The sequence below is a fragment of the Triticum urartu genome, chromosome 2, assembly GCF_003073215.2.
Source record: "Triticum urartu cultivar G1812 chromosome 2, Tu2.1, whole genome shotgun sequence".
NCBI classification, from domain to species: Eukaryota; Viridiplantae; Streptophyta; class Magnoliopsida; order Poales; family Poaceae; genus Triticum; species Triticum urartu.
In genome coordinates, this window is record NC_053023.1 from 553,974,813 (window position 1) to 554,046,901 (window position 72,089).

The window sequence follows — 72,089 nt, forward strand, 5'->3', positions numbered from 1 at the left end:
ATGTGAAATTCCATTAGTAAGTTTGCTAGCCAATGCTTGGATGAGTTTGATGACTTTATGGTTAAAGAAGAAAATTTCAATGCTTATGTTGGTAGACAATTGAAACACAATGTTGATATGCTTGAACACTTGAGTGATTATATGGCTAGTGTTAAAGGTGAACTTAAACTTATTAGTAAGCATGCTTCTATGGTTACCACTCAAGTAGAACAAATGCTTAAAGCTCAGAATGATTTGTTAAATTAATTAAATAATAAGAAAAATGATAATGATGTTAGAGTTATGACTAGAGGTGGTAGAATGACTCAGGAACCTTTGTATCCTGAAGGCCATCCTAAGAGAATTGAGCAAGATTCTTAGAGAACTAATGTTGATGCACCTAGTCCTTCTAAGAGGAACAAAAAGAAAAATGATAGGACTTTGCATGCTTCTAGTGAACCTGTTGTTGACATACCTGAGAATCCCAATGATATTTCTATTTCTGATACTGAAACACAATTTGGTAATGAACATGAACCTAGTGATAATGTTAATGATGATGTTCATGTTGATGCTCAACCTAGCAATGATAATGATGTAGAAATTGAACCTGCTGTTGATCTTCATAACCCACAATCAAAGAATCAACGTTATGATAAGAGAGACTTTGTTGCTAGGAAGCGCGGTAAATAAAGAGAACCATGGGTTCAGAAACCCATGCCTTTTCCTCCTAAACCATCCACGAAAAAGGATGATGAGGATTTTGAGCACTTTGCTGAAATGATTAGACCTATCTTTTTGCATATGCGTTTGACAGATATGCTTAAAATGAATCCTTATGCTAGTTACATGAAAGATATTGTTACTAATAAAAGAAAGATACCGGAAGATGAAATTTCTAACATGCTCGCTAATTACACTTTTAAGGGTGGAATATCAAAGGAACTTGGAGATCCAGGAGTACCAACTATACCATACTCCATTAAAAGAAACTATGTTAAAACTGCTCTATGTCATCTTGGAGCCGGTGTTAGTGTTATGCCTCTCTCTTTATATCGTAGACTTGATTTGAATAAGTTGACACCTACTGAAATATCCTTGCAAATGGCTGATAAATCAACTGCTATACCTGTCGGTATTTGTGAGGATGTGCCTGTTGTGGTTGCAAACGTTACTCTTTTAACGGACTTTGTTATTCTTGATATTCCCGAGGACGATAGTATGTCTATTATTCTTGGAAGACCCTTTTTGAATACTACAGGGGCTTGCAATAAAGGCAATGTCACTTTTCATGTTAATGGTAATGAGCATACGGTACACTTTCCGAGAAAACAACCTCAAGTCCACAGTATCAATTCTATTGGAAAATTTTCAACAATTACTATGGGAGGTTTTGAATTTCATTTTCCTACTGTCAAGAAGAAATATGATATTCTTATTGTTGGGGATGTGCATATCCCCATTGCGGTAACCTAGTGTTATTCGAAATTTCTTCGGTTTCATGTTATTCGAAATGAGTTTGTTAACAAGATCTGATCAACCTTGTTAGTGGATTCCTTTTGATGAGCATGAGATGGATGAAGTTAGAAAACACAACTCTCTGTGCCCTCTTTTTACTTTCTGCTATTTATATTAAATAAAGCAAAAAATAGTATTTTTCTGTCTATTTTCTGAATTATCCATGCAATAAAAAACACCCCGAAAATAAAAGTTCTCCAAATGCCCTGAAAATTAAATATGATTTTTTTCTAGAATATTTGAGAATATCTGGCATTGAGAACACAGCAGGGGGAGCAGCCACGTGCCCACGAGGGTGGAGGGCGCGCCCCCTACCTCGTGGACCCCACGTGCGTCCCCTCCACTTATTCCAGCCACCACACACTCCTTCCTCTCAAAAAAATCACTAGCCAACTCAAACCCGAGGTCTTGCTCATCTTGCTTCCATTTTTGATCTCCTTACTCAAAGCTCCTCTCACAAAACTGCTTTGGGGGATTGTTCTTTGGTATGTGACTCCTCCAATGGTCCAATTAGTTTTTGTTCTAGTGCTTTATTCATTGCAAATTTTTGTTGCTTAGGTTCCCTTGTCCTTGAGCTTGCATGGCAAATTTATATGGTCAAAAGTAGTTTTAATGCATGATATAGCCTCTAGACACTTGTAGGAGTAGTTGCTATCAATTTTGTTGAGTTTGGTTCACTTTTATTTTAAGTTACTAAAAATTTCAGAATTTTTTTCAGATGAAGGAATATGTTTAGGAAAATGTACCACGGTGGTTCCTCAAGGAAGCAAGGCCCAAGGCCCGCAATACGCGAGCCGGACAATGAACTACCAAGAGATGCTCAAGTGCGGCCTTATGAATGGCCGTTAGAGGACTTTATGGTTCGGGCAGGGATTAAGGAGGAATTTGAAGCATATGTGTGTAACGCCGATCTTGAGAGCTTCGTGGCAGATAAGTGCCGTCAGTACCTCTATTTAACTAATGCATTTGTGAGAATATTTAAATTTACATTGTCACGCAATTCTCAAACTGTCCTATTTGATCTTTATGATAAATCTTATACCATGGACTTAGAAGATTTTAACACTGCTTGTAAACTCACACAGTGGGGTAATGTTAGCGAACCTCGCAAATCTGAATATAAAGACTTTCTTGCTAGTATAACTGTGGGGGAATCTAGGGAAATCACGCAAGCTACCATAGGGAGCATTCATTTTCCTGCAATACATTATTTTGCTCCCTTCGTAGGTAGATGCATAAATGATAAGGATGAGGCATGTCACATGTGTGTTCCTGATCTTAGTGTTCTCAAGAGTGTTGTATTAGGAGATAGACAATATAACTTGGGGGCCATTGTTGCACGTAGGTTGCATAATAATAGTATTGACGGACATTTCTTTGGTGGAATTTATGCAACCCATTTAGCTAATTTTCTTGAGATACCCATACGTGGAGATGATATTAAGTTACCTCCTGCTTATTTAGATTATAATGCCATGGTTCGTCATCAGTTTGTTGAGAGGAACAATCAGTTCCTCCAGTACCGACTAATCTTCGACAGACGACGCACCTATCACGTCGCTCTCGCTGCTCCTGCTTTCTTTGACTTTCAGGCAAAAGGGAGATATGTTATAACCAGGGAGGAGGAGACCGAGTATGAGAGGAGGGCAGAGGCAGCTCGCCTCTAAGCTGCAGCTCATTAGGCAATTGCCGCTGCATCTCAGTATGACCCAACTACAACTTTGATCCATGGGCATAGACCAGCTTAGGCCAAAAGCCTAAGCTTGGGGGGGTACGTATCTCTCACGGACATTATATTCATGTGCACACACTCTTGCCAGTTGTCGGTGCTCATACTTTTTCATTGTATCATCCATGCTAGTTTATCTTCTTTTTAAGCTTTCTTCTTGTGTGTTTGAAAAACCTTAAGAAAAACAAAAAAAATTAGTTGTAGCTTTCAGCTAGTTTACTTTCCATGCATGTAGTAGTAATTAAAATAAAACCCAAAAAGATTTCTCGTTCTTCTTTTGCCTGTCGGGAGCTTTCCCGTGCAAATAGTTTTATTTCTTTTCTTTCCTTTGGGGGTCGAGAGGAGAAGACTTAATGAAAATGTTGAGTGGCTCTCATATGCATTACTGTTGATCTAACAAAGAGCCCATATTACATTGTCTTCTCTCTTGAATTGAATGCTTGCAGATTCCAGCTTAGTCCAATGCACGTGCACTATTATTATTTTCCACACTATTCAGTTGTGCAAGTGAAAGGCAATAATGACGATATATGATGAACTGATTGAGATGAGAAAAGCTGGTATGAATTCGACCTCTCTTGTTTTTGTAAATATGATTAGTTCAGCGTTCCTGATTCAACCTATTATGAAAGAAACATGTTTGCAATGACAATTAGAGATTGTAGTTGCTTATGCCATGCTTAATTAGCTAGGAGTTTATAATGGTTTGCCTTACGTGCCAACATGCTATTAAAATGGTTGTGATGTGGTATGATAGGGTGGTATCCTCCTTTGAACGACTCAAGTGGCTTGACTTGGCACATGTTCACGCATGTAGTTGAAACAAAATCAACATAGCCTCTACGATATTTATGGTCATGGTGCATTATATCCTACTCATGCTTGCATTCGGTGTTGATTAATTTTAATGCATGTTCATGACTGTTGTCGCTCTCTAGCTGGTCACTTCCCAGTCTTTTTCTAGCCTTCACTTGTACTAAGCGGGAATACTGCTTGTGCATCCAACTCCATAAACCCCAAAGTTATTCCATATGAGTCCACCATACCTTCCTATATACGGTATCTACCTACCATTCCAAGTAAATATGTATCCTCCATGCTAGGCGGGTTATTCTCAAGAGGCGTGGACTCCGCTCCTCATTCACGAGAAAATGGTTGGTCACCGGGATGCCCAGTCCCATGCTCAAATCAAATCAAAATAATTGCAAACAAAACCCCCCCAGGATTGTTGTTAGTTGGAGGCACCCGTTGTTTCGGGCAAGCCATGGATTGATGCTTGTTGGTGGTGGGGGAGTATAAACTTTACCATTCTGCTTGGGAACCACCTATAATGTGTGTAGCATGGAAGATATCGAGATCTCTCGGTTGTTATGTTGACAATGAAAGTATACCGCTCAAAATAGTATTCATCTCTATTTCAAAACCGAGCTTTGGCACCTCTACGAATCCCTGCTTCCCTCTGCGAAGGGCCTATCCATTTACTTTTATGCCGAGTCATCATCCTCTTATTAAAAAGCACCAGTTGGAGAGCACTGCTGTCATTTGCATGTATTATCGTTAGTTTACATTGAGTATGACTTGACTGGATCACTTTTACCATGAATTACAATGTCTAGTCAGTCCTTGATCTTTAAAGGTGCTCTGCATTTATGTTTCGCAGTCTCAGAAAGGGCTAGCGAGATACCATCTTGTTATATCATATTATGATTCTTCTGAGAAAGTGTTGTCATCCGAGATTTATTATTATTGCTCGCTAGTTGATTATGCCATTGAAATGAGTAAATATGAAACCTAAATATTATTGTGAATATGGTTAGTTCATAATCTTTGCTGAAAACCTGAATGTTGGCTTTACATATTTACAACAACAAGAGCAAACAGAGTTTGTAAAAGCTTTTCCTTATCACTTTTAGTTTATCAACTGAATTGCTTGTTGACAAGCATAGATTTAAGCTTGGGGGAGTTGATACGTCTCCGTCGTATCTATTTTTCCAAACACTTTTGCCCTTGTTTTGGACTCTAACTTGCATGATTTGAATGGAACTAATCCGGACTGACGTTGTTCTCAGCAGAATTGCCATGGTGTTATTTTTGTGCAGAAATAAAAGTTCTCGGAAAGACCTGGAAATCAACGGAGATTATTTTTGGAATATATAAAAAATACTGGAAGAAGAATCCACGTCACGGGGCCCACACCCTGTCCACGAGGGTGGGGGGCGCGCCCCTACCCCCTGGGCGTGCCCCCCTGCCGCGTGGGCCCCCTGACGCTCCACCAACCTCAACTCCAACTCCATATATTCCTGTTTGGGGAGAAAAAAAATCAGAGAGAAGGATTCATCACGTTTTACGATACGGAGCCGCCACCAAGCCCTAAACTCTCTCGGGAGGGCTGATTTGGAGTCCGTTCGGGGCATCGGAGAGGGGAATTCGTCGCCATCGTCATCATCAACCTTCCTCCATCACCAATTTCATGATGCTCACCGCCGTGCGTGAGTAATTCCATCGTAGGCTTGCAGAACGGTGATGGGTTAGATGAGATTTATCATGTAATCGAGTTAGTTTTGTTAAGGTTTGATCCCTAGTGTCCACTATGTTCTGAGATCGATGTTGCTATGACTTTGCTATGCTTAATGCTTGTCACTAGGGCCCGAGTGCCATGATTTCAGATCTGAACCTATTATGTTTTCATGAATATATGCGAGTTCTTGATCCTATTTTGCAAGTCTATAGTCACTTATTATGTGTTATGATCCGTTAACCCCGAAGTGACAATAATCGGGACCATTACCGGACCGTAGTTTGAGGAGTTCATGTATTCACTATGTGTTAATGCTTTGGTCCGGTACTCTATTAAATGGAGGCCTTAATATCCTTTAGTTTCCAATAGGACCTCGCTGCCACGGGAGGGTAGGACAAAAGATGTCATGCAAGTTCTTTTCCATAAGCATGTATGACTATATTCGAAATACATGCCTACATTACATTGATGAACTCGAGCTAGTTCTGTGTCACCCTATGTTATAACTGTTGCATGATCGATCGCATCCGACATAATTCTCCATCACCGATCCAATGCCTATGAGATTTTCTTATATTGTGCTTCGCTTATTTACTTTTCCGTTGTTATTGTTACAATCACTATAAAAACCAAAAACATTACTTTTGCTCCCGTTACCACTATTATCATATTACTTTGCTACTAAACACTTTGCTGCAGATATTAAGTTTACAGGTGTGGTTGAATTGACAACTCAGCTGGTAATACTTGAGAATATTATTTGGCTCCTCTTGTGTTCAATCAATAAATTTGAGTTGAATACTCTACCCTCGAAAACTGTTGCGATCCCCTGTATTTGTGGGTTATCAATATACTAAAGATTTATTAGGTTACCGCAGGTTGATCCAAATTTATTTGTACCGATAAATCCAAATTTAATGGGTTGCCAAAGATAGCAAAAGATTGATTGTTGTTGGATTTGTATAGGTTAATCTGAATTTAATGTGTTTCCAAAGATATGAAAGATTTATTAGGTTATTGGTGACTGACTTATTTGGCCGATCACATGAAAACCGTGTGCTGCCGTGTGGGGATGTATCATTTTTGGAAATTGGGAACCATTTTTGAAATTCAAGATATTTTTTTGTTTTGACAAACATTTTCAAAATGCATGATTTTTTTTGAATCAGCAAACATTTTGGAATCGATGTTTTTTGCAATTCGCAAAAAAATTGAATTTTGTGAACATTTTCAAAAATTCATGTATAATTTTTGAATATGTGAACATGTTTTGAATCCAAAAATATTTATTCAAAATCATGACATTTTTTATTTCTACCAACTTTTTTGAAAATCATGAATATTTTCTGAATATGCAAACGTTTGTTTTAATCACAAACATTTTTTTGAATTAGTGAATATTTTATGACTTCATGATTACTTTTTTCCAAATTCTCAATTTTTAGGATTTTAGAATTTTTCTGAAATCCTAAATTATATAAAGAAGAAAAAAAATACAAAACAGAAAATAAAAAATGAAATGAAAAAAATAGGGTGCCTTGTACATGTGCTGGCCCAAAAGGGCACTCTTGGTAAGAGGGGGGGGGGGGGGGGGGGGGGGGGGGTGCGCGTTGTGCCTCCTACCAGCATGCATCGCGTGAAATAGGACCTCCCCAACAACTCCCACCCCCATGTGAGCTCCTATCTGCAACATTTCACAGCGAATAACAGCCCTAAGAACACACAAATAGCCAGTTCGGTCGGCCCAAAAGTGGGAGCGTTGTGCAAAATTCTACAAATTATTGCGCTCCCTAGGGGTCGAAGACAGGACCTCCACCTCTCACGCGCACGAGCCTAGCCAATGACCAGATAGAGCAAACTTGCGTTACTAATGAGTTGCGCCGAGTTTTAAGAACTACAAACATCCATAGGTTTGAATTTTTTTAAAAAAATTGAACGCGTTTTTCTATGAAAAAATTGATTACCTTTTGAGACGCGTGCATTTTCAAAATACTGAACAATTTTTTAAAACACAAACAATTTTGGAAATTAGAATACATTTTGAAATTCTAAACAAATTTTGAATTATTTTTTACATTTTTAAATTAAAAATAAATTTTGTACTAAACCTGGGATAGCCGATCGAAATTCCCCTCGCCGACAGCCTAGGCCCACACTCCCAAATGTTGACCAAGGCCCACCAGCCGCCAGCCCAGCCTAGGCGTGACTTGGTCAAAATCGGGAACAGCCAAGCAGATCTATCGACTGGATCGCTCCTGGGAGTTTCAACATCCATAAAATTGTCAGCTCATGTTTAATGAACTTGTTGTTGTATTCATATCAGAGTTCCCGATTTGTAACTTTGGTACAAATGCAACTTCATAGAAAAAATTGGTAACACCATTCAAAAAAGAAAAGTTAATGCTTAACGACATATAGTCTAATTTCGACGATCTCGCTGAAACAAAGCTGATCATGAAGATAATCCGAGTAATGGTTTGCGAGAGATATGATTTTGAAGTTTCAAAAGTAACATTTGGAGTGCTGACATCATTGCTTTTGTCGCCCATAGACGCATGCATATCGCTGGTGAATCATTTCGCTAATATTTTTTGTCCATTTAAAATTAGCTTGTATGGTCTCATATGGAATAAAAATGTGGAATGTGATCATGCTGAGCTCATCTGATGCTGTCGTGTGCTCCAAATACAGTCAATATTTGTTGCTTGGTCATTGTTTGAGGAAAGATTAAATCAAGCCAAATATATTCGATAAGCACCTCTTCATCAATTGTCCGAAAGTCATACAGATTTGCCAACAACTCACTCCAAGCCACCGCCCCGTACAAGGTACTCCGTTCCTTCCGTAGAAACAAATCACCTCTTCATCAATTGTCCGAAAGCGAAGCGGATTTGCCAACAACTCACTGTTCCGCCGCCAACTTGCTTCCGCACGCAAGAGATGGGGAGGGGGGCTCATTGCCACGTCATCATCAACCTCAAAAACTTCACTTGACCACAGTGCCTCACTCAATTCCTTAGAAATTTTGAGACTCATCTCTGTTGAAATTTTGGGACTAAAAAATGCTTAAGTGTTTCTAAGCATATATCACCATAGCTCTTTTATATTAGGAATATTTATGGACTTTAATCCGTTGCCATTTGTTTGGCCCAAGCACGGTTGTGCAACAAATTCGATTGCACAATCCTGATCAATTGGCCCATCAAAATTTGTTCTAATTGAGCACATGTTATCACCGACTTAATTAGACACCCTCTATCTAGTGTGCCATCTGTACTTGGCTTCTGAAACCTTCCTGTCATTAATGCCAACCCATCTACAAAAGCAGGAGCAGGTCCTCCCAAACTGAGTTATCTCAGGCATAATCGAACTCTCTCTCTCTCTCTCTCTCTCTCTCTCTCTCTCGGATCCACTGAACATTTTGAGTCGCCCACACAATCTAACTCTCCTGGGCTACAACTTCGGTATCGATCGGCGATGGCGAACCCTAATCTGACAGCCGGTTACGTGTTCCAACCCACCGGCCGTGAGCTCATCGACCACTACCTCGTCCCGAGGGCGGGGCTGGGCGGCGACATCTTCCCCGGCTTCATCGAGGAGGGCGTGGACGTCTTGTCCTTGCCCCCGCGTGAGCTCCCCTTCCGGGAAAACCACATAAGGGATTATGGCGAGGTATGGGGCTTCTTCTTCGCGGCAAAGTCCGCCGGCGAGACGTGCCCGACGCCGGGCGCAGGCGGGTGCTGGGTGCAGTACGGCACGGAGAAGCCGTACTACGGCAGCGAGGGCGGCCGGGAGGCAGTGGCGTTCCGACGCAGGTTCGCATACCGCTACATGTGGAAGGGCGGGGCGGTATGGTCGCCGGCGCGCTGGCTGATGAAGGAGTACCGGCTCAACAGGGACGCGGCCGCCTTCCGCCGCGCGCACCCGGACCCCGAGGCGCGGGACGTCGTCTTCGTGGTCCACAAGGTCTACCGGAAGCCGGTGCTCCCCCCGCCTGCCGACAGCAGCTCCAGCGACAGCAAGGAGGAGGGCTCCGAGCGCTCCATGGTGTTGAAGAGGAAGCGGTCGTAGAATTATGCAACTGCATGTTGATTTCTTCAGAGTTGTTGTGTCTCTATTTCGCTTCATTTCAGTTCTGGATTCTCGATCTAGTTGAGGTAGTTTTATTGGTCCGTTTCATTCGAAGTACAATGTAATCAGCTTCCCTCGCAGCATCTGCCAGAACAGTTCGGAGGTATTACCACCGTTTCATTTTATGATTTATGTTTTATGTGAACGTGAGTCTTGGTGTGTGATGTCTTCCCATCTGAATAATGTTAGATTTTATGATCTATCTTCATGGTTCGCTTTGTTTCGAATTATTGGAATTGCAGTAGTATGTTTAGGAGTAATGGTTACTACTCCAGTTTCAGTTTCAAAATGGTTTGAGAGAGATATATAATTTTGAATACCACTCCAGGAAACAAGCTAAAGATGTCTTCACATCTGAATAATTGGGAGCTAATTAAGCTTTGGATGACTTTGCTGGACATAAGCACCATATTACTATAAGCTGTAATGTTCATGCATCTGTGACTTACCTAACAGATTTTAAACCAACAAATAGTACATCCGGTCGTCAGGTCGCGCAGGACTGTTTCTGAAGCGACTTCTAAATTCTAATGAAGCTTGGATCAAAGATCAATGGTGAGATCACCATTCACACTTTCCTGCAGATGGTTACCCAATTCTGGAAATTATTTCTTAAACCCCGACGATCCATGGCATTGAAGATAAGTGGACCTGGAGTTGGGATTCAAAAGGAGTTTTTTCGGAGAAGTTAGTATATAGTGCTTATTTCACTGCGGCAATCAATTGCAGTACGGATTGCACCATAAGGAAATTCTGGGCGCCGTTGAAGTGCAAACTTTTTCTTTGGCTCGTCGTCATGTTTGGACGGCAGACCGTCTTGCCAAGAGGGATTTAGCACATAATGATACTTGTTGTTTCTGTACCTCTACATAGGAGGCGGCTCATTTCAATCATTTGGAGCTCGGTGTTGCAATGGGCAAATCTGAGCGAGATTGTTCCCTCGGCTTCCCTTCCAATCCATGATGGTGGCAGGAGGCTAGGTCGAGAACTCATGGCACAAAGAGAAAGGCTTTAAATTCCTAGGTGTCTCTTATCATCTGGAGCATATGGTGAGAGAGGAACAAGAGGGTTTTCAACAACACATACTTGCCTTTGTGAAGAGTCATCAATCAGTTTAAAACCGATGCTTGGCAATAGGCCGATGCAGGTCTTGGTTGTTTCATATTATGATTTAGATTTTATGTGGACATGAGTCTTGGTCGTTTCTTACCATGTTTGGGTTGTTCGTAGCTTTGTTTCGTTCATCTAGTTCGGGAAATAAGGTTGAGCCATGTAATTACAACATTTTAAAAAACTGCCAGGATAGTTCAGGAGGTATATCCTTCAACCTTCAAGAGTAGTAGTTTAGAGAGACAAAATTAGGGTTGGCTACAGAAAAGTTGTAATCACCTAATAATAGTGCCGAAACTTGTAAATATGTGAAAATTGGTACTCCCTTATTTTATTCAGTGCACATACAAATAGTTTGCCTTTTTGTAAATTGGACTGAACTGAGACACTAGTAGTAGATGTTATTTTTGTTTGAACTATAGACTAGTAGTAGAGATGTCAATGCTATTATTTTTTTGACCCCCAGATGTCAATGCTATTGACTGGAGTGTTGGGCAATCATTGCAAGGATGTGCAGTTTCAGTTTATAAGGCTATATATGTTCATGATCCAGGGGACTAAATTTTTTCTGGTCATTTCACTCCAGAGCTTAGCCTTGTCAGGTAGGTCTTGTAGCACTTGCATGTGCCGAGTAGTTAGTTTCCACTTCCAACATAGCAGCAGACCATGGCTCCATGGCCGAGGCCAATCAACGATTTTGCATTTCAAATAACTTGCTGAGTGCAATAACCATACTTGTACAAGCCGTAATATTCATGTATATCTGTGACTTGCCGTCCTGACTTCAATTGATTTTATTTTTTTTTTGAAAAATGATTCCACAACTGTAGTGTAGGATTGCTACTACCTTCCAAGCAACATTTTGGCTGTTTCTTCCAGCTAAACACTATCTGGCAGCAACGTTTTGGCTGCGTCTTTTCCGGCCAAACATGGCTGCACCCCCATGCGGCTTCGGTGGTGGACCCCGCTTTGCCGTCTTTCCGTTGCTAGCTACCCCATCCATGCCTAGACGCAGCCGATGCATTGCTTTTCCTGATACTAAGGCCAAGCATGTTCTACACTGTCGTGTCATTCTGCAAGAAGACGAACCGCTTCCTGCTAAGAGTCTGGCCAAGTACTCCAAAATGTTTGAACATTCCCTTGCGGTGGATGTTGTCCAGGCGTTTGCAGATTACTATGGGTGAGATATAGTGGGAAAGTCTTGAACTCATGGGCATATGAACCCGGTTTTCAAAAATGCATTTTAAACGTGTTTTAAAATGACAAAAAATTCGAAACAAACGCATACATCTTCGCACACATGTGTATGCAGCACAAAGTTTTGTGAAAAAAAATCTCTTTATTTTGCCTCTGCGAAAAAGACAGCATTCAATGCTTCTAAGTAGCGTTCTACGATGCATTTTTTTGTCTTTTTTGGACATGCCAAAGAAAAAGTTGTTTTTTCGTAAAACTTTCTGCGTGCACATACAATGTGAAAATATATGTGTGAAGCTTCTTCAGAGTTTTTTGGCATTTAGAATGAGTTTTCCAAAGTAGGTACATCCATTTACTTTCCGGGTGGGACATGCCTAACACCGTGCTTTCCAGGCTGCACCATATCACTGCCAGTGTTCGGACTATCGTAGCTTTGTGTCGTGCCCCCTTCTCCATCCCCCATTGGACCCATCATTGGTCTTTATGGAGTGCAATCTTCGTGTGATTTGCTGGAACGTTCACGGTTTTAATTGTCTTACCAAACGCGCTACCGTTTGTTTCATTATTTCTGCTGCCTCTCCTGCTGTGGTTTGTCTCAAAGCAATCAAACTGGACCTTATTGTGCTGCCCACGGTGATCAATACGCTGGCCCAAGCTTTCAGGACTTCTTCTTCCTCCCCATGGTCGGCACCCGGGAGGCATTCTTCTCACCTGGCAGCGCTCAGCGGTGTCCATCTCCAGTCCCACCATTGTCTTGCACCACATTACGGCTCTCGTCTCTACTGTCGTGGAGAACCTGTACTCGTGGTTGACTGGGATTTATGGCCTCAAGGCAGTGACGACAAGTTGCAGTTCCTGGCAGACCTCCAGGATGCAGGGTTTTGTGTGCTGGTTCATGGCTGCTTGGGGGCGACTTCAACTTAATCACTTCCTGTGTTGGCAAGAACAATAACCATATCAATCACCGCATTTCTGTCCGAAGAACTCCTGATGAAGCACGTGCTCTTCGGCGGCCAACGCTGGTGGGGCTTCCTTCCTGGGCATCCTGCGGACCAGATCTGTCGGGGTACACTTCTCCACCACCAGCTAGTCAAGCTCCTCGACACGGACGGATGTCGAGAACCACTTCCCCATGGTTTCGTTTGCTGCGCGAGACTACTTCGGCTTGCGGGTCACGGTCGTCGGTGGCCCTCTTCCATTTTCGCTTCGCGACCATGGTCGCCTAAGCGGCGTATTGCATGGGTCCATCCCTGGCCATCCTTGGATTTGGCTATATCGACCGACGCAGAGGATTAAGGTGAAAGGTTGTACAAGCTATAGGTGTGTGGTAATAGCAGAGGATGCAAGGAGGCGAATGCGTGAGGATGAAGATGAAGGGAGGGAAGGCGAAATTACCTTTTCTCCCCCGCTTTATAGCTACCGCAATAAAACTGAACGGTTTGGCCTCACGGTGTGACAAGCGCCCCACATCCTCTACGGTTTCCCATTCCGCGAGATGTGGGTGTGCGAATTCAGGCATTATCATCATGACATCGCGTGAGCGTCCTCAAGGGTCTATGAGCCTATTGGACAAGACAACACAGGCCTGGCTGTGACGATTCAATCAACCGGAGACTTGACATCATAGCTCGGAACGCGGGGCATCGGCCTTCAGCGAGCTCCGCGTCGCAGCCGAGCCTGCAACGGAAGGCGTTTCAGGAGTCCTCGCGGTGAGCAGGCCCGCAGATGTCTTCAAGGTCGAGCTCCCAGAAAGAAGTCCCGACATCCAACACAAAGACGAGGAGTTCATCTCGGTTCTCGAAGACCAAAGAGCTCCAACCCCACACAAGCTCGGGGGCTACTAAAGGTGTGACGCACCGAGGGTGCCTTCTCCACAGGGAGCCTGGCAGTAGACCTGCCAAGGGGCCCAGGAGGCCGACCACATAGCTAGCAACAGGAAGGTGCATGGAGGAATGGGTAGGCTTCCAAGGATCATCTTGCCCCCCAAACCAGCATGGTGGTGGCCATGATTGGATCTTTCTCTTGTAAAACTATAGCCCTCACCGTGCATATAAGGAGATGGCTATAGGGCTCTCATTTCGATATACTCTAATAGACTAGACTCTCAGTAGCAACCTCATCTTCGCCACTGTAATCCCTCGCTCGACGTACACCCACCATGAATAAGAACTCAAAGCATGACATAGAGTATTACTCCTCACTAGAGGCCTGAATCAGGCTAAAACCCCTGTGCCACCTCCGATCTGGTACATACGGCCATGTTCACCACCCCACCGAGGGTACTGACCAAATTATGCAACGCCAGAGCTTATCAAGTCCAGCACCCAATGAGGACAGCCAACGACAACGAAAAACAGGCGGCGCCCCGATAGGAACAAGAAGGCGATGCACGGCTAAATCTGGACGTCGAACTCGAGCTTTCAGGCTCGGCTCGGGCTCGCCCAGGCTCGGCCCGAGTTTGATTCGGCCCGAGAAACAAAAAGGCCGAGCCGAGCTGCGTTATTGGGCTTGTTTCGGCCTCGGGCCGAGCCCAGCTCGGCTTGAGCCAGCCCGTGAGCTCGTCCAACTCTGCAGCCCAAAGTGGCCCAGCACCAGTCACTTGACCTAGCGCTCTACCTCACCCCGAGCAGCACTCATCCTCTTTCCCCCCAGCGCTAGGTTAGCCAGCCTCCGCCGGCCGCCGCCATTGTAGTTCCTTGTGTCGCCGATGACACACACGCCGCTTGTCCAGATCGCCCAAGGAGCCATGGAGAAGAAGAAAGAGAGGTCATTGACCTCCATTCTTGGGAAGGAGCCAGCGATTGGAAAAAAGAAGAAGGGCATAAGCAAGACCTCCAGCTCCATGGACGCCGGCATCGAGCCGTCCGTTCGTTCCAAGGCCAATCCAAGCATCGTCCTTGTTGACCCGCTTGTGAGGGCAAAGCAGCAGGCGCGAGCAGTGCCACCCCCGCCTCCGCCTCGGCGTCTACCTGACAACAAAGGTATCGGCGCGCGGGCGGCAGCTGCTGTTGCATCCGGCTGGACCGGCTCCGCGAACACCTCCGTCACACCTACTTCTCCGGCTGAAGCTGAGTCCTGGGTAAGCACAAAGCAGTGGCCTGCTCTTCTTTCCTCTGGATATAAATAAAGCTTGTGAGCTTTTTGTGTGATGCATAGGGATAAGCTAGAGAACAACAAAAGAAGTAGTAAATTTCCTATTGTTTCCACTTGATTTATGCCCATCTGCTATTGTCCATTATAATCAGTTGTGCTTAAGTAATTGATTGTTTCCTGAAGATTTGCATATGACTAAGTCTAACGCAACCAGAGTCCTCCAGTTTTGCGCCTGCAGATATTTTGTAGCAATTGCATAATATTTTACAGTCTGTAACATGATTGTCTATTTCTGATGTAGCAAGTTATTATTCAGTCTGCTAGCCTAGCTAGCTTTGTGTAGGAGGAATCAAGTTATTATTTGGCTGTTCATTGGGCGCGTTTGAATGTATATGTTGTACAACATTGGGTGCATTTGAGTGTATATACTGTCTAAAAAGTGAGTATTTATGCCCATGTAATGCCCCTATTTATTGAGGGCTCAATTTTTTTGTTGTAGAAACTATAGATGGATGCATATGTTTAACTTCATTCTTGCTGTCCTAATCTCAGTATACTTTCCCTACAAATATTTAGTGGATTTTCCTTCAAAATATCATTGTTTGAACAGGAACATGAGCCGGAAGAGGATCGTGTCCAGGAGCAGGATGAGGAAGAGAAGGATGAGAATGTGTATGTGCCTGCTGATGAGTCTGAGTCTGAGGAAGAAGAGAACTCGTATGATCTTAGAGATGACATGTCAGAGGATGAAATGGATATTGTTCAGTCCCCTGGAGGTGAGACTGGTGTGTTTGTTGTTAGTTCAGAAGAAGACAATGCAAGAACGGGAGAGAAACGCAAGAAAGGGGTGAAAGTCAAGCGCAAGGTCACTACCAAGGGCAGTAGCAAGTCCAGTACTAGCAGGGAGAGTTCAGATTGTTGGACTTTTTTTGAGAAGGTGAAGGTGAAATCAGAAAAGGATCCTAAGGTTGAAGAGTTGAAGGCAAAGTGCATGCATTGCCACAATTTATACATATATGTTCAAGGTTCAAGCACCACAACACTTAATAGGCATATGAAGAAGTGTAAGATCTTCAAGAACAAGGTTGCGACGAAACTTATACAATCACGGCTTGGGTACAAGCCGTCCAATGTTAGAGGTGAATCCGGTCTTCCTCTAGGTGTGCCATCCAATGGGTATGAGCACACAACTATGAAGGAGTTGATTGCAAAAATGGTGGCTGTCCATAACTACTCATTCAGGATGGTGGAACATGAGTGGTTCAATATTGTGATGAAGTACTCGAACCCGCTATATCAAGAAATTGGTAGGAAGGCAATAAGAGCTGAGTGTTTGAGGGTTTTCAATAAAGAGAAGGAAATCCTTAAGGCAGCCCTGAAGAATGTGGACCACATTAGTCTCACTACAGATATGTGGACAAGTAACCAAACCATTTCTTATATGTGTGTAGTGGCACACTATATAGATAAACATTGGAGGATGCAGACTCGTGTGCTTGCGTTCATGGAGTTGGACCCCCCTCACAGTGGAAACGTCATGGCTGTTGCGTTGTTTGAATGTGTGACTGAATGGAAGATAGAAAACAAGATAGTGTCCATCACACTAGACAATGCATCAAACAATGATTCAGCTGTTAGAGATTTGAAGGCAATGTTTTCTGTTCGAAGAGGGACAGACTTTGAAGCCAAATATTTCCATGTCCGGTGTTGTGCTCACATTGTCAACTTGGTAGTGCAGGATGGGACAGCCTGCATGAGCACTTTGGTAACGAACCTAAGGGAGACAGTGAAGTACTTCAAGAAGTCCCCTTCCCGGCTGCACAAATTTGTTGAGATTTGCAGGAGTTTAGGCCTTAAAATTGGAGCGCATTTGACCCTAGATGTTTGCACGAGGTGGAGTTCTACATACAAGATGTTGGAAACTGGACGACCATATAGGCAAGCCTTGGTGTCTTATGCTGATTCGGATGCCAACTACAAGTGGAAGCCTACAAACAAAGAATGGGATATGTTTCAGCTTATTGAACCATTGTTGTTTGCTTTTGCTAGAGTGACTACAGCCTTTTCAGGTCAATCCTATCCCACCGCCAACATATTTTACCCCCACATTGTGAGTATCAAAATTGCTTTGAGAAAAGCCATGGTTCATAAGGACAAAACCTACAATGCTATGGGGCATGCTATGATGGACAAGTTCAACAAATATTGGGAAGAACCAAACAATGTCATGGTTCTTGCCACTTTCCTGGATCCAAGGTACAAATTGAAGTACGTGGATTGGTGCTTTGGGCAGATCTATGATGAGGATAAGGCTGAAACTGAGTTGTCTGCATTCAAGAAAGATTTGGACAAGTTGTATGAGAAATTTGATTCTCAAAAGAGGCAAGCTGAACCTCAATGCAAGAATACTTGCAATACAAGTACCTCAATGCCACCTGCAGATTCTGAGTTTCTCTCATTCTTATCATCCACTTCTACAAAACGATCTAAGAGTGAATTGAGAAACTATATGGATGATGCAAATGAGGGTATGGTTGCCACTTTCAATCTGCTAGAGTGGTGGAAGGTGAATGCACTTAGGTATCCTGTTTTGGCAAACATGGCAAGAAGATTCTTAACTATCCCTGCTAGCTCGGTGTCTTCTGAATCCACTTTTAGCACCGGTGGAAGAATTCTGGATGATTATCGAAGCTCTCTAAAACCATACATGGTGGAGGCATTGGTGTGTGGCGGAAGCTATATCAAGGGTGCTCACAAAGACTTAAATGTGTTGGTATGATTTCGATCTATGTTTTATGTCGTATAATTTCAATATGCATCATGTTATTGCCATAAACTAAAAATCTAATGGCTAACTTGCACAAAACTAGGATGTGGAAGAAGATGATGATGAGGAGGATGTGGATAAGGTCAAATTGCCTAAAAGTGTGGCAGATTGCAACTATTAGTAAGTATGTTACTTGTAAGATTTTTTTAGTTTACTTTTGTTACTTGTAGGCTTTTCTTATTTACAATAACCATTGTTACATGTAGGATACATTGTAGGGAGAAGACCATCAAGATGCATTTGTTAAATTTGCACATGGAAGTAAATCAAGCAATGGATCTATATTGGTCGTCACCCTGGAATGATGGAGTTCTTGCATGGCTTATGTTGCCTGAACTTTAGATGTGACATATGTCAACTTCTCAACCTTGGACTATTAAGTTTATGTTGTCATTGAACTTTGAACTATGGATGTGACATATGTCATCTTATTTTGCTAAACTCATGAATGGTTTATGTTCATCTCAATTTCTTCAGTGTTGTCCAAACTTGGGTGCATTTGATGTCCAAATTTCAGTGTACTTGCTGTCCAAACCTGTGTGTATTTTTCTATCAATAGTTTCAGACATTCAGTGTTAATGCTGTCCAAACTTGGGTGTACATGCTGTCAAAGTTTAGTTTCAGGCTTTCAGTGTTGATGCTGTCCAAAGTTAGCACTTGGGTGTATTTGCTGTCAAAGTTAGCACTTAGCACATATAAATACTACTATATTAGGAAGAGAGGGAGTAGTCTGCACGCTGATGTGTAGTGCACACGAGCTGCCGAGTTGGACCGAGCCAGCACACAGCTCGGGTCGAGCCTGCTACTTAGGCTCGCCTGAGCAGTTAGCTCGGGCTGGCTCGGCTCGTGCTGGGCGAGCTAATGGCTGGCTCGGCCCGAGCTCGGCTCGGCTCGCGCGCGTCCAGGTATATGCACGGCGAGCGGCAGTGTGCGACGCGTGGATGGGAGGTTTTGGCGGCCCTAGGGTCTGTAAACTGTGTCATCTCTCATAATTGATGCAAGCACAGCATGGAAGTGGGAGGCAACTGTGCGACACATACCCAAGCAGACCCCTGCAATGGCCACAACGCTCAGGCCCACACCCCCACACCCCCGACCAAAGGGGCCACTCAACGCACCTGCCTGGTCAAAATCGAGACCACTAGCGAAATCGACATCCTCGATCGCTCCTGGGAGATTTTGCCCCATGGAGCTTAGTGATTTAGGAGGTGCGTGTATTTTGAAAAAGGAAAGCCATCCATAAATTTGTCAACCCATGTTTAATGAACTTCTTGTTGTATTGGTATCAAAGTTGTCACCTTTTAACTTTGGTACGAAGGCAACTTCATAGAAAATTTTGGTGACACTTTTGGAAGAAAGAAAAAACATCAAAGCTTAACAACATATGGGTCTAGTTTTGATGATCTTGTCTAAACAACAGGCCATCGAGATAGATTGTAAATCCGAATAATGGTTTGAGAGATATATAATTCTGAAGTTTCAAATAACATTAAGAGCGATGACATCATTGCTTTTATCACCCATAGATGCATGTGTGAAATGTTCCACTATATTTTTACCCCTTTAAAATTAGCATGTATGGTATCACAGGGATAAAAATGTGCAGTGTGGTCATGTAGAGCTCATCTAGCATTGTGAGGCTCTAAATATGGTCAATATTTTTTGCTTGGTTACTGTTCGAGGAAATATTAAGCCAAGAAAAACATGTTCGACAAGCACCTCAAGCTGCTGCCTCTCAGAGGTACTCCGCTCCTTCCCAAGACAAAATTCACCTCTTCATTAACTGTCTAATAGCCATGCAGATTTGGCAACAACTCACGCCTACTTGCTTCCGAGACTTATGGGTCATTGCCACACCAAAATTAACCTCAAAAACTTCATTTAGCCATAGGTGCATGCGTGGGACTTTCACACGATGAATTTTCTCTGGTCTTTCTTGTGGTACCGAAACAAAACAGCGGTGTGAGGGAGGATGGAAGAAGTGTGGAGCGGAACGGAAAACCTTTCCTTTTTTAGATAGGAAGAGACATATATAGATATATATATTAAAGTATAGATATAGAGATAGAGATGTTTTTTTAAACATCCATAAAGTTGTCGTTCCATGTTTGTCGCCTAGTAACTTTGCTACTAAGCCAACTTCATAGAAAAACAAATTATGACACATGTGAAAGATATAAACGTCGAAGCTCAACAACATAGGGTCTAGTTTCAGGGATTTCGTCGAAACAAAGCAGAGCATGGAGATGCACAAAAAATGGTTTGAGATATACATCATTTTGAAGCTTACGAAAAATATCATTTAGAGCACCGACGTCATTGATTTTGTCGCTATATGTTTGTCCCTTTAAAATAAGCATGTAAGGTCTCATATTGAATAAAAAATATGAAGTGTGATCATGTCGACCTCATCTAGCACTCCCATGCTCAATATTTTCAATATTTGTTCCTTGGTTATTGTTTGAGGAAAGATTGAACCAAGGCAAATATGTTCGATGTCCACCTCTCCGACCCGCCGCCCATACGAGGTACCCTGTTCCTTCCAAAGACACATACCTCTTCATCAACTGTCTGTAACCCATGCAGATTTGGCAACAACCAACGCCTACTTGCTTCCGGGGCTTATGGGTTGTTGTTATGCCAAAAGCAAGCTCAAAAACTTCATTTAGTCAGAGGTGCTGCTCTCAATTATTTGAACTAGAGACTTAGGGAATGTTGCGGCGTTCTGAAGCCTAGATCACCCTCCCTCTCTTACTATTAGAAGTAACATTTAGAGCGCCGACATGATTGCATTGTCGGATGGATGCACGCATATCGATGGTGAATTGTTCTGCTATTTTTTTATCTCTTTAAAATTAGCATGTATGGTCTCATATTGGATAAAAATGTGGAGTGTCTTCATGCCGAGCTCATCTAGCGTTGTCGTGCTCCAAATATAGTCAATATTTGTTGCTTGATTATTGTTCGGCGACAAATTAAATCAACTAACATATGTTTGACAGTCACCTCTTGTAAGCCACCGCCCATGTAAGGTACTTCGTTCCTTCCGAAAACACAAATCACCTCTTCAACAACTGTCCGAAAGCCACGCGAATTTGGCAACAACTTACTCTTATGCTGCCTACTTGCTTCGGGAGGGGGAGGGGTGCTATGTCAAAAGCAACCTCAAAAACTACATTTAGCCAGAGGCGTGCCTCTCTCAATTACTTGGAAATTTTGAGACTCAAGAATGCTAAGGTGTTTCGAAGCCTACATCACCCTCCCTCTCGTATATTTATATTAGAGATATTTTGTGGACTCTGATCCGATGCTAGTTGTTTTGGGCCAAGCATGGTTGTGAAACAAAGCCGAGACGAAACTGAAAAAGGACATTCAGTCTGACCCTATTTTCAGATTTGACACTCTTGATCAATGACCCTGTTTCGTTATTGTTTGAGGAAAGATTAAACCAAGGCAAGTATGTTCGACAAGCACCTCTCCCCACCCGCCGCCCATACAAGGTACCCCGTTCCATCCAAAGACACATAAACTCTTCATCAATTATCCGAAACCCATGCGGATTTGGCAACAACCCACGCCTACTTGCTTCCAAGGCTTATGGGTTGTTGCTACGCCAAAAGCAAGCTCAAAAACTTCATTTAGTCCGAGGTGCCTCTCTCAATTATCTGAATTTGGGACTTAGGGAATGCTGCGGGATCACCCTCCCTCTCTTACCAGTAGAAGTAACATTTAGAGCGGCGAAATCATCGCTTTGTGGAATAGATGCATGCATATCGAAGGTGAATCATTCCATTAGGTTTTTTTGTCTCTTTAGAATTAGCATGTATGGTCTCATATGGGATAAAAATGTGGATTGTGATCATGCCGAGCTCATCTAGCGTTGTGGTGCTTCAAATATAGTCAATATTTGTTGCTCGGTTATTGTTGGAGGACAACTTAAATCAACGAAAATATGTTTGACAATCACCACTCGTAAGCCGCCGCCGGTGTAAGGTACTCTTTCCTTCCAAAAACACAAATCACCTCTTCATCAACTGTCCGAAAGCCATGCAGATTTGCAACAACTTACCCTTCTGCCGCCTCCTTGCTTTGGAAAGCAACCTTAAAAACTCCATTTAGCCAGAGGCGTGCCTCTCCCGATTCTTTGGAAATTTTGGGACTCGGGAAATGCTAAGGTGTTCCGCAGCCTAGATCACCCTCTCAGATTGGACACTCTTGATCAAGGGGCCATCAAATTTTGTTTGAATTGAGCACATGCGGCCCAATTTGACACCCCCTATCTGGTGTGCCATCTGTACTTGCTTCTGGAACCTTCCTTGCTAACTGCCATGATGTCGTCCCATCTACAAAAGGAGGAGGAGCAGCAGGGCCCCCGGATCTGAGTTCTCCCATGGCATAATCGAACTATCTGATCCACCCAACATTTTGCGTCGCCCACAGAACCTACCCCTCCTAGCTAAGCTACAACTTCGGCATCGGTCGGCGATGGCTAATCTGGCAGCAGCTGGCTACGTGTTCCAACCCACCAGCCATGAGCTCGTCGGCTACTACCTCATGCCCAGGGCGGGGCTCGGCGACTTCTTCCTCCCCAGCGTCATCACGGAGGGTGTGGACGTCTTGTCCTTGCGCCCATGCGCGCTCTCCTTCCGGGAAAACCACAGGAGGGATTACGGCAAGGTATGGGGCTTCTTCTTCGCGGCAAAGCCCGCCGGCGAGACGTGCCCGACGCTGGGTGCGGGTGGGTGCTGGGAGTAGTACGGCCAGGAGAAGGCGTACTACGGCAGCGAGGGCGGCCAAGAGGTAATGGCATTCCGGCGCAGGTTCGCGTACCGCTACACGTGGAGGGACGGGGAGGTAATCTCATAGGGGCCAATAGCTCCTGTGCGACGTTTTTCATGCGAATTGGAAGGAGTGCGATGTAGTTCGAATGAATGGTTGTGGTGCGACGTATTCGAAGCCAACGATAGCTCCAATGCGACATGGCTCTGTTTAACCATGAAATGAAAAACACGAGGGGTTAGCGATTTGAGTTATGACATGCGGGACCCACTAGTTACTCGCATGCGGGTGGTACCCACAACTTATCCATATAAGCATGCCCGTGCTCATCAGCGTGCCCCGACCCGAGCCAGCGACGAGCCCGAGCCAGGCCCCCCTCCATTGCTTGCCCTGCCTCTTTCCCACCTTCTTCTTCCTCTGCTCCGACAACGAAGCGCGCCGCCGGCGAGTGATGTCTAGCTCGACTTCGGCCTCCCGCCAATCATGGACGCAGTACGGTCCACTGCCGTTGACAAGATGCCCCGATTGCCCGCGCATGGAGCCTCTGAAGCGTTTGACTTGTGTGAGGGAAGAAAATGGCAACCATGGGCACGAGTTTGTGAAATTCTTGAGCAAGCCACAGCCGGGGCAGGTTAGATATGTGTTCTTGACCAATCGTATGGTCTAATTTCTCCCGATTTCTTTCTTTTTTCCTCGAATTAGGGCGGTGGATCTGGGTGGCGGATCTAGGATTCATGCGCCGCCAGCCCCCTGTTTTTCAGGTTCTGAAGAAATGTGGGCATTTTGAGTGGCTCGATGACTATGTTGAAAGGTTGAAATTGGAGGCATCAGCCCCAACCCAAGAGCTCAGTTTTGGGGGGCGGCTTGCCGTGGAACAAGCCCCCAATTTGGCGGACATAGCTGATCCGATGATGCACAATGCATAACTGAAGTGTGAATTGAACAAAATGGGCAAGCAACTAAAGCATATGATCGATTTGAAGCAGCAAGCAAATATGATGGATGGAGCATTTTATTGTTGTGTCATTGCTATGGGTTTATTTTACTTGATGTTCATCAATCGCTAGAATTTGTTAGAGTTTCAGTTAGTGTGTCAGCTAGTTTCAGGGGTTCCCTAATTTCAGTTATTGTGTCTATAGCTAGTAGTGCCCAGTAGTTTGATTTAGCCAGGGATCATTTGTTAGATGAATTTGAATTTGTGTGAAGCAAAACTTGCTTGAATTATTGTAATGATATTCTCAGGGGCCCTATTCAGTGTTCATGCTCCATTTCCTCTGTTTTTGTTCTTCAGTTAACAGAGTACACACCCAAATTCAGTTTCTAGTAAAAACAAAACTAGGCTCGTGTTGGGCTGTGAGAAAATAACCATGCCCAAATAGAGACCATCCCACCCGCGTAGGGGCACCAGCCCACCTCTAACTTCGGCAAATAAAATGTTACTTGTTTTTACTTTAGCCTTTTTCTTGCACTAAATTTTGTGATGGATCGTTTTTTGATGCACTAAAATTAAATGTTACTTGTTTTAATGCATGTCTACGGTTCCATGAACTAAATGAGTTGCATGCTTGCATGAAGTAAATTAGTTTGCCTTTCCTAGTTGCATGTCCATAGTGGGTTTGCATGGGGCTCCTAGTTGCATGTCCATGGTTTGGCCAATATTTTGAAGATGGTGTGTGTGGTGATTGGGGTGTAGCAACCCGGGCCCGTAGCAACCCATAGCAATACAAAAATAATAGCAAGAACAACCCATAGCAATCTACAAATAATAGCATGAAACACATAATATATATAGTAGCATAACGATTATATAGAAGCATAATGATTGCAACCCATAGTTCCACAATAGGCTTACAACTCCACGATAGCCTTACAACTTAAAATACTAATACAACTTAATAATAGTAGCATAACGATTACAACTTAAAAAAACTAATACGATAGATATATAGCAAGCTAGATAGATCGGGGGGCACCAAACGCGGGTTCTTCTTCGGGTTCTTCTTCTCTTCCTCCTCCGGGTGAACAACTGATGACCCATAAGTATAGGGGATCTATCGTAGTCCTTTCGATAAGTAAGAGTGTCAAACCCAACGAGGAGCAGAAGGAAATGATAAGCGGTTTTTAGCAAGGTATTCTCTGCAAGCACTCGAATAATAGGTAACAGATAGTTTTGTGATAAGATAATTGGTAACGAGCAACAAGTAACAAAAGTAAATAAAATGCAGCAAGGTGGCCCAATCCTTTTGTAGCAAAGGACAAGTCTGGACAAACTCTTATATGATGTAAAGCGCTCCTGAGGACACATGGGAATATCGTCAAGCTAGTTTTCATCACGTTCATATGATTCGCGTTCGGTACTTTGATAATTTGGTATGTGGGTGGACTGGTGCTTGGGTACTGTCCTTACTTGGACAAGCATCCCACTTATGATTAACCTCTATTGCAAAAATCCACCTAACCATAGCATGAAACATGCGGATCCAAATCAGCCCCTTACGAAGCAACGCATAAACTAGGGTTTAAGCTTTTGTCACTCTAGCAACCCATCATCTACTTATTACTTCCCAATGCCTTCCTCTAGGCCCAAATAATGGTGAAGTGTCATGTAGTCGACGTTCACATAACACCACTAGAGGAGAGACCACATACATCTCATCAAAATATCGAACGAATACCAAATTCACATGACTACTAATAGCAAGACTTCTCCCATGTCCTCAGGAACAAACGTAACTACTCACAAAGCATATTCATGTTCATAATCGGAGGGTTATTAATATGCATAAAGGATCTGAACATATGATCTTCCACCAAATAAACCAACTAGCATCAACTACAAGGAGTAATTAACACTACTAGCAACCCACAGGTACCAATCTCAGACTTGGAGACAAGAATTGGATACAAGAGATGAACTAGGGTTTGAGAGGAGATGGTGCTGGTGAAGATGTTGATGGACATTAACCCCCTCCCGATGAGAGGATCGTTGGTGATGACGATGGTGATGATTTCCCCCTCCCGGAGGGAAGTTTCCCCGGCAGAATGACTCCGCTAGAGCCCTAGATTGGTTCCGCCAAGGTTCCGCCTCGTGGCGACGGAGTCTCGTCCGGAAAGATGGCTTATGATTTTTTTCCTCATCTAAAGACTCCATATAGCAGAAGATGGGCATCGGAGGGCCACCAGGGGGCCCACGAGGTAGGGGCGTGCCCAGGGGGTAGGGTGCGCCCCCCACCCTCGTGGGCAGGGTGTGGCCCCCCTCTGGAACTTCTTGCGCTCATTATTTATTATATATTCTGAAAATGACTTTCGTGAAGTTTCAGGACTTTTGGAGCTGTGCAGAATAGGTCTCTAATATTTGCTCCTTTTCCAACCCAGAATCCCAGCTGCCAGCATTCTCCCTCTTTATGTAAACCTTGTAAAATAAGAGAGAATAGGCATAAGTATTGTGACATAATGTGCAATAACAGCCCATCATGCAATAAATATAGATATAAAAGCATGATGCAAAATGGACGTATCAACTCCCCCAAGCTTAGACCTCGTTTGTCCTCAAGCGAAAGCCGAAATCGAAAAATATGTCCACATGTTTAGAGATAGAGGTGTCGATAAAAATAAAATACGGACATGAGGGCATCATGATCATTCTTAGAACAGTAACTTATATAATTCTTGTCATATGATCTCTTATGCTAGGGTAACAATTCAATCACAATTTCAAGTATGAATCATAAACTTCATTGAAAACTAACAAACTATAATCTCAGTCATTGAAGCAATTGCAATTTATCATAACATAGGAAAGAGTCAATATATAATAGCTTTTCAGCAAGTCCACATACTCAACTATCATATAGTCTTTCACCATTGCTAACACTCACGCAATACTTATGGGTATGGAGTTTTAATCGGACACAGAGAAAGATAGGGGCTTATAGTTTTGCCTGCCAACGTTTTACCTCAAGGGTAATGTCAACAATAATAGTTCTTGAAAACTCACATCCAATTAGCCATATATACCAAGATCTTTCCAACATATTGTGCTTGCCAAAAGATAAAATGTAAAAGGAAAGGTGAAGATCACCATGACTCTTATGTAAGGTAGGAGATAAAAGTAAAAGATAGGCCCTTCGCAGAGGGAAGTAGAGGTTGTCATGCGCTTTTATGGTTGGATGCACAAAATCTTAATGCGAAAGAATGTCACTTTATATTGCCACTTGTGATATGGACCTTTATTATGCAGTCTGTCGCTTTTATTTTTTCCATATCACACGATCGTATGAAGCTTATTTTCTCCCACACTAATAAGTCATACATATTTAGAGAGCAATTTTTATTGCTTGCACCGATGACAACTTACTTGGAGGATCTTACTCAATCCATAGGTAGGTATGGTGGACTCTCATGGCAAAACTGGGTTTATGGATATTTGGAAGCACAAGTAGTATCTCTACTTGGTGCAAAGAATTGGCTAGCATGAGAGGGAAAGGCAAGCTCAACCATGTTGGATGATCCATGACAATATAATTTATCTCAGATGTAAGAAAAGATAACCCATTACGTTGTCTTCCTTGTCCAACGTCAACTCTCTAGCATGTCATATTTTAATGAGTGCTCACAATCATATGTCCAAGATAGTATATTTATATGTGAAGACCTCTCTTTCTTTATTACTTCCTATTAATTGCAACGATGACCAAAACTATGTTTGTCAACTCTCAACAACTTTTATTCATCATACTCTTTCTATGTGAGCTCATTACTCTCCATAAGATCCATATGATCTCTTTTATTTCCTTTTTATTCTTTCTCTTTTCTTTTATTACCTCAAGATCATGGCAAAATAATCAAGCCCTTGAATCAACACTAATATTTATTATATATAGCTCACGGACTCGATTACACAGAAGGATCATAAAGCAAAACTCAAAACTAGATCATGCCATAAACTTTTATTCTACTAGATCAAGATACTACTAATAAGATCAAACTAAGAAAAACGATAAAGCTTATTTTCTCCACATTAATAAGTCATACATATTTAGAAGGCAATTTTAATTGCATGCACCGATGACAACTTACTTGAAGGATCGTACTCAATCCATAGGTAGGTATGGTGGACTCTCATGGCAAAACTGTGTTTAAGGGTATTTGGAAGCACAAGTAGTATTTCTACTTAGTGCAAAGAACTTGGCTAGCATGAGAGGGAAAGGCAAGCTCAACATGTTGGATGATCCATGACAATATAATTTATCTCACATGTAAGCAAACATAACCCATTACGTTGTCTTCCTTGTCCAACGTCAACTCTTTAGCATATCATACTTTAATGAGTGCTCACAATCATAAAATATGTCCAAGATAGTATATTTATATGTGAAGCTCTCTTTCTTTATTACTTACTATTACTTGGAATGATGACCAAAACTATGTTTGTCAACTCTCAACAACTTTTATTCATCATACTCTTTATATGTGAGCTCATTACTCTCCATAAGATCCATATGATCTCTTTATTTCTTTTATTCCTTGTCTTTTATTTTATTCCCTCAAGATCATAGCAAGATAATCAAGCCCTTGACTCAACACAAATCTTTATTATATATAGAACACGGACTCGACTACATAGGAAGATCATAAAGCAAAACTCACAACTAGATCACACTAAAACTTTATTCTACTAGATCAAGATATTATCAAAAGGATCGAACTAAGAAAACGGTAAAGATAGAAGTGATGGTGATACGATACCGGGGCACTCCCCCAAGCTTGGCAGTTGCCAAGGGGAGTGCCCATACCCATGTGATTATGTCTCCTTTGTTGGTGAAGAAGGTTGTGGTTTTGTTGATGACGTAGGCTTGTCGTCCTTCTTCCAAGGCATAGGCTCACCATCATAGAAGGATGATCGAGTCTCCTGAAACCTCAAATCTTCAGCCAAACTCATCCTCTTGAATCTATATTCATACTCACAGTTTTGATTTTGCAGGTCATAGATCTGGGCTTGGAGGTGCTTGATTTTCTCATGAAGCTTGAAGATGGCCTCCCCAATGTCCTTGACGTCTAGCTTGTGGTTATTGGTGAACTCCGTGATCATAATGTGATTGGAATCGAGTCCACGCTCCACCATCTCCTGACACATGAAAACTTCTTGCTCCAATGCCTCGAGCCTTGCCTCCGTGCTTCCGGTCTTCCTTGGTCCCTCAACATCGCGGATGTGCAACAACCCCTCACGCATCTCAATGGTTTGAGGGTGTTGCAGCACTTCCGCGAGGTAGGGGTTGATGACCTTCTCGAAGAACTGGTCCTTGGGGGCACTTGAAGACGACATGACGACCTAGATCTGTCAAAAAAATAGCTCGAAACAAAGACAGGAGATTTTGTGTGATATTGTGGTAAAAACCTTCGGGAGGTTATATAATGAATTCTTACCGACCAAAATACGTGTCGTGTAAGCAAACGGAGTCTGGAGAGCACACGAGGTGCCCACGAGGTAGGGGGCGCGCCCAGGGGGAGGGCATGCCCTCCACCCTCATGGAGCCCTAGTGTCCTTCCCGAACTGCTTCTTATTTTTCTATTTTTCTAAATATTCCAAAACAGAAGAAAATTGCCATTAGAACTGTTTTGGAGTCGGTTTACTTGCCGTACCACATACCTATTCCTTTTTGGAGTCTGAAACGTTCCGGAAAGTGTCCCTTATGTATTCCTCCGGGGTTACGGTTTCAATAACATTGGTTTCAACATTTATAGGATTACCTGAGATATAATGTTTAATTCTTTGACCGTTCACCACCTTCGGATTTGTGCCTTCGAAGTTGTTGATTTTTATGGCACCGGAACGATAGACCTTCTCGATAACGTAAGGACCCTCCCATTTAGAGAGGAGTTTTCCTGCAAAAAAACTTAAATGAGAGTTGTATAGCAGTACATAATCACCTACATTAAACTCACGCTTTTGTATTCTTTTGTCATGCCATCTTTTAACTTTTTCTTTAAACAATTTGGCATTCTCATAGGCTTGGGTTCTCCATTCATCAAGTGAGCTACTATCAAATAACCTTTTCTCACCGGCAAGTTTGAAATCATAATTGAGCTCTTTAATATCCCAATAAGCCTTATGCTCTAGTTTGAGAGGTAAGTGACATGCTTTTCCATAAACCATTTTATATGGAGACATGCCCATAGGATTTTTATATGCAGTTCTATAGGCCCATAATGCATCATCCGGTTTCTTGGACCAATTCTTTCTAGATCTATTAACAGTCTTTTGCAAAATTAATTTGAGCTCTCTGTTGCTCAATTCTACTTGACCACTAGACTGGGGGTGATAAGGAGATGCAATTCTATGATTAACATCATACTTAGCAAGCACTTTACGGAAAGCACCATGAATAAAATGTGAACCACCATCAGTCATTAAATATCTAGGGACTCCAAACCTCGGAAAAATAACTTCTTTAAGCATCTTAATAGCGGTGTTATGATCAGCACTACTAGTTGGAATAGCTTCTACCCACTTAGTAACATAATCAACGGCAACTAAAATATGTGTATATCCATTAGAGGCTGGAAAAGGTCCCATATAATCAAAGCCCCAAACATCAAAGGGTTCAATAATAAGTGAATAATTCATAGGCATTTCTTAACGTCTACTAATATTACCAATTCTTTGACATTCATCACAAGATAAAACAAACTTACGGGCATCCTTAAAGAGAGTAGGCTAATAAAAACCGGATTGCAATACCTTATGTGCAGTTCTATCTCCAGCGTGGTGTCCTCCATAAGCTTCAGAGTGACACTTGCGTAGGATCTGTTCCTGTTCATGCTCAGGTACACAACGTCTAATAACACCATCTACTCCTTCTTTATAAAGATGTGGGTCATCCCAAAAGTAATGCCTCAAATCATAGAAAAACTTTTTCTTTTGCTGGTATGTGAAACTAGGTGGTATAAATTTAGCAACAATATAATTAGCATAATCAGCATACCATGGAGCAGTGTGAGAAGTATTTATGACATTTAATTGTTCATCAGGAAAGCTATCATCAATAGGTAGTGGGTCATCAAGAACATTTTCTAACCTAGACAAGTTGTCTGCAACGGGGTTCTCAGCTCCCTTTCTATCAATAATATGCAAATCAAATTCTTGTAGCAAGAGAATCCATCTAATAAGTCTAGGTTTAGCATCTTTCTTTTCCATAAGGTATTTCATAGCAGCATGATCCGTGTGAATAGTTACTTTAGAATCAACAATATATGGTCTAAACTTATCACAAGAAAATACAACTTCTAGGAATTCCTTTTCAATAGTAGCATAATTTCTCTGAGCATTGTCTAGAGTTTTACTAGCATATTGAATAACATTTAATTTCTTATCAACTCTTTGTCCTAGAACAGCACCTACAGCATAATCACTGGCATGACACATAATTTCAAAGGGTAAATTGCAATCAGGTGGTTGAACAATAGGTGCAGAGATCAATGCTTTCTTAAGTATTTCAAATGCTTCTACACAATCATCATAAAAAACAAATGGTATATCTTTTTGTAATAAATTAGTCAGAGGCCGAGAAATTTTTTAGAAGTCCTTAATGAACCTCCTATAAAAACCGGCATGGACAAGGAAACTTCTTATACCTTTGATGTCCTTGGGACATGGCATCTTTTCAATAGCATCAACCTTGGCTTTATCAACCTCAATACCTCTTTCAGAAATTTTATGCCCCAAGACAATACCTTCATTAACCATAAAGTGGCACTTTTCCCAAATCAAGACAAGATTAGTTTATTCACATCTCTGCAAAACTCGGTCAAGGTTGCTTAAGCAATCATCAAAAGAGGATCCATAGACGAAAAAATCGTCCATGAAAACCTCACAAATCTTTTCACAAAAGTCAGACAATATAGCCATCATGCATCTTTGAAAGGTAGCAGGTGCATTACATAAACCAAAAGGCATACATCTATAATCAAAAGTACCAAAAGGGCAAGTCAAGTAGTCTTTGATTGATCATTGGCTGATACAGGTATTTGAGAGAAACCAGAATAACCATCTAGAAAGCAAAAATGTGTATGTTTGGATAATCTTTCTAGCATTTGATCGATAAAAGGTAAGGGGTAATGATCTTTTTTAGTAGCTTTATTTAATTTGAGGAAATCAATTACCATCCTATAACCTGTAATAATTCTTTGCGGGATCAACTCATCTTTATCATTAGGAACGACAGTAATACCTCCCTTCTTAGGGACACAATGGAAAGGACTTACCCACTGACTATCAGCAACGGGATAAATTATACCTGCCTCAAGAAGCTTTAGTATTTCCTTTCTTACCACTTCCTTCATCTTAGGATTCAGCTGTCGTTGATGATCACGAACTGGTTTGGCATCTTCCTCCAAATATATTTTGTGTTGACTGATACGTCTCCAACGTATCTATAATTTTTGATTGCTCCATGCTATATTATCTACTATTTTGGACTATATTGGGCTTTATTTTCCACTTTTATATTATTTTTGGGACTAACCTATTAACCGGAGGCCCAGACCAGAATTGCTGTTTTTGCCTATTTCAGTGTTTCGAAGAAACGGAATATCAAACGGAGTCCAAACGGAATAAAATCTTCGGGAACGTGATTTTCTCACTGAATGTGATCCAGGAGACTTGGACCCTGCTCCAAGGAACAAAAGAGGCGGTCACGAGGGTGGGGGCGCGCCCCCCTAGGGCACGCCCCCCTGCCTCGTGGGCCCCATATCACCTAAACCAATAGTAACAACAACCTTTTTGCAATCTATCTTAGCATTAACTGTGTTCAAGAAGGGTCTACCAAAAATAATGGGACAAAAGCTATCTTGTGGGGAGCCAAGAACAAGAAAATCAGCAGGATATTTAGTTTTCCCACACAAGACTTCAACATCTCTAACAATTCCCATTGGTGAAATAGTATCTATATTGGCAAGTTTAATTGTGACATCAATATCTTCTAACTCAGCAGGTGCAATATCATGCATAATTTCTCTATATAAATCAATAGGTATTGCACTAGAACTAGCACCCATATCACACAAGCCATGATAACGATGATCTCCTATTTTAACAGAAATAAAAGGCATGCCTACCACAGGTCTAGGTTTATCTTTAGCACAAGGTTTAGCAATTCTAGCAGTTTCATCACAAAAATAAATAGCATGCCCATCAATATTATCACACAAGAGATCTTTAACAATAGCAATATTAGGTTCAACTTTAACTTGCTCGGGAGGTGTATAAGTTCTAATATTGCTTTTATGAACCACAGTTGAAGCTTTAGCATGATCTTTTATCCTAACAGGAAAAGGTGGTTTCTCAACATGAGCAGTAGGAACAATAGGATCATTATAGGTGACAGTCTTTTCTTCAACTTTAATAGGTGCACCTACTTTTACTTCTATGGGAGGATGATATTTAAACCACTTCTCCCTAGGGAGATCAACATGAGTAGCAAAAGATTCACAGAAAGAAGCTACTATCTTAGAGTCAAGTCCATATTTAGTGCTAAATTTACGGAAAACATCGATATCCATAAAAGATTTAACACGATCAAACTTAGGTGTCATACCTGACTCCTTACCTTTGTTGAGGTCCCAATCTTTAGAGTTGCGTTTAATTCTTTCCAATAAATCCCATTTGAATTCAATAGTCTTCATCATAAAAGAACCAGCACAAGAAGTATCGAGCATGGTGCGATTGCTATCAGAAAGCCGAGCATATAAGTTTTGAATAATTATTTCTCTTGAGAGCTCATGATTGGGGCATGAATATAACATTTATTTAAGCCTCCCCAAGCTTGAGCGATGCTTTCTCCTTCGTGAGGCCAGAAATTATATATATAATTGCGATCACGATGAACAAGATTCATAGGATAAAACTTCTGATGATATTCCAATTTCAATCGTTTGTAGTTCCATGACCCCGTATCATCACATAGCCTATACCATGTCAATGCATCTCCCTTCAAAGATAAAGGGAAGACCTTCTTCTTAATAACATCTCCGGGCACACCTGCAAGCTTAAATAATCCACAAACTTCATCCACATATATTAGGTGCTCATCAGGATGCATTGTTCCGTCTCCTGCAAAAGGATTAGCTAGCAGTTTTTCTAACATACCCGAAGGAATTTCAAAGCAGGCATTTTCATATTCAGTAGGTTCAGTAGGTTGAGGAGAAACTCTTTGCTCTATCGGTCGAGGTGAAGATACCCCGAACAAGCCCTTCAGAGGATTACTTTCCATAGTAACAAGTGACAGTAAATTTCAGCACACTATATAAATTTTTCCTTACCAAATTCCACCTACCAAAGGTGCTTCTCTCCCTAGCAACGTCGCCAGAAAAGAGTCTTGATGACCAGCAAGTATAGGGGATCCATCATAGTCCTTTAGATAAGTAAGAGTGTCAAACCCAACGAGGAGCAGAAGGAAATGATAAGCGGTTTTCAGCAAGGTATTCTCTGCAAGCACTCGAATAATAGGTAACAGATAGTTTTGTGATAAGATAATTGGTAACGAGCAACAAGTAACAAAAGTAAATAAAATGCAGCAAGGTGGCCCAATCCTTTTTGTATTAAAGGACAAGCCTGGACAAACTCTTATATGGTGTAAAGCTCTCCCGAGGACACATGGGAATATCGTCAAGCTAGTTTTCATCACGTTCATATGATTCGCGTTCGGTACTTTGATAATTTGGTATGTGGGTGGACCGGTGCTTGGGTACTGTCCTTACTTGGACAAGCATCCCACTTGTGATTAACCTCTATTGCAAGCATCCGCAACTACAACAAAAGTATTAAGGTAAACCTAACCATAGCATGAAACATGTGGATCCAAATCAGCCCCTTACGAAGCAACGCATAAACTAGGGTTTAAGCTTCTGTCACTCTAGCAACCCATCATCTACTTATTACTTCCCAATGCCTCCCTCTAGGCCCAAACAATGGTGAAGTGTCATGTAGTCGACGTTGACATGACACCACTAGAGGGATGACAACATACATCTTATCAAAATATCAAATGAATACCAAATTCACATGACAACTAATAGCAAGACTTCTCTCATGTCCTCAGGAACAAACGTAACTACTCACAAAGCATATTCATGTTATAATCAGAGGGGTATTAATATGCATAAAGGATCTGAACATATGATCTTCCACCAAATAAACCAACTAGCATCAACTACAAGGAGTAATTAACACTACTAGCAACCCATAGGTACCAATCTCAGACTTGGAGACAAGAATTGGATACAAGAGATGAACTAGGGTTTGAGAGGAGATAGTGTTGGTGAAGATGTTGATGGAGATTGACCCCCTCCTGATGAGAGGATCGTTGGTGATGACGATGGCGATGATTTCCCCCTCTCGAAGGGAAGTTTCCCCGGCAGAACAGCTCCACTAGAGCCCTAGATTGGTTCCGCCAAGGTTCCGCCTCGTGGCGGCGGAGTCTCGTCCGAAAAGATGGCTTATGATTTTTTCCTCATCGGAAGACTCCATATAGCAAAAGATGGGCATCGGAGGGCCACCAGGGGGCCCACGAGGTAGGGCGCGCCCCCCACCCTCGTGGGCAGGATGTGGCCCCCCTCTGGAACTTCTTGCGCTCATTATTTATTATATATTCTGAAAATGACTTCCGTGAAGTTTCAGGACTTTTGGAGATGTGCAGAATAGGTCTCTAATATTTGCTCCTTTTCCAGCCCAGAATCCCAGCTGCCGACATTCTCCCTTTTTATGTAAACCTTGTAAAATAAGAGAGGATAGGCATAAGTATTGTGACATAATGTGCAATAACAGCCCATAATGTAATAAATATCGATATAAAAGCATGATGCAAAATGGACGTATCAACAATGCCACCTCACTCCTTCGGGCGCCGCCCTTCACTCCTCCCCGTTGTTGATGGGGTACGGGAGCGTGTGCATAATGCCGTTGTTGGGGAAGATGTTGTTGAAGTCGGTGAAGATATTATAGGTGGTGAAAGCTATGAACTGACAACCAACCCAATACGCTCACCCGAGGAGGTGGAAAGCATCGAAAGGGTTAGTGAACGTGGTGAGGAGCCCAACCACAACACTGTTGTGGTTGACCTCCTCAAGATGGTACATCCGAAGAGAGCCGCGGGGAGGTGGCGGAAGCCAGTCGCAAGGAAGAACTCCGTTAACTCCCTTGCACCCCTCCACCTCGAGATCACCCACACCCTAACGGTTCTTTCTACATACACTTCGCCCGGGTAGAGCCTTTCCGGCACGGTTGGGGGGGGGAAGCGATAGGTGGGGCGTTGTACTGCATGGTGGCTCGAGGGCTCTATCGGGTTTGATGGAGAAGAAGGAAGAAGGAGGGCAGAGGAGGCAGAGGATGGGGTATGGATGAGGAGGGAGAGGAAGACGATAGTGCCCAGCTTAAATAGCCCAAGTGCGACGTGGTTTCACCCCGTAGAATTAATGGGCGGGCGGCGTTTGGTGGCGCCCCATCAAAGTGTGTACACGAGCGTGGGAAACGGGCTGCGACGCTTCTGTGCCACCGATCACGGGTCAAGGGGGACGGGCTCACGCACGCGTCTGTGCCGTCGTGGGTCAAGGGGACACGCCTGTCCCGGGTTCTCTGTGTGTGCCGCCCGTGCATGCATGCATGGCAATGTAGGGGCCCGCAATGTAGCCTGCTTGCTAGGGCCTGGCTAGAGGGCAACGTTCGGTCGAGGGGAGACGTGACAATAATGGACGCCTTAATTTGCCCATCGTTCAAAGAGGAGCACGCCATGCACCATTGGCTTTTTGGTTGTCTTCATCGGGGTCTGGCTGCTGCATTGTGGCCGGTTGCATGCTTTGATGCGACGCTACATCGACGCTAATGGTAGGCATGCGACAGCTTACTGCGTCGAGAGGGGTGGCGGAGCAGGGCTACATCGAGGGCATGCATGTAACGCACGGGCACAGTTCTGCAGGTGGGCATGCATGCTGCAACGGGCGCTGGCGCTGCGGGTAGGCACGGGCACACATGCAACGATGGAAAAGGCACTGTGTAGGCTTAGTCCATGCACCATGTCAACTCATGTCGTTGGATTCAAATGAACGGTTCTGATGCCCCAACAAGAGAGGCTGATCCAAACCCCACTGATTCAACGAATCAGTGCGTCTCATGCGGATCGAAGGACACTATAGCTAACCCTAGCGCCTCATCTCTGAAGGAAATATGCCCTAGAGGCAATAATAATGTTATTTATATTTCCTTATATCATGATAAGTGTTTATTATTCATGCTAGAATTGTATTAATCGAAAACTTAGTACATGTGTGAATACATAGACAAACAGAATGTCACTAGTATGCCTTAGCATGATTCTGGCAAGGGAGTGCAATAGTGATCTAGGAGTAGATCACTGGACAGCGGTCAAAATTATCCTTAGAGGACTAAGGAAATATTTCTCGGTTATGGAGGTGATAAAAGAGTTCGTCGTAAAGAGTTACGTCGATGCAAGCTTTTTACATCGATCTAGATGACTCTAAGTCTCAATCTGGATACATGTTGAAGGTGGGAGCAATTAGCTAGAGTAGCTCTGTGCAGAGCATTGTAGACATAGAAATTTGTGAAATACATACAGATCTGAATGTTGTAGACCCGTAGACTAAACTTCTCTCACAAGCAAAACATGATCACTCTTTGGGTGTTAATCACATAGCGATGTGAACTAGATTATTGACTCTAGTAAACCCTTTGGGTATTAGTCACATGGAGATGTGAACTAATCACATAAAGATGTGAACAAGATTATTGACTCTAGTGCAAGTGGGAGACTGAAGGAAATATGCCCTAGAGGCAATAATAATGTTATTTATATTTCCTTATATCATGATAAATGTTTATTATTCATGCTAGAATTGTATTAATCGGAAACTTAGTACATGTGTGAATACATAGACAAACAGAATGTCACTAGTATGCCTCTACTTGACCAGCTCGTTGAATCAATGATGGTTATGTTTCCTAACCATAGACATGAGTTGTCATTTGATTAACGGGATCACATCATTAGAGAATAATGTGATTGACTTGACCCATCCGTTAGCTTAGCACGTTGATCGTTTAGTTTGTTGCTATTGCTTTCTTCATGACTTATACATGTTCCTATGACTATGAGATTATGCAACTCCCGAGTGCCGGAGGAACACTTTGTGTTCTACCAAATGCCACAACGTAACTGGGTGATTATAAAGGTGCTCTAAAGGTGTCTCCGATGGTGCTTGTTGAGTTGGCATAGACTGAGATTAGGATTTGTCACTCCGATTGTCGGAGAGGTATCTCTGGGCTCTCTCGGTAATGCACATCACTACAAGCCTTGCAAGCAATGTTACTAATGAGTTAGTTACAGGATGATGCATTGCGGAACGAGTAAAGTGACTTGCCGGTAACGAGATTGAATTAGGTATTGAGATACCAACAATCTGATCTCGGGCAAGTAACATACCGATGACAAAGGGAACAACGTATGTTGTTATGCGGTTTGACCGATAAAGATCTTCGTAGAATATGGAGGAGCCAATATGAACATCTAGGTTCCGCTATTGGTTATTGACCGGAGACGTGTCTCGGTCATGTCTACATAGTTCTCGAACCCGTAGGGTCCGCACGCTTAACGTTCGGTGACGATCGGTATTATGAGTTTAAGTGATTTGATGTACCGAAGGTAGTTCAGAGTCCCGGGTGAGATCAGGAACATGCGAGGAGTCTCGAAATGGTCGAAATGTAAAGATCAATATATTGGACGACTATATTCGGACATCGGAAAGGTTTCAAGTGATCCGGGTATTTTTCGGAGTACTGGGGAGTTACAGGAATAGGGGGAAGAAGTATTGGGCCTCATGGGCCAAGTGGTGGAAGAGAGGAGGCAGGGCGCGTGGCCCCCCTAGCACAAACCGAATTGGACTAGGGGCCGGCCCCCCTTTCCTCCTTTCCTTCCTCTCCTTCGTTCTCCCCTTCACCCTTCCTTTCCTCCTCCTAGTAGGAGTAGGAAAGGGGAGTCCTACTCCTACTAGGAGGAGGACTCCTCCTCCTGGCGCGCCCTACAGTCCTACTCCTCCTCCCCCTTACAAGTTGATCTGTTGATCTCTCCCAGCCGTGTGCGGTGCCCCCCTCCACTATAATCCACCTCGATCATATCGTAGCGGTGCTTAGGCGAAGCCCTGCGTCGGTAGCATCATCATCACCGTCATCACACCGTCGTGCTGATGAAACTCTCCCGTGAAGCTCTACTGATCGGAGTTTGTGGGACGTCATCGAGCTGAACGTGTGCTAAACTCGAAGGTGTCGTGCGTTCGGTACTTGGATCAGTCGGGTCATGAAGACATACAACTACATCAACCGCGTTGTGCTAACGCTTCCGCTTTCGGTCTACGAGGGTACGTGGACACACTCTCCACTCTCGTTGCTATGCATCACCATGATCCTATGTGTGCGTAGGAATTTTTTTGAAATTACTACGTTCCCCAACAGTGGCATCCGAGCCAGGTTTATGTGTAGATGTTATATGCACGAGTAGAACACAAGTGAGTTGTGGGCGATACAAGTCATACTGCTTACCAGCATGTCATACTTTGGTTCGGCGGTATTGTTGCGTGAAGCAGCCCGGACCAACATTACGTGTACGCTTACGCGAGACTGGTTCTACCGACGTGCTTTGCACACAAGTGGCTGGCCGGTGTCAGTTTCTCCAACTTTAGTTGAACCGAGTGTGACTACGCCCGGTCCTTGTTGAATGTTAAAACAACACTAACTTGATGAACTATCATTGTGGTTTTGATGCGTAGGTAAGAACGGTTCTTGCTCAGCCCGTGGCAGCCACGTAAAACTTGCAACAACAAAGTAGAGGACGTCTAACTTGTTTTTGCAGGGCATGTTGTGATGTGATATGGTCAAGACGTGATGAGATATAAATTGTTGTACGAGATGATCATGTTTTGTTAAAGTTATCGGCAACTGGGAGAAGCCTTATGGTTGTCTCTTTATTGCATAAGATGCAAGTGCCATGTAATTGCTTTACTTTATCGCTATGCGATAGCAATAGTTGCAAAAGCAATAGTTGACGAGACGACCATGTGACGACACATTGATAGAGATCAAGATGATGGAGATCATGGTGTCATGCCGGTGGCGATAGAGATCATGACGGTACTTTGGAGATGGAGATCAAAGGCGCAAGATGATGATGGCCATATCATGTCACATATTTTGATTGCATGTGATGTTTATCCTTTATGCATCTTATTTTGCTTAGATTGATGGTAGCATTATCAGATGATCTATCACTAAATTTCAAGGTACAAGTGTTCTCCCTGAGTATGCACCGTTGCGAAAGTTCATCGTGCCGAGACACCACGTGAGGATCGGGTGTGATAAGCTCTACGTTCACATACAACGGGTGCAAGCCAGTTTTGCACATGCAGAATACTCAGGTTAAACTTGACAAGCCTAGAATATGCAGATATGGCCTCGGAACACTAGAGACTGAAAGGTCGAGCGTGAATCATATAGTAGATATGATCAACATAGTGATGTTCACCATTGAAAACTACTCCATCTCACGTGATGATCGGACATGGTTTAGTTGATTTGGATCACGTGATCATTTAGATGACTAGAGGGATGTCTATCTAAGTGGGAGTACTTAAGTAATATGATTAATTGAACTTTAATTTATCATGAACTTAGTCTTGATGGTATTTGGATAACTATGTTGTAGATCAATAGCTCGCAATGTACCTCCCCGTTTATTTTGATATGTTCCTAGGGAAAAACCAAGTTGAAAGATGTTAGTAGCAATGATGCGGATTGGATCCGTGATCTGAGGATTATCCTCATTGTTGCATAGAAGAATTATGTCCTTGATGCACCGCTAGGTGACAGACCGATTGCAGGAGCAGATGCAGATGTTATGAACGTTTGGCGAGCTCGATATGATGACTACTTGATAGTTTAGTGCACCATGCTTTACGACTTAGAATCGGGGCTTCAAAGACGTTTTGAACGCCACGGAGCATATGAGATGTTCCAAGAGTTGAGATTAGTATTTCAGACTCATGCCCATGTCGAAAGGTATGAGACCGTTGACAAGCATTTTGCCTACAAGATGGAGGAGAATAGCTCGGCTAGTGAGCATGTGCTCAGAATGTATGAGTACTACAATCACTTGAATCAAGTGGGAGTTAATCTTCCAGATAAGATAGTGATTGACAGAGTTCTCTAGTCACTATCACCAAGTTACTAGAACTTCGTGATGAACTATACTATGCAAGGGATAACGGAAACAATTCCCAAGCTCTTCGTGATGCTGAAATCAACGAAGGTACAAAAGCATCAAGTGTTGATGGTTGATAGGACCAGTAGTTTCAAGAAAAGGGCAAAGGGAAGAAGGGGAACTTCAAGAAGAACGGCAAGCAAGTTGCTGCTCAAGTGAAGAAGCCCAAGTCTAGACCTAAGCCTGAGACTAAGTGATTCTACTGCAGAGCGACTAGTCACTGGAAGCAGGACTACCATAAGTATTTGGCGGATAAGAAGGATGCAAAAGTGAACAAAGGTATATTTGATATACATGTTATTGATGTGTACTTTACTAGTGTTTATAGCAACACCTCAGTATTTGATACTAGTTCAGTTGCTGAGATTAGTAACTCGAAACGGGAGTTGCAGAATGAACAGAGACTAGTTAAGGGTGAAGTGATGATGTGTGTTGGAAGTGGTTCCAAGATTGATATGATCATCATTGCACACTCCCTATACTTTCAGGATTAGTGTTGAACCTAAATAAATGTTATTTGGTGTTTGTGTTAAGCATGAATATGATTTGATCATGTTTATTGCAATACGGTTATTCATTTAAAGTCAGAGAATAATTGTTGTTCTGTTTACATGAATAAAACCTTCAATGGTCATACACCCAAGGTGAATGGTTTATTGAATCTCGATCGTAGTGATACACATATTCATAATATTGAAGCCAAAAGATGCAAAGTTAATAATGATAGTGCAACTTATTTGTGGCACTGCCGTTTAGGTCATATTGGTGTAAAGCGCATGAAGGAAATCCATGCTGATGGGATTTTGGAATCACTTGATTATGAATCAGTTGATACTTGCGAACCATGCCTCATGGGCATGATGACTAAGACTCTGTTCTCCGGAACAATGGAGCGAGCAATAGACTTGTTGGAAATAATACATACTGATGTATGCAGTCCGATGAGTGTTGAGGCTCGCAGCAGGTATCTTTATTTTCTGAACTTCACAGATGATTTGAGTAAGATATGGGTATATCTTCTTGATGAAACATAAATCTGAAACATTTGAAAAGTTCAGATAATTTCAGAGTGAAGTGGAAAATCATCGTAACAAGAAAATAAAGTTTCTATGATCTGATCGTGGAGGAGAATATTTGAGTTACGAGTTTGATCTTCATTTGAAACAATGCGGAATAGTTTCGCGACTCACGCCACCTGGAACACCACAGTGTAATAGTGTGTCCGAACATTGTAACTGTACTTTATTAGATATGGTGCAATCTATGATGTCTCTTGCCGATTTACCACTATCGTTTTGGGGTTATGCATTAGAGACAGCTGCATTCACGTTAAATAGGGCACCATCTAAATCCGTTGAGACGACGCCATATGAACTGTGGTTTGGCAAGAAACCAAAGTTGTCGTTTCTTAAAATTTGGGGTTGCGATGCTTATGTGAAAAAGTTTCATCCTGATAAGATCAAACCCAAATTGGAGAAATGTGTCTTCATAGGATACCCAAAGGAGACAGTTGGGTACACCTTCTATCACAGATCCGAAGGCAAGACATTCGTTGCTAAGAATGGATCCTTTCTAGAGAAGGAGTTCCTCTTGAAAGAAGTGAGTGGGAGGAAAGTAGAACTTGATGAGGTAACTGTACCTGCTCCCTTATGGGAAAGTAGTTCGTCACAGAAATCTGTTCCTGTGACTCCTACACCAATTAGTGAGGAAGCGAATGATGATGATCATGTAACTTTAGATCAAGTTACTACCGAACCTCGTAGGTCAACCAGGGTGAGATCCGCTCCAGAGTGGTATGGTAATCCTATTCTGGATGTCATGTTACTTGACCATGACAAACCTACGAACTATGACGAAGTGCTGATGAGCCCAGATTCCGCGAAATGGCTTGAGGCCATGAAATCTGAGATGGGATCCATGTATGAGAATAAAGTATGGACTTTGACTGACTTGTCCGATGATCGGTGAGTCATTAAGAATAAATGGATCTTCAAGAGGAAGACGGACGTTGATAGTAGTGTTACTATCTACAAAGCTCGAATTGTCGCAAATTGTTTTCGACAAGTTAAAGGTATTGACTATGATGAAATTTTCTCAGTCGTATCGATGCTTAAAAGTCTGTCCGAATCATGTTAGCAGTTGCCGCATTTTATGAAATCTGGCAAATGGATGTCAAAATTGTATTCCTTCATTGATTTCTTAAAACAAGAGTTGTATATGATGCAACCATAAAGTTTTGTCGATCCTAAAGGTGCTAACAAAGTGAGCAAGCTCCAGCTATCCATCTATGGACTGGTGCAAGCATCTCGGAGTTGGAATATATATATGCTTTGATAAAGTGATGAAAGCATATGGTTTTATACAGACTTGCGGTGAAGCCTGTATTTACAAGAAAGTGAGTGGGAGCACTACAGCATTTCTGATAAGTATATGTGGATGACATATTGTTGATCGAAAATAATGTACAATTTTCTGGAAAGCATAAAGGAGTGTTTGAAAAGAGTTTTTCAAAGAAAGACCTCGATGAAGCTGCTTACACATTAAGCATCAAAATCTATAGAGATAGATCAAGATGATTGATAAGTTTTTTCAATGAGTACATACCTTGACAAGATTTTGAAGTAGTTCAAAATGGAACAGTCAAAGAAGGAGTTCTTGCCTGTGTTGCAAGGTGTGAAGTTGAGTAAAGACTCAAAACCCGACCACAGCAGAAAATAGAAAGAGAATGAAAAGTCATACCCTATGCCTCATTCATAGGTTCTATAAAGTATGCTATGTTGTTTACCAGTTTTATTGTATACCTTAGCATGATTCTGGAAAGGGAGTGCAATAGTGATCTAGGAGTAGATCACTGGACAGCGGTCAAAATTATCCTTAGAGGACTAAGGAAATATTTCTCGGTTATGGAGGTGATAAAAGAGTTCGTTGTAAAGAGTTACGTCGATGCAAGCTTTTTACATCGATCTAGATGACTCTAAGTCTCAATCTGGATACATGTTGAAAGTGGGAGGAATTATCTAGAGTAGCTCTGTGCAGAGTATTGTAGACATAGAAATTTGCGAAATACATAAGGATCTGAATGTTGCAGACCCATAGACTAAACTTCTCTCACAAGAAAAACATGACCACTCTTTGTGTGTTAATCACATAGCAATGTGAACTAGATTATTGACTCTAGTAAACCCTTTGGGTATTAGTAACATGGAGATGTGAACTAATCACATAAAGATGTGAACTAGATTATTGACTCTAGTGCAAGTGGGAGACTGAAGGAAATATGCCCTAGAGGAAATAATAATGTTATTTATATTTCCTTATATCATGATAAATGTTTATTATTCATGCTAGAATTGTATTAATCGGAAACTTAGTACATGTGTGAATACATAGACAAACAGAATGTCACTACTATGCCTCTACTTGACTAGCTCGTTGAATCAATGATGGTTATGTTTCCTAACCATAGACATGAGTTGTCATTTGATTAATGGGATCGCATCATTAGAGAATGATGGGATTGACTTGACCCATCCGTTAGCTTATCACGTTGATCGTTTAGTTTGTTGCTATTGCTTTCTTCATGACTTATACATGTTCCTATGACTATGAGATTATGCAACTCCCGAGTGCCGGAGGAACACTTTGTGTTCTACCAAACATCACAACGTAACTGGGTGATTATAAAGGTGCTCTAAAGGTGTCTCTGATGGTGCTTGTTGAGTTGGCATAGATCAAGATTAGGATTTGTCACTCCGATTGTCGGAGAGGTATCTCTGGGCCCTCTCGGTAATGCACATCACTACAAGCCTTGCAAGCAATGTGACTAATGAGTTAGTTACGGGATGATGCATTGCGGAACGAGTAAAGAGACTTGCTGGTAACGAGATTGAACTAGGTATTGAGATACCGACGATCGAATCTCGGGCAAGTAACATACCGATGACAAAGGGAACAACATATATTATTATGCGGTTTGACCGATAAATATCTTCGTAGAATATGTAGGGGCAAATATGAACATCCAAGTTCCGCTATTGGTTATTGACAGGAGACGTGTCTCGTTCATGTTTACATTGTTCTCGAACCCGTAGGGTCCGCATGCTTAATGTTCGGTGACGATCGGTATTATGAGTTTTAGTGATTTGATGTACCGAAGGTAGTTCGGAGTCCCAGATGAGATCAGGGACATGACGAGGACTCTCTAAATGGTCGAAATGTAAATATCGATACATTGGACGACTATATTTGGACATCAGAAAGGTTCCGAGTGATTCGGGTATTTTTCGGAGTACCGGGGAGTTACGGGAATACAAGGAAGAAGTACTGGGCCTCATGGGCCAAGTGTTGGAAGATAGGAGGCAGGGCGCGCGGCCCCCCTAGCCCAAACCGAATTGGACTAGGGGGCCGGCCCCCCTTTCGTCCTTTCCTCCCTCTCCTTCCTTCTCCCCTTCCCCCTTCCTTTCCTCCTCCTAGTAGGAGTAGGAAAGGGGAGTCCTACTCCTACTAGGAGGAGGACTCCTCCTCCTAGCGCGCCCTACAGGGGCCGGCCGGCCTCCCCCCTTGCTCCTTTATATATGGGGGCAGGGGGCGCCCCAAGACACACAAGTTGATATGTTGATCTCTCCCAGCCGTGTGCGGTGGCCCCCTCCACCATAATCCACCTCGATCATATCGTAGCGGTGCTTAGGCGAAGCCCTGCGTCGGTAGCATCATCATCACCGTCATCACGCGATCGTGCTGACAAAACTCTCCCGCGAAGCTTTGCTAGATCGGAGTTCGTGGGACGTCATCGAGCTGAACGTGTGCTAAACTCGGAGGTGCCATGCGTTCGGTACTTGGATCGGTCGGATTGTGAAGACGTACGACTACATCAACCGCGTTGTGCTAACGCTTCTGCTTTCGGTCTACGAGGGTATGTGGACACACTCTCCCCTCTCGTTGCTATGCATCACCATGATCCTGTGTGTGCGTAGGAATTTTTTTGAAATTACTACGTTCCCCAACAATCTCAACCATCCACGCACAACGATCGACGACCCAGTAGTGTGCGGGGTTTTGAGTGATTAGGGTTGAACATATCTAATTCAAAAAAAATCAGAAATATATAAACTTGCGCACATAGTCTTATTATGTCGTATAGTAACGAGAAAAAAAATATAAATATGGTTTACATACATTTTTACGAAAAATCCTTCACTAAATTGTCATTCCTCGAACAATGTAGTATGGAGTTCAAGGGAGAGAGTAGTGGGCACCCGAGAGTAGGTGGGGTTTTGAAAATGAAAAGTGTGAAAACCTCACCAAAACTTCATTTTGGATTGACTAAGAAAGATCTTAACTTACTTTTCTCATTTTCATGTTTTAAACTTGTTTTATATATAATTTTCTATTAAACCTTGTTTTTTCAAAAAGAAAATAAAATAATAGAAAATTAATTCAATAAATAGTGAGACTTTAGATTTACACTATATAGGTAGAATAGATGTGTAGAAAAATTATTTGGCTGGTTTAGACAAGGTGCCAAAAAAACTTGCTTAAATATGAGGCCGTTTACCCTACTTTTGGAGATCATCTGAAACACACTTTTTATGACTATGAGTTCAACTTACCAAAAGGGCTCGGATTGATCAGCAAGCAAACATATTTCAGTTGAGGTACTTTAGATAGCATTAAAACATCAATATCACATCCCTAAATCAATTTTGACCCCAAATTTGAATCCAAATTTGAATTTAAAACAATGACACAAATATTATCTATTATTTTATTTGGCTGGTTTAGACAAGGTACCAACAAACAAGTTCGAATAGAAATATGGGGATACATAGTGACTACCAGTACGCACCAAGTTACAAATATTATTACATGACACAAATTTTCAAACAGTTCTCTGTTCTACCTCTTCCTACCACGTCGTGTGCCCTTCTTTGCCTTAGCACTTCTTGTTTTTGGTTCTACTACACACACAAGTTCACTGATCATCTTGATTTTCTTCACTGGTCTTTTCAACACCTCGCCAACACCCTCGAGATCAGTGTCTTTAGTCTGAATGTTGACAACAGTTTTAGTTTCTTCGGTGTGTACCTCAACATGGGTTTCTTTAGTATGAACCTCGACACGGTCAAGTTCAGTTTCAACCTCGAGAGGAGTTTCTTCAGTCTGAATGTTGACTGCAATTTTAGTTTCTTTGGTGTGCACCTCCACATCAGCTTCTTCAGTCTAAATGTTGACTGCAGCATGATTTCTTTAGTCTGCTCATGCTCAGGAACACTTCTCTTCTTTCTACAGCCATTGGCTCTTGCTTTTTTTGTTCGCCAACACTATTCAACAACAAGGGGTTGACTTGCTCGCTTCCTCCTGGCCATTGGGAAAATGTTATAGATATAGTAATTGGAAAAAAGCACTGAATCAAAACACAGACAAATAAACAAGAACATACTTTGGCTTATCAGAAGTGTAACGACATTTGACAGATCCCACTCTATGCCCAAGTTCCTCGCACAACTTGCATCTGTTTTTGATACCTTTTTGGGCCCTTTTTGGCTTTCCATCTTTCTTTCCCTTCTTACTAATCCCACCTTTCTCAAACCATGCCTTGAATCTACTCTGTTTAGGCCTGCCAGCCTTTCTTTTCGTCAAGGGAGGACACATGGAAAATTCAATCTCCACTTCAGGCCACTGAGATGTAAGTGCTGGAGTTGGAGTAGCATATGCGGCTTTGAATCTTGCTACCGAATAATATTCATGCAAATATGGGTGCATGTTTATCTTCGGTTGGGATGCTAAGAAAAGAATGGCATGCTCGCATGGTTTACCAGTGTGTTGCCACTCGAGGCAAGTGCAATCATGCAATTCAGTGTTAACAACATGTCTCCTTCCAGTTTTGTTATCTCTAACTTTAGCACCCCAAGGTGAAGATTTTTCAACAAACAAATGTGAAAGACTTATGATCCTATTGACCACCTGTTGTACCACTGCTGGAAGCTTATCACCTTGCAGACAATCACCTATCCTTCTTCTCAATTCCCATAACTGCATGAGCATGATCCCGATTTGGTCAACCATGTCATGCACAGGCAAATCTTTAACTCCTTAACCTTGTTGTTGAAACTCTCTGCCAAATTATTGTTCATGTGGTCACACTTGATGGCAGTGTTGAATGCTGACCTGTACCATAACAAAGAATGGTAGGTGTTCAGCCATGGACCAAACTCATCGCATGCTGCCATTATCTTATCAAGATGATATTTGTGTGTCTGTCTAGTGTAAGATCTTGCTGCTGTCCACATGCGCCAAAATTCTTCTCCTCTAAATTTTTTGATCAAATTCATCCAAAAATGACCGAAGCACTCCCTCTGCTCAGCATGTGGGAAAACATTTTTCACTGAATTTTCCAGCCCCTTACATGCATCTGTGTGTATAGCCAAAGGTGACACTGGCCCTAGGCATCTTTTCAAATGGATCATGAACCATGTCCATGAAGCATTTGCTTCTGACTGAAACAAGCCAACAATAATAGGAAACATCCAGTTGTGTCCATCTAGAGCATTGCATGCTGCCAACTGACCATTCCACTTGCCTGTCAAAAATGATGAGGCTATGCTCAAATATGGATGGCACCCTTCTTTGAAGCCATCGATGCAAGGCTTCAAAGCCATAAAAAACTTGGAGAACTTGACTTCACCTTCGGCTGATACCTCACTATCTCTCTCCACAACACTGTCAGGTGACCTCTTTTCCACCTCTTCTTTGAAGTTGTAAAGCATCCTAAATGTATTTGCCCAATCACCATATAAATTTTTCATTGCCCTTTGTTTTGCCTTCCACACTGTGGTATATTTCAGTTTAATGGGGTACATATTTTCCAAGTCTACTTTGAGTTTATTGGCAGTAGTGTTTGGTGTTCTGGCTAAAATTGGGTGATCTTTTCTGCAACCCAATGTTGTGATGTCATGGTTGATACTCTCTATGAACTTGTAACTCAAGTATGTTGGTTGGGGATTTGGTTAACCCTGACAGTACTTCCATCAGGTTGCAGTCTAGCAGATATGTACCACTTGCAAGGCTTGACACTACCATCAAATCCTCTGCACCTCGCATAAAACTTCTTTCTATCAGTCCAAACAGTCTTGGCATCAAACTCATGTTTCACTCCATAAGTCTTAAAACACATCCTAAACTCCTTCATGCTTGGGAACAACTTGCCTACTTCAATGACAGGGTTTTCTTTGTCATACACATGCACCAGCTCATCATCATGTGCATTATCTACTTCATCTACAGCTTGTTCCATCAGCTGTCCATCTACATCTTCATCAGCATTAGCAGGCAAACTAGATTTGCCCCTCTCCTGCTTATCTCTGTCATCGACTGGAATGACAAAAAGTTTGGCCATCTCAATGCTAGGCATTGGTGCAATGACCAAATCGGTAGGCTCATCTAATTCAACTACATGCCAATCAACAGTTGCTGCAGTTTCAGTTTCAGTTCCAGTCACCTGTCCCTCTTCAGCTATTACTGTAAGTTCAGTACACATGGGAATCAATGGCCTCTGCGTAGCCCAATCATCATCTACCATCTGCGCGGCCAAGTGTGATGACACATATCCAACCTTCGAAAAAATATTCAGATCAACGAGCTCAGCAAAAAAATAGCCCGTTTGCTTGTCCAGCCATTTTGCCGATCGATTTCTTCAACAATCTGTTCACCATCTTCTATTCTCACATACTATCCTTTACAATCATTAAACCGCAACAGTGATACTTCTTGCTCTGGACCCCAAACAATATTCTCCCCAATTTGTACCACCCATTTCTTCACTGCCTTCTCTCCCATGTTCTGTAGAACTTGTGGATCAATCTCTGTAAACTCAACCTCTCATTTAACAATTGTGTCTCTCTCAATGTTTTGTATACTACCATTAACTAATTTTGCCTATGATGGAAAGAAATTGACCATCAATTCGAAGGTCCGAGCGGCCGCATCCCCTCTGTCAGTGGCGGACAGTGTGAGCCCGTGAGAAAGAGCAGACGAGGCCCTAATTGCATGCAAAATTGGATCGGAGGGAGGCGCATTACCTATTCAAAGTTGAATCTGGCGGCTCCATCTCAGTATGCCCACGGGCTCCCCTCACAACCTATCGATTCAACAAGTGAAAACAGAGGAAACGAGCTGAGATCTACGGGCCCGAGAGGGGAACGGGACTAGGGTTCGAATTCACTCACCATTTTCTGAGGACGAAGGCTCCACCTCCGTTGAGAACGAGGGCTCCATCGCCGCCACCGAGAACGCAAGATCCGCCGCCACCGGAGAAGAAGGGGGCAGAGTGGCGGGCCCGACACGGTCGGGCGGCAGGGCACAGTCAGCTGTTTTGAGGACCAATTAAGTTGGACCCACATGTCCTACCATAAACAGGATGGTTGATGACCAATTTAACCCCATTTAACACCCCATGTGGCCCTGGGCTATTTACATGCTCAAATGTGTCGCATCACAGCCATTCATTCGAACAACGTCGCACTCCTTCCACTTCACATCAAAGACGCCGCACGGGAGCTATTTGCCCAATCTCGCAGACGCACTAGCGGATGAAGGAGTACCGGCTCAACAGGATTGCGACCGGCTTCCGCCGCGTGCACCCGGGTCCCGTGCTGGCGGATGTCGTCTTTGTGGTCCACAAGGTCTACAGGAAGCCACTGATCCCTCCGCCGCCGCTACCGCATGTCAACAGCAGCTCCAGTGAGGACGAGGGCTCCGAGAGCTACATCGTGTACCCGCAATTCGATGAGATCATGCGGCGGTTAACGATGGGAAACTAGGGCGACCAAGGGGCGGTGCTCCTCCTCCTGCAGGAGTAGCATTAGCCACTGCATGTTCATTTCTTCAGCGTTGTTGTGTGTCTCTTGTGTTTTCAGTTCTGGATTGTGCGCTCGATCTAGTTGAGGCAGATTGGTTGTTGTAGTTCGTCGATCGCTGTTTCCATTGTTTAGGAGTTCTCTTCTGTCGCTTAGACATAGCTTTGGTCTTGTATGACTTTGCTATGTTTGTGTGCGTGTGTTGGTGTGGCCGTGTGTATCCTAGCTATGTAGAGGTTGTGATTGTGCTCATTGTGTTTGCATTTGGTTGATGCTTCATTTGAGTCAATAAAATTCACCCCTTGTCGAAAAAACTGTGATCCATCTTCCTTGCAGCATCTATCAAAACAGTTTAGAGGTAGTATATCTTTTAGAGATCTTATTATTGTTTTCTCTCTACACATTATTGTTCATAGAAAATTTGTAAGCACCAAATCATAGTGCAGAAACTCGGTGAGGTTGAGAATTAATTGATCTTCGTTTCTTTGTCGATATATGAATTGGACTGAACTGAGAGGCTAACTCTAAGGGAAACTTCTCCATAAATAAATGCTACTGGCTGGAATGTTATCAAGCTTACAATGATTGCTTCATGGTTGCGGGAGTTTTTTTGCAGCACTTTGATGTGTTAGAGTCAAGCCCCAAAAGTCCAAAATATTGCCGACCATTGCTCTCCAGAACCTAGCCAAGTCAAGCACATCTTGTAGAAATTGCATTTGCCAAGGAGTAACGGTTTCCAATTTCAGTGGCAGCAAACAAGCTAAAGTTGTCTTCACATCTGAATAATTGGAAGCTAAGGTTTGGAAGACTTTGCTGGACATAACAACCATATTAGTATAAGATGTAATGTTCATGCATCTGTGACTTACTTAACAGATTTTAAACCAACAAATAATTAGTATATCCAATCGTTAGGTCGCACAGAACTGTTGCTGAAGCGAACTTCCAATGAAGCTTGGATCAAAGATATCAATGGTCAGATCAACATTGACACTTCCCTGCATGTGGTTACCTTGTGGGAAATTATTTTACAAGCCCCGATGATCCATGGCGCTGAATATAAGTGGACCTGGACCTGGGATTTGATGACCCACAAGTATAGGGGATCTATCATAGACTTTCTCATAAGTAAGAGTGTCGAACCCAACGAGGAGCAGAAGGAAATGATAAGCAGTTTTCAGTAAGGTATTCTCTGCAAGCACTGAAATTATCGGTAACAGATAGTTTTGTGATAAGGTAATTTGTAACGCGTAGCAAGTAATAAAAGTAAATAAGGTGCAGCAAGATGGCCCAATACTTTTTATAGCAAAGGACAAGCCTGGACAAACTCTTATATGAAGCAAAGCGCTCCCGAGGACACATGGGAATTATCGTCAAGCTAGTTTTCATCACGATCATATGATTCGCATTCGGTACTTTGATAATTTGATATATGGGTGGACCGGTGCTTGGGTGTTGTCCTTACTTGGACAAGCATCCCACTTATGATTAACCCCCATTGCAAGCATCCGCAACTACAACAAAAGTATTAAGGTAAACCTAACCATAGCATGAAACATATGGATCCAAATCAGCCCCTTACGAAGCAACGCATAAACTAGGGTTTAAGCTTCTATCACTCTAGCAACCCATCATCTACTTATTACTTCCCAATGCCTCCCTCTAGGCCCAAACAATGGTGAAGTGTCATGTAGTAGACGTTCACATGACACCACTAGAGGGATGACAACATACATCTTATCAAAATATCGAACGAATACCAAATTCACATGACTACTAATAGCAAGACTTCTCCCATGTCCTTAGGAACAAACGTAACTACTCACAAAGCATATTAATGTTCATAATCAGAGGGGTATTAATATGCATAATGGATCTGAACATATGATCTTCCACCAAGTAAACCAACTAGCATCAAGTACAAGGGGTAATCAACACTACTAGCAACCCACAGGTACCAATCTGAGGTTTGGATACAAAGATAGGATACAAGAGATGAACTAGGGTTTGAGATGAGATGGTGCTGGTGAAGATGTTGATGGAGATTGACCTCCTTACAATGAGAGGATCGTTGGTGATGACGATGGTGATGATTTCCCCCTCCCGGAGGGAAGTTTCCTCGGCAGAACAGCTCCGCCGGAGGCCTAGATTGGTTCCGCCAAGGTTCCGCCTCGTGGCGGTAGAGTCTCATCCCGAAAACTTTCTTATGATTTTTTTTCTCGACGAAAGACTCCATATAGCAAAAGATGGGCATCGGAGGGCCACCAGGGGGCCCACGAGGCAGGGTGCGCGCCTAGGGGGGTAGGGTGCGCCCCCCACCCTCGTGGCTGGTGGGTGCCCCCCCCCCTCTAGTACTTCTTGCGCTTAGTATTTTTTATATATTTTGGAAATAACTTCCGTGAAGTTTCAGGACTTTTGGAGCTGTGCAGAATAGGTCTCTAATATTTGCTCCTTTTCCAGCCCATAATCCCAGCTGCCGGCATTCTCCCTCTTCATGTAAACCTTGTAAAATAAGAGAGAATAGGCATAAGTATTGTGACATAATGTGTAATAACAGCCCATAATGCAATAAATATCGATATAAAAGCATGATGCAAAATGGACGTATCAACTCCTCCAAGCTTAGACCTTGCTTGTCCTCAAGCGAAAGCTGAAATCAAAAAATATGTCCACATGTTTGGAGATAGAGGTGTCGATAAAAATAAAATACGGACATGAGGGCATCATGATCATTCTTAGAGCAGCAACATATATATATATATATGTATATATTGTCATATGATCTCTTATGCTAAAGTAACAATTCAATCACAATTTCAAGTATGAATCGTAAACTTCATTGAGAACCAACAAACTCTAATCTCAGTCATTGAGGCAATTGCAATTTATCATAACATAGGAAAGAGTCAATATAAGAGCTTTTCAGCAAGTCCACATACTCAACCATCTTTTAGTCTTTCACAATTGTTAACACTCACGCAATATTTATGGTTATGAAGTTTTAATCGGACACAGAGAAAGATAGGGGCTTATGGTTTTGCCTCCCAACGTTTTACCTCAAGGGTAATGTCAACAATAATAGTTCATGAAGACTCACATCCAATTAGCTATATATATCAGGATCTTTCCAACACATTGTGCTTGCCAAAGGATAAAATGTAAAAAGGAAAGGTGAAGATCACCATGACTCTTATGGAAGGTAGAAAATAAAAATAAAAGACAAGACTTCCGCAGAGGGAAGCAGAGGTTGTCATGCGCTTTTATGGTTGGATGCACAAAATCTTAATGCAAAAGAATGTCACTTTATATTGCCACTTGTGATATGGACCTTTATTATGCAGTCTGTCGCTTTTATTTCTTCCATATCACAAGATCGTATAAAGCTTATTTCTCCGCACTAATAAGTCATACATATTTAGAGAGCAATTTTTATTGCTTGCACCGATGACAACTTACTTGAAGGATCTTACTCAATCCATAGGTAGATATGGTGGACTCTCATGGCAAAAACGAGTTTAGGGATATTTGGAAGCACAAGTAGTATCTCTACTTGGTGCAAAGAAATTGTGATACAATACCGGGGCACTCCTCCAAGCTCGATAGTTGCCAGGGGGAGTGCCCATTCCCGTGTGATTATGTCTCCTTCTTCGGGGGTGGTGATGTGATATTCTTGGTGATGATGCCCCTCAGGATACGATTCTCTTCCTCGAGCTTATTGACTTGCTGCTTGAGGTTCATTATTTCCTTACGGAGCTTGCCAGTGACGGCTAAAGCTCCTTTCACCCAAGGATGTTGCATAGCTACGGGAGAACAAGTAACACTCTTTTTCATACTTTCATAAGAAAGAAATCTAATATTGGAAGGGATGACCGAGTTTGGAATAGCTGAGCTATGTAGTTCCATCATGAATCCTGCCCGGGAACGAGAAGTGTAACATCCCAAATTTTCAATTTGGAATGTTATACAATAAATCATCATTGCATATCATATTTTATTGTATTTTGGTTGATCCTAGAAATTCTACGCAACTCAAGGACCCTCGGAGAGAGTTGGGGATATCGTTATTTTCATACTTGAGTTTTCTCAAATTTTGAAAATAGGATCATTTGATTTTATTTATTTTATCTTCAATTATTTCTATTATCAGAATATGAGAGAGGGAATAAAATGAATTTCCCAAAATAAATAAATATTGAGGATTTAATTAAAAAATCAAATAAGATTTTATTTTGATTTTATTTGCTATTTTATTTGAATTTAGGAAAAATGCACGTTTTTCAAAATTGCATTTAGGCCCCAAATAAATGTTCATCCTGTGCGGCTTGATTTTAGAAGCCGGGAAAAATTTATTTCGGGGTTTTTGGAGTCCGTTTAGTATTCCTTTTGTTTTTTTTCTGAGCGTAATTATTTAAAAAAAACGCGTGAACTGACCTACGGACCGTATCCGGCCTGGACTCCTCCAGGGGGAGGCTTTATATAGCGCGACCCCGGGCCGAGCCAGCCCAAAACCATGCCCCGCCGCCCCAAACCCTAAGCCGCCACCGCCGACAACGAGGTTAACCGCCACCGCCATTTTTTTTAGAAAAAAAATCGTTCGGTTTTTCCATCGGTTTTTTTAGATCCGTTTTTTTCGATAGATCAGTTTTTTCCGGTTTAGTTTATTTAGCGAGCATTCGCTCGTTCGTTCGTTTTAACGAACGCGTTCATCGTTTAGATCCAGATAACGAACGTTTGTTCGTTAATCTGTTCGTCATTTTTCTTTTCTCGGATTAAATCCGCGATTTTTCTGATCGCGATTTCTGATCCGATTTTCGTTCTAGTATAACTTTTCGCTTGTTTATCGAAATCAGGCGATTCAAGTGCCTGGAGTTTCGTCTCGAAACCCTCTTTCTGTTTAACCAATTCAAACAAGTTTTTGCCGCTGTAAAATTTGACCTAGATCCAGAATAGTAAACGAAGCTTGTTTCTTTTGCCGTTTGTCTTTCGTTGCTTCGTTCGATTTGATTCTTTTTGCCAACCGGAGTTCTTAAGTTGAACTTTCTGGTTAGATCTCTTATTTGAGTTTTACCTGTGCATTAGTTGAGTACTTATTGTATGCTTGTTTGTTTGCGATAGAGTACCCGGAGTGCGCCGCTTGCTACTTCGAATCGCTAGGTTTTGCGGATCATCAGCAAGGCAAGTAACACTTTGATCATACCTCCTACTACCCAGTTTTTATTGCATTAGATCAATCCTCACACATTGCATGATTAGGATCTAATTAAATTGTGGGTTTGGGAAGTAGTTGAGGTAGTACCTATTACCTGTTTTATTATCAAACCTTTGGGAGTTACTTCTACGTTTGCTTATTATGCCATGTTATGCTAGTAGACGTGGATTGGGTGAGTGAAATCCATGACAGATGTGAGTTTGTTAAATTAATGGTTTATCTAAGGTGGCAACTTAAATGCACATCTGGGTGGATTGAGGCACCTGGGTATTCCAGCGATTGCCTGTTTAGGCACCTGGGTATTCCAGCGATTGCCTGTTTTTCTTTATGGACCGCCACCCAGGCTCAAAGGGATCATGAGATTATTCATACTAGAAACTTCCGTGTGCAGCCACAAGCTACTATGGGCTCTAGCATAGTTGACTAAGTTGTGCGAACTCTTACAGTGGTAGACTAGCAGATGTAGGGGAAAAGTAGGTGTAACGGTCTACCCGATCGTAAGGTGCTAGCACTTCTGAAAGACTATGTCTCGGTCATCCGTTTCTCAAACACCATGTAGTGCGAGAATCCCAACAGAGGAGATCGAGTCTTGTGGGGAAAAGTGCGCAAACCTCTGCAGAGTGTATAAACTAATCATGGTTAGCCATGTCCCCGGTTATGGACATCTTGAGTATCTAGTACTTGGATTATCATGTGAATCTCATCATGTTACTCTAATTAATTTGTGGGGTTTTTAATGATGATGCTTAATTGGGATTGAAAGGGTGTCTACACTCTCAATGTTTAACAACCACCATGCTAGTTAAATAAAAATTTATTCCTTTGCAGTAGGGAAAAATTGGCTTTACGCAAAACTGTAACCATAGAGCTTTCCACCAGCCAAATATGCATATAGTATAGTCTTATTCCTTCATTGCTCTCTATGTGTTACATTGCTAGCATATTCCATGTGCTGACCCGTTTCGGGCTGCAACGTTCATGTTGCAGACTTTTCAGACGATGAGTAAGGTGCATTTTAGGTCGTGGTTCTATACCCAGTGATGTCGTTGGAGTTGATGGACTCACTTATCTTCCAAGCCTTCCGCTGTTATCGTTATTAGATGGCCTTAAGCCATATTTATTGTAATAGTTCTCTTTTGAGACACTCGATGTAATAAGTGTGTGATTGCTACTCTGTTATAAATCCTTCAAGTACTGTGTGGTGTCAGCATTATTGATCCAGGGATGACACCTGAGCACAGAGATTGGACCGTTTGAGGTCTGGTCGCTACAAGAAGTAACTTCTTGATCCTCCTCCATGGCATCTATCCTTTTCAAGTCAGCTTCCATCTCTTCCTCCGTTGAGGGTCCAAAGTGATAGGCATCGCTGTTTGCCCCTGGACCTGGTGTCGGATGCCATCTTTTAACCTTTTCTTTAAACAATTTGGCATTTTCATAAGCATGGGTTCTCCATTCATCAAGTGAGCTAATGTCAAAAGGCCTCTTCTCACAAGCAAGTTTGAAGTCATAGTTGAGCTCTTTAATAGCCCAATATGCCTTATGTTCTAATTCAAGAGGTAAGTGACATGCCTTACCATAAACCATTTTATACGGAGACATACCCATAGGATTTTTATATGCAGTTCTGTAGGCCCATAATGCATCATCAAGTTTCTTGGACCAATTCTTTCTAGATCTATTAACAGTCTTTTGCAAAATTAATTTGAGCTCTCTGTTACTTAATTCTACTTGACCACTAGACTGTGGGTGATAAGGAGATGCAATTCTATGATTAACATCATACTTAGCAAGCATTTTATGAAAAGCATCATGAATGAAGTGTGAACCACCATCAGTCATTAAGTATCTAGGGACTCCAAACCTCGGGAAAATAACTTCTTTAAGCATCTTAATAGAGGTGTTATGATCAGCACTACTAGTTGGAATAGCTTCAACCCACTTAGTAACGTAATCAACAACAACTAAAATATGTGTATACCCATTAGAGGAAGGAAAGGGTCCCATATAATCAAAGCCCCAAACATCAAATGGTTCAGTAACAAGTGAATAATTCATAGGCATTTCTTGACATCTACTAATATTACCAATTCTATGGCATTCATCACAAGACAAGACAGACTTACGGGCATCCTTGAAGAGAGTAGGCCAATAAAAACCGGATTGCAATACCTTGTGTGCAGTTCTATCTCCAGCATGGTGTCCTCCATAGGCTTCAGAGTGACACTTGTGTAGGATATGTTCCTGTTCATGCTCAGGTACACAACGTCTAATAATACCATCCACTCCCTCTTTATAAAGATGTGGGTCATCCCAAAAGTAATGTCTCAAGTCATAGAAGAACTTTTTCTTTTGCTGGTATGTGAAACTAGGTGGTATAAATTTAGCAACAATATAATTAGCATAATCAGCATACCATGGAGCAGTACGAGAAGCATTTATGACATTTAATTATTCATCAGGAAAGCTATCATCAATAGGTAGTGGGTCATCAAGAACATTTTCTAACCTAGACAAGTTGTCTGCAACGGGGTTCTCAGCTCCCTTTCTATCAATAATATGCAAATCAAATTCTTGTAGCAGGAGAACCCATCTAATAAGTCTAGGTTTAGCATCTTTCTTTTCCATAAGGTATTTAATAGCAGCATGATCAGTGTGAATAGTCACTTTAGAATCAACAACATAAGGTCTGAACTTATCACACTAGTGCAGAACCGGGCAATAGCACCGGTTCGTAAGGCCCTTTAGTGCCGATTTAGGAACCGGCACTAACGTTTAGGCACTAAAGGCCCCCCCTTTAGTACCGGTTCAGCACGAACCGGTGCTAAAGGGAAACCACGTGGCACGAGCCAGCTCCGGGGGCCGGGAGCCCTTGAGTACCGGTTGGTAACACCAACCGGTACTAAATGGTTGTGGGTTTTTGTTTTATTTTGTATTTTTCAATTAAATTTGTGGTATCAATTTAATTTAGGATTGTTTTACGTTATAATGAGTTGTAGTCGTCATCATCATCATCATCATCATCGCATATTAATAAATAAATAAACTCTAGCTAGCTAAAAATCATCATAGTCGTCTAATTACCACTATTTAATCATCATAGTCATTACCGCTAGCTATCTAATCATCATCAACACTGGCTAGCTTAAAGAGGAAACATTCACTTTGTAACAGAAGCAAAGATATCATCAATTTCAACATAATCATCACCAACATCGAAGTTCAGGACACGGACATGAGACAAGTACTAATTAAGAGCATGAACTAGTAGCTACTGATCCTGTTGCTCCCTCTCAGGTAGAATAGAATAGAACATGTATAGCTCTCCTGATTCATCATACTAGAGCATGCAGATGAATCTGTCTCCTAATCTTGGGTTGCGCTTCTCCTTGCTGCCCCCTAGTACTTCTCTGCGATCGTTAACAATTTTGCTCCAATCTTTCACTATTAAGCATTCTTCGCTTTCAGAAATCCTGAATGCACTCATGTGCAATGTAGGAAATCTTGGTCGTAAGCTAACCATTGACATGCGACCTTTTGTCTCGATCCACTGAGGCACAACTGTCATCGGAAGTCCCTGTTGAAGAACATCGTATAGTAATTAATATACTAAGCAATGAAAGTTTAGCTTCAAAAATAATGTATGCAAAAGATGCACTAATTAAGGACAAATATTTAAAATCTTACCATCTTTCGATTATAGATGTAACCGTAGTTCAATACGATCACCATTGGTCGCACGTTTTGAGTACTAACATTTCTAAGTTTAGGAAAAAAATTTGTCTTGACAGTATTAAGATCCTCAAGTCATGAAACATAATGACTTATCTCCTCGCAGTTTAGTTGAGCCCCGGGGCAGTAGTAGGTCCTGTCTACCAAGCGCCGGACATGTTTGCTTGAACCGAAATAAGCTGACAATACAAATTAGTTGTCAACTATTTTTGAATAAACTGTATCAAAGACATAAACACATATGCATGCATGGTTGAGAAAAACTCACCAAATGGTAGAACTGGAGGCGTTTGCACATCGACCCAGATGTCTATATTACCTTCAATATCATCTTCCGGACGAATATCAAAGGTGATAACCATATCAGGCTCAAATGCATAAGCCTTGCATAGTGCTTGCCAAGTTTTGCATTCAAAATGGGTGTATGTGTCTCCATTATATAATTTGACGTTGAAAGTATACCCATGCTCCGTCTTCAAGTAAACTCTCTTTACCTCCATATCATCTATAGCACTAAAACCTATCTTATCCAAGACAAAAATTCTTGCATGGCAGGGGATGCGCTAGTAGAATAGTGAAAATTTAAAATTATAAGTTGAAGCAAATGAAGCATAAGTTTTGCATTCAAATAATAATTGACAAAGTGACTTACTGTATCAACTTCAAATGTCCATCTAGCTTGATGCTGAAGCGCCTACCATCAACAAGGAAATTTTGGTCGCACAGGCCGCGCTGGTCTTCACAGTGTTCGCACATAATGAAATCTTTTTCGTCATCAGATGACATTTCCTATGTTCATATAGGTGAAACATTAAACACCTATATCTAGCCAAATATATATTCATGTAACATTTGACATTAATATATCTAACTATATATTCAATTGACATTACTATATATTTAACTTTTCTATCTAATTCATCTAACATTCGACATTAATCTAACATTTATATAAACTCAAAATATATAAAAAATTAAATAAACAGAAAAACTCATTAACAAATAATATTTTAATTAGATCATCAAATCTCAGATACCTAAATTTTTCTTACTAAAAATAAACTAGTTATATTAATTATTGAACTAGTTCAAATCTCATATACCTAAATTTTCTTACTAAAAATAAACTAGTTATATTAATTATTCAACTAGTTCAAATCTCATATATCTAAATTTTCTTACTAAAAATAAACTAGTTATATTAATTATTGAACTAGTTCAAACCTCATATACCTAAATTTTCTTACTAAAAATAAACTAGTTATATTAATTATTCAACTAGTTCTAATCTCTAGTTCGACAATTTTTCTATCTAGCTAGCTAATTCATCTAACATTCGATATTAATCTAACATTCGACATTAATCTAACATTCGATCATCTAATTAACTTTTCTAAAAAACAGAAAATAAGTAAAAAAAATGTGTGTGTGTATGTGTGTGTATACGTATATGTGTGTACGTATATGTGTATGTGTGTGTGTATGCGTCTGTGGTATATGTGTGTGTGTGTGTGTGCGGCCCCGTACGCTGCCGCCCCGTACGTACGAGCGGGAGCGCCGGCGTACGGGGCGGGGGCGGGGGCGTACGGGGCGGGGGCCGCCGACGTTCGGGGCGGCGGCGGGGACGGACAGCGGCGCACGGCGTTCGGGGCGGACGGCGCGCGGCGCGGCGGCCGGGTACGCGCAAGGAGAGAGCGAGATACGTACGGACGGCGGCGCGGGACGACGACGGGACCGCGGCGCGGGACGACGACGGACGGCGGCGCGCGGCGTTCGGGGCGGCGGCGGGGACGACGACGACGGGCGACGGGCGGCGACGACGGGAGCGGCGCGCGAGAGGTTGACGAAAGAAGTGGGGAAATGTAACTGAAATTTCGTAAGTGCTGTATATATAGGGTGAGCCTTTAGTACCGGTTGGAGCCACCAACCGGAACTAAAGGCCTACTTTGGCCAGGCAAAGAGGCGGGAAGAGTAGGCCTTTAGTATCGGTTGGTGGTTCCAACCGGTACTAAAGGGTGGTCTTTAGTACCGGTTGGAGCCACCAACCGGTACTAAAGGCCTCGCGCTGCCACCGCAAAGTTTAGTCCCACCTCACCTGGCGAAGGGCAGCTGCACTGGTTTATAAACCCAGCCGCGGCTACCCACTACTAGAAAAAGGGCTATAGATGGGATTGACACTAATGGCGCACCAGACAAGCGCCAAAGTTTATTTGATTTTTCTTTTCTGCATTATTTATTTTCTTCTATTTATTTTTGAGTAATTTTTTGTATAGTTTTTTTATTTTCTGCATTATTTATTTTCTTCTATTTATTTTCTTCTGGAAATTGAATGCTGCATACTGAACAATTAGGTAAATGACCGAAAAATAACAAATGACGTCAGAACATGTTGGAAATTGATGACGTCGCTTTAAATGCTGGATACTGAACACAAAAGAAGTCCGGAGTTCAAATAGGTTTAAAAAACATTGAAGTGGCCATGTACGTAACAGATGAATTCTCGTCCGAAACCGTGATACTCGGAAAGAGTATGTCCAGTTTGTACACGAAGTGCGTCCAGTTTTTGCCGTGACCCTCTCTACTCTTTCGCGCATGCTATGCGGGTGATATGATGATACCATGCCAAGTTTCAACATTTTCAGGATTCATTTTGTAGTGATTTTCAATTTCACGGTCATTTAGCTCTCTAAACAATTAGGTAAATGACCGAAAAACAACAAACGATGTCAGAACATGTTGGAAATTGATGACGTCGCTTTAAATGCTGCATACTGAACACAAAAGAAGTCCGGAGTTCAAATAAGTTTAAAAAACATTGAAGTGGCCATGTAACAGATGAGGTCTCGTCCGAAACCCTGATACTCGGAAAGAGTATGTCCAGTTTGTACACGAAGTGCGTCCAGTTTTTGCCGTGACCCTCTCTACTCTTTCGCGCATGCTATGCGGGTGATATGATGATACCATGCCAAGTTTCAACATTTTCAGGATTCATTTTGTAGTGATTTTCAATTTCACGGTCACTTAGCTCTCTAAACAATTAGGTAAATGACCGAAAAACAACAAATGATGTCAGAACATGTTGGAAATTGATGACGTCGCTTTAAATGCTGCATACTAAACACAAAAGAAGTCCGGAGTTCAAATAAGTTTAAAAAACATTGAAGTGGCCATGTAACAGATGAGTTCTCGTCCGAAACCCTGATACTCGGAAAGAGTATGTCCAGTTTGTACACGAAGTGCGTCCAGTTTTTGCCGTGACCCTCTCTACTCTTTCGCGCATGCTATGCGGGTGATATGATGATACCATGCCGAGTTCCAACATTTTCAGGATTCATTTTGTAGTGATTTTCAATTTCATGGTCATTTAGCTCTCTAAACAATTAGGTAAATGACCGAAAAACAACAAATGATGTCAGAACATGTTGGAAATTGATGACGTCGCTTTAAATGCTGCATACTAAACACAAAAGAAGTCCGGAGTTCAAATAAGTTTAAAAAACATTGATGTGGCCATGTAACAGATGAGCTCTCGTCCGAAACCCTGATACTCGGAAAGAGTATGTCCAGTTTGTACATGAAGTGCGTCCAGTTTTTGCCGTGACCCTCTCTACTCTTTAGCGCATGCTATGCGGGTGATATGATGATACCATGCCAAGTTTCAACATTTTCAGGATTCATTTTGTAGTGATTTTCAATTTCACGGTCATTTAGCTCTCTAAACAATTAGGTAAATGACCGAAAAACAACAAATGATGTCAGAACATGTTGGAAATTGATGACGTCGCTTTAAATGCTGCATACTGAACACAAAACAAGTCCGGAGTTCAAATAAGTTATTTAAAATAAAAAAGAGGTGCAATGCTGGTTAATTTGCTTCAAGCCATTCGGAATAGTGTAGACTGCACTGCACATAGCTCATTGCAATCTATGCTATTCCGCAAGGCTTGAAGCTAATCAACATGTAGGTCAGCATTGCAACTCTTCGTCATTGTCTGTGCACTCACGGCTTATAAACCACTCATACTGCCTCTCTCTTGGCGAGGTGGGACTAAAAACATCTTGCCATAACCTCATTAGTACCGGTTCGTGGTACGAACCGGCACTAAATGGTGATGGTGGGGCCACAGCCTGACCGCAGGCTGACACAGCCTCTTTAGTACCGGTTCGTGCCACCAACCGGTACTAAAGGTTCGCCACGAACCGGTACTATTGATCGCCGCCACGAACCGGCACTAATGTACACATTAGTGCCGGCTCTAATTCAAACCGGCACTAATGTGCTTCACGTTTGACCCTTTTTCTACTAGTGTCACAAGCAAAAACAACTGCTAAAAATTCTTTTTCAGTAGTAGCATAATTTCTGGGCATTGTCTAGAGTTTTACTAGCATATTGAATAACATTTAATTTCTTATCAACTCTTTGCCCTAGAACAGCCCCTACAGCATAATCACTAGCATCACACATAATTTCAAAGGGTACATTCCAATCAGGTGGCTGAACAATAGGTGCAGAAACCAATGCTTTCTTAAGTATTTCAAATGCTTCTACACAATCATCATAAAAGACAAAAGGAATATCTTTTTGTAATAGGTTAGTCAGAGGCCGAGAAATTTTTGAGAAGTCCTTAATGAACCTCCTATAAAAACTGGCGTGACCGAGGAAGCTTCTTATACCTTTAACGTCCTTGGGACATGGAATCTTTTCAATAGCATCTACTTTAGCTTTGTCAACTTCAATACCCCTTTCAGAAATTTTATGCCCCAAGACAATACCTTCATTAACCATAAAGTGGCACTTCTCCCAATTCAAGACAAGATTAGTTTCTTCACATCTCTGCAAAACTCGATCAAGGTTGCTTAAGCAATCATCAAAATAGGATCCATAAACGGAGAAATCGTCCATGAAAACCTCACATATTTTTTCACAAAAGTCAGAGAATATAGCCATCATGCATCTTTGAACGGTAGCAGGTGCATTACATAAACCAGAAGGCATACGTCTATAAGCAAAAGTACCGAAAGGGCAAGTAAAAAGTGATCTTTGATTGATCGCCAGCTAACACGGGTATTTGAGAGAAGCCAGAGTAACCATCTAGAAAGCAAAAATGTGTATATTTGGATAATCTTTCTAGCATTTGATCAATAAAAGGCAAAGGGTAATGATATTTTTAGTAGCCTTATTTAATTTGCGGAAATCAATTACCATCCTATAACCTGTAATAATTCTTTGCGGGATCAATTCATCTTTATCATTAGGAACAACAGTAATACCTCCCTTCTTAGGGACACAATTGACAGGACTTACCCACTGACTATCAGCAACGAGATAAATTATACTTGCCTCAAGGAGCTTTAATATTTCCTTTCTTACCACTTCTTTCATCTTAGGATTCAGTCGTCGTTGGTGATCAATAACTGGTTTGGCATCTTCCTGCAAATTTATTTTGTGTTTACATAGAGTGGGACTAATGCCCTTAAGATCATCAAGAGTATATCCAATAGCAGCACGGTGCTTCTTCAAAGTTTTCATTAATTTATCTTCCTCCTTCTCTGAAAGGTTAGCACTAATAATAACAGGGTATATCTTCTTTTCATCAAGATAAGCATATTTAAGAGTATCAGGTAATGGTTTAAGGTCAAACACGGGATCACCCTTGGGTGGAGGAGGATCCCCTAGGATTTCAACAGGCAAGTTGTGTTTCAAAATAGGTCCCTGTTTAAAGAACACCTCATCTATTTCCCTTCTTTCTTTCATAAACATATCATTTTCATGGCCTAGCAAATATTGTTCTAAGGGATCAGTAGGAGGCACGGCAATAGAAGCAAGACCAATAATTTCATATTTACTAGGAAATTCTTTATCATGGGGTTGTCTACGAAATTTAGCAAAATTAAACTCATGAGACATATCCCCTAAACCAACAGAAACAATATCCTTATTGTGGTCTATCTTAGCATTAACAGTATTCAAGAAGGGTCTATCAAATATAATGGGACAAAAGCTATCTTGTGGGGAACCAAGAACAAGAAAATCAGTAGGATATTTAACCTTCCCACACAAGACTTCAACATCTCTAACAATCCCAACTGGTGAAATAGTGTCTCTATTGGCAAGCTTAATGGTAACATCGATATGTTCTATCTCAGCTGGTGCAATACCATGCATAATTTCTTTGTATAAGGAAATAGGTATTGCACTAGAACTAGCACCCATATCACATAAGCCATGATAACAATGATCTCCTATTTTAACAGAAATAACAGGCATGCCTACAACACGTCTATGTTTATTTTTAGTATCAGGTCTAGCAATTCTAGCAGCTTCATCACAGAAGTAAATAACATGCCCATCAATATTATCGGCCAAGAGATCTTTAACCATAGCAATTTTAGATTCAACTTTAATTTGCTCATGGGGTTTAGGTGTCTTAATATTACTTTTGAAGTTGAAGCTTTAGCGTGATCCTTTATTCTAACAGGGAAAGGTGGTTTCTCAACATAAGCGGTAGGAACAATAGGATCATTATAAGTGATAGTATTTTCTTGAACTTTAATAGGTTCAACTACTTTTACTTCTATGGGAGGATGATATTTAAACCACTTCTCCTTAGGGAGATCAACATGAGTAGCAAAGGATTCACAGAAAGAAGCTACTATCTCAGAGTCAAGTCCATATTTAGTGCTAAATTTATGGAAAACATCGGTATCCATAAAAGATTTAACACAACCAAACTTAGGTGTTATAGCTGACTCCTTACCTTCATCGAGATCCCAATCTTCAGAGTTACATTTAATTCTCTCCAATAAATTCCATTTGAATTCAATAGTCTTCATCATAAAGGAACCAGTACAAGAAGTATCGAGCATGGAGCGATTGTTGTCAGAAAGCCGAGCATAAAAATTTTGAATAATCATTTCTCTTGAGAGCTCATGATTGGGGCATGATATAACATTGACTTAAGCCTCCCCCAAGCTTGAGCGATGCTTTCTCCTTCGCGAGGCCACAAATTATATATATAATTACGTCCTCTGATGGAATTCCAATTTCAACCGTTTGTAGTCCCATGATCCCATATCATCACATAGCTATACCATGTCAATGCATCTCCCTTCAAAGATAAATGGAAGACCTTCTTCTTGATAATATCATCGGGCATGCCTACAAGCTTAAATAATCCACAAACTTCATCCACATAGATTAAGTGTAAGTCGGGATGCAATGTTCCATCTCCTGCAAAAGAATTAGCTAGCAGTTTCTCTATCATACCTGAGGGAATTTCAAAGTAAAAAATTTCAGTAGGTTAAGTAGGTTGAGGAGTAACTAATTGTGGTTCCGGATGAGGTGAAGATACCCCGAACAAACCCCTCAAAGGATTACTTTCCATAGTAACAAGTGACAGTAAATTTCAGCACACTATATAAATGTTTCCTTACCAAATTCCACATACCAAAGGCGCTTCACTACCCGGCAACGGCACCAGCAAAGAGTCTTGATGACCCACAAGTATAGGGGATCTATTGTAGCCTTTTCGATAAGTAAGAGTGTCGAACCCAACGAGGAGCAGAAGGAAATGATAAGCAGTTTTCAGTAAGGTATTCTCTACAAGCACTGAAATTATCGGTAATAGATAGTTTTGTGATAAGGTAATTTGTAACGAGTAGCAAGTAATAAAAGTAAATAAGGTGCAGAAATATGGCCCAATACTTTTTATAGCAAAGGACAAGCCTGGACAAACTCTTATATGAAACAAAGCGCTCCCGAGGACACATGGGAATTATCATCAAGCTAGTTTTCATCACGATCATATGATTCGCGTTCGGTACTTTGATAATTTGATATGTGGGAGGACCGGTGCTTGGGTATTGTCCTTAATTGGAAAAGCATCCCACTTATGATTAACCCCCATTGCAAGCATCCGCAACTACAACAGAAGTATTAAGGTAAACCTAACCATAGCATGAAACATATGGATCCAAATCAGCCCCTTACGAAGCAAGGCATAAACTAGGGTTTAAGCTTCTGTCACTCTAGCAACCCATCATCTACTTATTACTTCCCAATGCCTCCCTCTAGGCCCAAACAATGGTGAAGTGTCATGTAGTCGACGTTCACATGACACCACTAGAGGGATGACAACATACATCTTATCAAAATATCAAACGAATACCAAATTCACATGACTACTAATAGCAAGACTTCTCCCATGTCCTCAGGAACAAACGTAACTACTCACAAAGCATATTCATGTTCATAATCAGAGGGGTATTAATATGCATAATGGATCTGAACATATGATCTTCCACCAAGTAAACCAACTAGCATCAACTACAAGGAGTAATCAACACTACTAGCAACCCATAGGTACCAATCTGAGGTTTGGATACAAAGATTGGATACAAGAGATAAACTAGGGTTTGAGATGAGATGGTGCTGGTGAAGATGTTAATGGAGATTGACCCCCTCCCGATGAAAGGGTCGTTTGTGATAACGATAGTGATGATTTCTCCCTCCCGGAGGGAAGTTTCCCCGGTAGAACAGCTCCGCCGGAGCCCTAGATTGGTTCCACCAAGGTTCCGCCTCGTGGCGGCAGAGTCTCATCCCGAAAGCTTGCTTATGATTTTTTTTCTCGACGAAAGACTCCATATAGCAGAAGATGGGCATCGGAGGGCCACCAGGGGGCCCACGAGGCAGGGGGCACGCCCCCCACCCTCGTGGCTGGTGGGTGGCCCCCCCTCTGGTACTTCTTGCGCTCAGTATTTTTTATATATTCTGGAAATAACTTCCGTGAAGTTTCAGGACTTTTGGAGCTGTGCAGAATAGGTCTCTAATATTTGCTCCTTTTCCAGCCCAGAATCCCAGCTGCCGGCATTCTCCCTCTTCATGTAAACCTTGTAAAATAAGAGAGAATAGGCATAAGTATTATGACATAATGTGTAATAACATCCCATAATGCAATAAATATCGATATAAAAGCATGATGCAAAATGGACGTATCAGGATTCAAAAAAGGAATTTTTTTGGCAAAGTCAGTATATAATGCTTATTTTTTTTCTTTTCCTATCAAGAACACGCATGAGATCGGCATGCCGATATCACAGTGGCGATCAATTACAGTACGAATTGCACCCTATGGCAAAGCCTGGGCGCCGCTGAAATGCAAACTTTTGTTTGGCTTGCCATCATAGGTCATGTTTAGATGGCATACCGTCTTGCCAAGAGGGATTTAGCACATAATTATACTTGTTGTTTCTGTATGTCTACACAGGAGACAGTTCAACACCACATCATGGGTTGCAACATCATTTTGATCATTTGGAGCTAAGTGCTGCAATGGGAAAATCTGGACGAGATCATTCCCTCGGCTTCCCTTCCAATCCATGATGGTGGCAGGAGGCCAGGTCGAGAACTCATGGTAGAAAGAGAAAGACTTTAAATTCATTGGTGTCTCTAATCATCTAGAGCATATGGTGAGAGAGGAACACGGAGGTTTTCAACAACACATACTTGCATTTGTGAAGAGTCATCGATCAGTTTAAAACTGATGCTTGGCAATGGGCGAACGCAAGTCTTGGTCGTTTCATATTATGATTTAGCTTTTATGTGGACGTGAGTCTTGGTCATCTCTTCCCATGTTTGGGTTTCTGTGTGCGACTGTCGTACCTTTGTTTCAGTCATCTAGTTTGTGAGATAAGGTTGAGTCATCTAATTACAACATTTTTAAAACTGCCAGGATAGTTCAGGAGATATATCCTTCAACCCTCACGGGTAGTTGTTTAGAGTAAAAAAAATAGGGTTGGTTACAGAAAAGTTGTAATCAGCTAATCATAGTGTTGAAACTTGTATATAGATGTGAAAATTGGTACTCCCTTATTTTATTCAGTGCACGTGCAAATTTAGAATCATTTGCCCTTCTATAAACTGGACTGAACTGAGACACTAGTAGTTTTTTTCGAAAAGGGGGGACTCCCCGGCCTCTGCATCAGAACGATGCATATGGCCAACTTTATAAATAAACAAATAGGTTCAACAAGATCTTAAAGTCTGAAACAAAAGTAGAGGCAAGTTCACAAAGAGCCAAAGGGCCAAAAACAGAAAAGCCAAAAGGCCACAACCGGCTGGCATAAGAAAGATAGGAAAACTAATTGCCTATCCTATTACATGACCGCCATCCAAACCAGTTGAAGATATCACGTGCTACCATCTCCCACCGGATAGACCCAGTAACCAAACACTCCCTGGCCTCCATCGGAGTGAGTAGCGACCACATACGGATCAGCGTAGTGGCACGAAAGATAACCTGCAAAAAATGAATATTTGTTGTTCTGTTAAAAACCAAATCATTTCTGCAGTTCCAAATTGCCCATAATAAAGCACATACTCATACGTGAATGTGTCTAGCTGTTTCGGACTCTATCCCATTAAGCCACGTTCCAAATAACGTGCTAACAGAATTCGGAGGAGTAATGTTAAAGGCTATGTGCACCGTCCGCCACAAAACCTTGGCCAATGGGCACTCAAGAGAAAGGTGTTTGATAGTTTCATCCCGATCACAAAAACTACACCTAATAGATCCTGTCCAGGTGCGCTTTGCCAAGTTATCCTTAGTTAATATGACTTGTTTATGTACAAACCACATAAACACTTTAATTTTCAAAGGAACTTTGACTTTCCAAACATATTTGGAAGTAGGAATGGTGCTAGAGTTGATAACATCGAGATACATCGATTTAACTGTGAATTCTCCAGACCCAGTGAGCTTCCAGCGCAACTGATCGGGCTGTTGAGATAGCTGAACCTCCATCAGTCTACTCACTAAATGAAGCCATGCTTCCCAACGATTGCCGGCAAGTGTCCTCCTAAAATGAATATTAAGGGGGATGGACTAAAGTATCGTTGCAACATAAGCCTCACGTCGTTGAACAATACTATGAAGGGACGGGTACTGAAGCGCGAGTGGTGTCTCTCCTAGCCAAGTATCCTCCCAGAAACGAGTGGTAGTGCCATTACCAATTATAAACTTTGTCCTATTGAAAAAGGTTGATTTGACTCTCATGAGCCCCTTCCAAAAAGGCGAGTCCGTCAGTCTCACTGTCACCTGGGACAAAGTTTTGGACTGCAGATACTTACTACGGAGAATCTGCATCCATGTGGCCTCAGTCTCAACAGATAACTTAGACAGCCACTTGCTGAGAAGACATCTATTCTTGAATTCAAGATTTCCAATGCCAAGACCCCCTTGGTCTTTTGGTCAAAAAATAATATCCCATTTGGCGAGTCTATATTTCCTTTTTAGTTCATCACTCTGCCAGAAGAATCGGGATCGATAGAAGTCCAGCCTTTTCCTAACTCCAACTAGGACTTCGAAGAAAGACAAGAGAAACATAGGCATACTCGTGAGCACCGAATTAATAAGAATTAATCGGCCTCCGTATGACATGAGCTTTCCCTTCCAGCAACTCAGTTTCTTCTCAAAACGATCCTCGATACACTTCCATTCTCAGTTTGTCAGCTTACGATGGTGAATGGGTATACCTAAGTAAGTAAAAGGTAAAGTCCCCAATTCGCACCCGAACAATTGCCTATAAGCCTCTTGTTCCTCATTTGCTCTACCAAAACAGAACAATTCGCTTTTATGAAAGTTAATGTTTAACCCGATCAATTGTTCAAATAAGCATAACACCAGCTTCATATTTCTCGCTTTTGCCAAGTCGTGCTCCATAAAGATGATCGTATCTTCAGCGTACTGTAGGATAGACACACCTCCATCAACTAGATGAGGCACCAAGCCACCCACCTGACCAGTCTCCTTAGCCCTTCCTATTAGAATTGCCAACATATCAACCACAATGTTAAACAAAATAGGAGACATCGGATCACCTTGTCTCAGGCCCTTATGTGTTTGAAGTAATGACCTATGTCGTCATTCACTTTAATTCCAACACTTCCTTTTTGCATGAAAGATTCTACCTGGCATCACCAGGCTTCATCAAAACCTTTCATACGTAAATCCTGTTGAAGGAAAGGCCATTTGACTTTATCGTATGCTTTCTCGAAATCCACCTTGAAAACCACTCCATCTAGTTTTTTCGTGTGAATCTCGT

General features: G+C 41.9%; 1 protein-coding gene and 1 pseudogene across 1 annotated transcript; both read left to right on the forward strand.

The window, feature by feature from the left end:
* The first annotated feature begins 9,116 nt into the window (after nt 1-9,116).
* Nucleotides 9,117-9,979, forward strand: LOC125533631 (NAC transcription factor 56-like). The gene has a single exon (XM_048697009.1). The coding sequence runs from the start codon at nt 9,222-9,224 to the stop codon at nt 9,813-9,815; it is 594 nt and encodes a 197-aa protein (XP_048552966.1). The 5' UTR covers nt 9,117-9,221; the 3' UTR covers nt 9,816-9,979.
* Nucleotides 9,980-22,584: 12,605 nt separating this feature from the next.
* Nucleotides 22,585-51,013, forward strand: LOC125537271 (annotated as a pseudogene).
* The last annotated feature ends 21,076 nt before the right edge of the window (nt 51,014-72,089 follow it).

Excerpts from the sequence above, each read along its gene's own strand:
- LOC125533631 (XM_048697009.1), top strand. The coding sequence starts at position 9,222 with ATGGCGAACCCTAATCTGACAGCCGGTTACGTGTTCCAACCCACCGGC.